This window comes from Herpailurus yagouaroundi, unplaced genomic scaffold, assembly GCF_014898765.1.
Source record: "Herpailurus yagouaroundi ecotype Mexico unplaced genomic scaffold, PumYag 161, whole genome shotgun sequence".
Lineage (NCBI taxonomy): Eukaryota > Metazoa > Chordata > Mammalia > Carnivora > Felidae > Herpailurus > Herpailurus yagouaroundi.
This window is the reverse complement of record NW_024412402.1, coordinates 21,958,002-22,030,090: the sequence shown is the minus strand read 5'-3', so window position 1 is coordinate 22,030,090 and position 72,089 is coordinate 21,958,002. Positions and strand designations below refer to the sequence as shown.

The window sequence follows — 72,089 nt, the reverse complement described above, 5'->3', positions numbered from 1 at the left end:
TATTGTATACATTTTTTAAAATTTTTAAACCTTTTCTTTCTTTTTTTCTTTTTTTCTTTTTTTCTTTTCTTTCCTTTTTCTCTATTCTATCAAGCTTCTCTCAGCTACCAGACCAAAACACACCTAGGATCTAGCTTCCTATGATATTGTGTGTTATTTTTTAATTTTTTAATTTTTTAATTTTTATTTTTACTTTAATTTTATTAATTATTTTCCTTCCTTCAAAAGGACAAAATGAATGAATTCACCCCAAAAGAAAGAATAGGAAGAGACGACAACAAGGGGCTTAACTGACACAGATATAAGCAAGATTTCTGAATTAGAATTTAGAATCATGATAATAAGAATACTAGCTGGGCTGAAAAAAACATAGAATCCCTTTTTTGCGGAGATAAAAGGAAGTAAAATCTAGTCAGGACAATATTAAAAATGCTATAAACAAGATGTAATATCTAATAGATGCCTTGTTGGCAAGGATGGATGAAGCAGAACAGCAAAGAAGTGATACAGGAGATAAAATTATGGAGACCAATGAAGGAGAAAAAAAAGAGGGAAACTAAGGCAAAAGAGAATGATACAAGAATTAGAGAACTCAATGACTTATTAAAAAGGAATAAGACCCAAGTGATAGGAGTCCTAGAAGATGAAGAAAGAGAAAAAGTAGAAGGTTTATGTGAGCAATATCATGGAAAACTTTCCTAACCTGGGGAAATACACAGACATCAAAATCCAAGAAGCACAGAGAATTCCCATTAGGTTGAACAAAAAACAACCATCAGCAAAGCATATAATACTCAAATTCACAAAATACACAAACAAGAAAAGAATTATGAAAGAAGCAAGGGAAAAAAATCCTTAATCTATATGTGAATACAGATCAGGTTCACAGCAGAACTATCCACAGAAACTTCTCAGGCAAGAAAGGAGTGGCAGGATATATTCAATGTGCTGAATCAGAAAAATATGCAGCCAAGAATTCTTTATCCAGAAACACTGTCATTCAAAGTAGAAGGAGAGATGTTTCCCAGACAAACAAAACTAAAGGAGTTCATGACCACTAAAACAGCCCTACAAAAAAATGTAAGGGGTACTCTCTGAGGGGAGAAAAGATGAAACAAAATAAAAAAGACCAAAAGCCACAAATACTAGAAAGGACCAAAGATCACTACCAGAAACTCCAACTCTACAGGCAACACAATGTCAATAAATTCATATCCTTCAGTACTCACTCTAAATGTTAATGGGTTAAACGCTCCAATCAAGACAGAGGGCATCATAATAGATAAGAAAACAAGATCCAATCATAATGGATAAGAAAACAAGACCCATTTTATAACTAAAGATGGATTCAGATTGAAAGTAAGGGGATGGAGAACCATCTATCATGCTAATGGTCACCAAAAGTAAGCTGGAGTAGCCATATTTATAACAGAAAAACTAAATTTTAAAAAAAGACTGTAACAAGAGATGAATAAGGGCATTATTTCATAATTAAGAGGTTTATCCACCAAGAAGACCTAACAATTATAAACATTTATGCCCCCAATATGAAGTACCCAAATATATAAATCAATCATAAACATAAAGAAATTCATTGATAATAATACCATAATAGTAAGGGACTTTAACACCCCACCTACAGCAATCGACAGATCATCTAAAGAGAAAATGAACAAGGAAACAATGGCTTTGAATGACACAGTGGACTGGAAGGACTTAATAGATGTATTCAGAACATTTCATCCTAAAGCAGCAGAATACATATTCTTCTCGAGTGCACATGAAACATTGTCCAGAATAGATCACACACTGGGACACAAATCAGCCCTCAACAAGTACAAAAAGATCAAGTTCATACCAACAAGTACAAAAAGATCAAGATCAGACCACAACACTGTTGAAACTCAAAGTCAACCACAAGAAAAAATTTGGAAAGACCATGAATACTTAGAGATTAAGAATATCCTACTAAAGAATGAATGGGTTAACCAAGAAATTAAAGGATAAATTAAAAAGTATATGGAAGCCAATGAAAATAACACAATAGCCCAAAGCCTTTGGGATATAGCAAAGGTGGTCATAAGAGGGACATATATAACAATCTGGGCCTTCCTAAAGAAAGAGGAAAGGTCTCAGATACACAACCTAAGCTTACACCTTACAAAGCTAGAAAAGGGACAGTAGATAAAGCCCCAAACCAGCAGAAGACAGGAAATGATAAATATTAGAGCAGAAATCAATGCTATTGAAATAAAAAACAAACAAACAAACAAACAAACAAAACCAGTAGAACAGATGAATGAAACCAGGAGCTGGTTCTTTGAAAGAATTAACAAAATTGATAAACTCCTAGCCAGATTTATCAAAAAGAAAAAGGAAAGGAACCAAATAAATAAAATCAAGAATGAAAGAGGAGAGATCACAACCAACACTGCAGAAATACAAATAATAAGAGAATATTACGAACAATTATATGTCAATAAATTGGGCAATCTGGAAGAAATGGACAAATTCCTAGAAACATATAAACTACCAAAACTGTAACAGGAAGAAATAGAGAATTTGAACAGACCCATAACTAGTAAAGAAATTAAATTAGTAACCAAAGATCTCCCCCAAAACAAGAAGTCTATGGAGGGATGGCTTTCCAGGAGAATTCTATCAAACATTTATAGAAGAGTTAACACTTTTGAAGCTGTTCCAAAAAATAGAAATGGAAGGAAAATTTCCAATCTCATTCTACAAGGCCAACATTACCTTAATTTCAAAACCAGAAAAAGATCCCCCTAAAAAGAACTACAGACCAATTTCCTTGATGAATATGAATGCAAAACTTCTCAACGAGATACTAGCCAACCACATCTAACATACATTAAAAGAATTATTCACCACTATCAAGTGAGATATATACCTGGGTGCAAAGCTGTTTCAATATCTGCAAATAAATCAATGTGATACATCACACTAATAAAAGAAAGAATAAGAAACACATGATCCTCTCAATAGATGAGGAGAAAGCACTTGAGAACATACAACATCCTTTCTTGATAAAAAAAAAAAACCTCAAGAAAGTAGGGATATATGGATCATACCATAAGATCATAAAAGCCATACATGAAAGACCCACTGCTAATATCATCCTCAATGGGAAAAAGCTGGAAGCTTTCCCCTTAAGATCAGGAAATCGACAAGGATGTCCACTCTCACCACTGTTATTTAACATAGCGTTGGAAGTCCTAGCCTCAGCAATCAAACAACACAAAGAAATAAAAGGCATCCAGATCAGCAAGGAAAAATCAAACTTTCCCTCTTCACAGACAATGTGATCCTCTATGTGGACAACTCAAATATTCCACCAAAAAACTGCTAGAACTGGTCCATGAATTCAGCAAAATTGCAGGATATAAAATCAAAGCACAGAATTTGGTTGCATTTCTATAGACAAATAATGCAGAGAAAGAGAAATCAAGGAACTGATCCCATTTACAATTGCACCAAAGCCCATAAAATATCTAGTAATAAACCTAATCAAAGATCAAAATCTATACACTGAAAACTATGGAAAGCTTATGAAAGAAATTGAAGAAGACACAAAAAAATGGGAAAATATTCCATGTTCATGAATTGGAAGAACAAATAGTGTTAAAAATGTCAATACTACCCAAATCAATCTACATATTCAATGCAATCCCTATCAAAATAACACCAGAATTCTTCACAGAGCTGAAACAAACAATCCTAAAATTGTATGGAACCAGAAAAGACCCTGAATAGCCAAAGCAATCCTGGAAAAAAAAAAAACAAAAAACCAACAACTGGAGGCATCACAATTCCAGACTTCACGATGTATTACAAAGCTGTAATCATCAAGACAGTATGGTACTGGCACAAACACAGACACATAGATCAATGGAACAAAATAGAGAACCCAGAAATGAACCCACAAACATATGGCTGCCTAATCTTTGACAAAGCAGGAAAGAATACCCAATGGGGAAAAAAAAGCAGTCAAATGGTGACTTCAGCAAATCATGTTGGGAAAACTGGACAGTGGCATACAGAATTAACCTGGACCACCCTTATACCATACACAAAAATAAACTCAAAGTGGATGAAAGACCTAAACGTAAGACAGGAAGCCATCAAAATCCTAGAGGAGAAAGCAAGCAAAAACCTCTTTGACCTTGGCTGCAGCAAGTTCTTACACAACAAGGAAAACAACAGCAAAAATGAACTATTGAGACCTCATCAAGATAAAAATCTTCTGTACAGCAAAGGAAACAATCAGCAAAACTAAAAGGCAACCAATGGAATAGGAGAAGATATTTGCAAATGACTTAATGGATCAAGGGTTAGTATCCAAAATCTGTAAAGAACTTATCAAACTCAACATCCAGAAAACAAATAATCCAGTGAAAAAATGGGCAAAAGACATGAATAGACACTTTTCTGAAGAAGATATCCAGACAGCTAACAGACACATGGAAAATATGTTCCACATCACACATCATCCGAGAAATACAAATCAAAACCACAATGAAACACCACCTTACACTTGTGAGAATGGCTAAAATTAACAACTCAGGCAATAACAGTTGTTGGTGAGGATGCAGAGAAAGAGGAACCCTTTTGCACTGTTGGTGGGAATGCAAAATGGCGCAGGCACTCTGGAAAACAATATGGAGGTTTCTCAAAAAATTAAAAATAGAAGTACCCTACAACCCAGAAATTGTACTACTAGGTATTTATCCAAATGATACAGGTGTGCTGTTTTGCAGGAGCACTTGCACCACAATGTTTATAGCTGCACTATCAACAATAGCCAAAGTATGGAAAGGGCCCAAATGTCCACCAACTGATGAATAGATAAAGAAGATGCGGTATATATACATATACATATATATGTGCATATATATGTGTGTATATATATATATATATATATACACACACACACACACATACATATATGGAATATTACTAGGCAATCAAAAAGAATGAAATGTTGCCATTTGCAACTAGAGTGTACTATGTTAAGTGAAATTAGCCAGAGAAAGACAAATATATGACTTCACTCATATGTGGAATTTAAGATACAAAACAGATGAACATAAAATAATATAAAAACAGGGAGTAGGACAAAACATAAGAGACTCCTTTTTTTAATGTTTATTTTTGAGGGAATGAGAGACAGAGCAAGAGCAGGGGAGAGGCAGAGTGAGACAGACACACAGAATCTGAAGCAGGCTCTAGGCTGTGAGCTGTCTGCACAGAGCCCGACATGAGGCTCAAACTCACGGACCATGAGATAACGTCCTGAGCCAAAATCAGATGCTTAACTGACTGAGCCACCCAGGCACCCCAAAATATAAGAGACTCTTAAATACAGAGAACAAACTGAGGGTTGTTGGAGAGGTTGTGAGTGGGGAGATGGGCTAAATGGTGAGGAGCATTAAGGAGGACACTTGTTGGGATGAGCACTGGGTGTTATATATAGGAGATGAATCACTGGATTCTACTCCTGAAATCATTATTGCACTATATGCTAACTAACTTGGATGTAAATTTTTAAAAATTAAAAAGTAAAATAAGAGGATAAAAAGTACAGCATAGGGCATATAGTCAATAATATTATAATAATTGTGTATGATGACAGGTGGTAACTGCACTTACTATGGTGAACATTTCATGTTGTACACATACCTGAAGCTAATGTAACATTGTATTGTGTCAGCTATAGTTTAATAAAAAATTTTTTAAATTGAAATTACCAGGCATGCAAAGAAGTAGGAAAATATACTAAATATAATGAAGAAAAATGAATCTCAATAAAAACCAACCCATAAATTATATAGACAATAAGATTAGTAGATGAGGACATTATCATAACTATATTCTATATGTTCCAGAAACTAGAAAAATATTTAACATGTCAGAGATGGTGAAAAGTTTTTTTTTTAATTCCCAAATGGAACTTCAAGAGATGATAACTACAATGTCTGAAGTAGAAAATACAGTGGGTGGGATTAACAATACAGTATAATATAATATATATTATATATATATAATATAATATAACAATATAATTTGCAAAAGAAAATATTAGTGAATTTGAAGAAACTATATAACAAAAAAACATGGAAAGGAAAAAGATTTTCAAAATAAGCAAAGCATCAACGAACTGTCTGGTGATTTCAAGATGCCTAAAATGTATTTTTTAGCCTGAAGAAAGGAAAAAGGGAAGAAATATTGAAAATTTGAAAAAAATAGCCAAAATTTTTCCAAAACTGATAAAAATTTAGTAAATACACGTCTAGGCACCTCAATCAACCCAAGCACAAGAAACATCAAAGAAACTCCAAGAAGACACATCATAATTAAATTACTTAAAACCAGAACTTAAGAAAAAATTTCAAAGCAGCAAGAGATAAAAGGCATATTTCATACGGAGCAACAAGATGAGGATGAGAGCAATTTCTCATCAGAAACAATGAAAGCCAAAAGAAAGTGAAGCAATATTTTTAAAGTATTGAAAAGGAAAAAAACTGTCAAACAACCTTGAATTCAATACCCAGAAAATATATCCTGCAAAGGTGAAATAAAGACTTTTTCAAGCATAAAAAACTTTTAAAACTTTTATTACCTGCAGAATGTTGCCACACACACAGACACACAGACACACACACAGACACACACAGACACACACACAGACACACACATACACACGTCAAGGAACTCCTTTGGGCAGAATGAAAATGATACCAGAAAGAAATATGAATGCACACAAAGAAAGAAGAGCATCAGGTCTGGTAACTACATGCGTAAATACAAAATACATTTTTATTACTTACATCTTTAAAAGACAGTTTACTCTTTGGCTAAAATGAACAAATCAGACTATAGATGCTGGAGAGGATGTGGAGAAACAGGAACCCTCTTGCACTGTTGGTGGGAATGCAAACTGGTGCAGCCGCTCTGGAAAACAGTGTGGAGGTTCCTCAAAAAATTAAAAATAGACCTACCCTAGGACCCAGCAATAGCACTGCTAGGAATTTACCCAAGGGATACAGAAGTGCTGATGCATAGGGCACTTGTACCCCAATGTTTACAGCAGCACTTTCAACAATGGCCAAATTATGGAAAGAGCCTAAATGTCCATCAACTGACAAATGGATAAAGAAGTTGTGGTTTGTATATACAATGGAATACTATTTGGCAATGAGAAAGAGTGAAATCTGGCCTTTTGTAGCAACGTGGATGGAACTGGAGAGTGTTATACTAAGTGAAATAAGTCATACAAAGAAAGACAGATATCATATGTTTTCACTCATATGTGGATCCTGAGAAACTCAACAGAAGACCGGGGGGAGGGGAAGGGGAAAAAAGAAAAAGTTACGGAGAGGGAAGGAGGCAAACCATGAGACTCTTAAATACTGAGAACAAACTGAGCGTTGATGGGTGATGAGGAGAGGGGAAAGTGGGTGATGGGCATTGAGGAGGGCACCTGTTGGGATGAGCACTGGGTGTTGTTTGGAAACCAAATCGACAATAAATTATATATATAGATAAAAAGACAGTTCACTCTTTAAAGCAAAAGCAAAAATACTGAAATGTATGTCAGGGTTTACAAAATATGCTGAAATTAAATGTATGACAATATCACAATGATCAGAAATAGAAAAAGAAAAGTATGTTTTTGTAATATTCTTAAACTATATGTAAAGTGGTATAATTTTAAATATTTTTTATTTTATTTTATTTTTTTAAACATATTTATTTATTATTGAGAGACAGAGAGAGACAGAGCATGAGCAGGGGAGGGGCAGAGAGAGAGGGAGACACAGGATCCAAAGCAGGCTCCAGGCTCTGAGCTGTCAGCGCAGAGCCCAATGTGGGGCTTGAACCCACAAACCGCGAGATCATGACCTGAGCCAGTCAGACACTTAACCAACTGAGCCACCCAGGTGCCCCAAATATTTTTTATTTTAATTTCAGTATAATTAATATACAATGTTATATTAGTTTTGGGTGTACAATATAGTTATTCAACAATTCTATACATTATAAAGTGGTATAATATTACCTGAAGCTAGACTGTACATTACAGATGTGTACCATAAACCTTAAATGAAACACAAAAAGATCATTGCAGATGAGGCAACAAAGAAGAAAATATGTTACCATTAAAATGTTCAATTAATCCAAAAGAAAGGAAAAAAACAGCTAAAAGAAAACAAAGAATAGGATGGCCCAAATGAAAAACAAACAGCAAGATGATAGATTAAAATTCAACCATATAAATAGTCATATTAAATAGAGGTGGTCTAAACATCCACATGGATAAAAAAAAGCAATAACTAACTAAAAGCTACCTACAAGAAACCCACTTTAAACACAACACATTGTTAGAAGTAAATGCATAAAAACTACATATTATTCTAACACTGATCAGAAGAAACCTGGAACACAGCTTGAAAGGGATCTTGTTAGCCAAATTTGTGGCAGGGCATTAAAAAGAATAATGGCAGAACGTGGAAAATGAGGGACTTATTTCCAATTCATTCTGTAAGGTCACCATTTCTCTGATACCCAAACCTAAGACATTATAGGGAAAAAAAAAAAAAGAACATCTTTCTTTCCTTCTCTTTCTCTCTAAATACATATACACACATATATGTGTGTGTGTATATATCTCTCATAAATATTGATGCAAAAACTCTCAACAAAATTTTATTCAATCAAATCTAATAATAGTTTTTTAAAATGTTTTTTAATATTTTATTTATTTTGAGAGACAGAGAGAGACAGAGAGTATGGGCCGGGAGGTGCAGAGAGACAGGGAGACACAGAATCCAAAGCAGGCTCCAGGCTCCAAGCTGTCAGCATAGAGCCCAACATGGTGCTCAAACCCACAAAATGTGAGATCATGAACGGAGCTGAAGTCCAACGCTTAACCGGCTGAGCCATCCAGGTGCCCCTCTAATCATATGTTTTTTAAAAATAATACATAATGACCAAATGGGGTATGTTCCAAAAATTCATGTTTGGATTAGCATGAGAACATTAGTTAATGAAACTAATATTAACAGACTATATGATTCTCTTAGTAAATATAGAAAATGTATTTGATGATGTCAATGTTAGTTTTATGCATCAACTTGGCTAGGCTGCAGTACCCAGTTATTTAATCAAACACTAATCTAGGTGTTACTGTGAAGGTATTTTGTAAGTGTGGTGAACATCTACAATCAATTGACTTTAAGTAAAGGAGATTGCCCTTGATAAGGCAGTGGGGGCAGGGGCCTCATCCACTCAGTTGAAAGGCCTTCAGAGTAAAAACAGATTTTCCAGATAACAAATTCTGCCTCAAGACTGCAGTATTAATTCCTGCCTGAGCCTACCCTACAGATTTTAGACAGGCCAGCCCCTATGATTGCATGAGGCAATTCCTTAAAACAAATCTCCTGATATTTATATAGATAATTTATGAATATAAATATATATTTATTATTTACTTAATACATTCAAAAATATACATTATTTATAAAAATGTATATTATTACTCAAATTCCATCTATATATAAGATATAGATAGATAAACAGAATATTAAGGATAAGTTTCTGAATTGGTTTGTGGGTTTCTGGAGTTGGTTCTCTAATCTTACTATATTTAAAGGTAATAATGACTTTATTGCCAGTGGTAAAGACAGTGATAGTCTATGGCATGATGCGACAATAAAGATATATAAAATATCATTCCTGGATACTCCTCATCAAATACTTACAAAAGACAAGGCTCTGGGTGACCATCTGTTTGATACCTAGTTTATTTAGACTAATAAGTATAATGAGATAGACTGGTTGCTCCTAAGTACACTGGAGAAAGTAGGGAAATAAGCAGTTGAGCTCAAGGCTTCAAGTTCCTAGCTCAAGCTCAGCATAAATCAACAGAAAGTGTCTATGCCATGCTACAAAGAAAGTCTTATGTCCTATAGCAGCAGAACTGAGACTTCTGAAAAACAAACTCGGAGTCTCATCCCCCAAGTAGCTGAATTACAAAGCAAATTGAATTCTCAATTTCATAAGGTATGTTTTGCTAAACTAAGGACATTGTCTAGGAAGGAATAGGATCCTGAAAACTAGAATGAGAAGATGTGGGCAGATCCTGATGAAGCTGGAGTTACTGAACCCCGAATCTTCTTTGCCAGCAGACTGCTTTGCTATCCCTGTCCGAAGAGATGACCCCACTTTGCCTGAGAGAACTGTAATAGCCTTTCCTGAGGTAGTTGACTTGCAAGACACTACTTATTCTTCTCAGGATCTACCCCCACATGACCTCTAATTGCTTCTAGACTCATAGCAAGATTCAAGTCCCAGCAGATCCTCAAGGATGAGATACAAAATGTGACCCATTAGGAAATGCATACACTCTAAAACACTGTGTGATTTTTCCAATTCATACAGGGATAAATCTGGGGAATATGTGTGGTAATAGATATTAGTGGTGTGAGAAAATGGTAGAAGGAACATAAAATTGGATCAGATCAAATTCATTGACATGGTCCACTAAGCAGAGATTCTCATTTCAATGTTATAGCTCCAGGGGTTAGAAAGAGATCTAATAGTTTGTCTGGTTTGTTAGCTGAAACATGGACCAAAAATTGGCCAACACTAACTGAAATTGACATGCCAGAACTGCCTTGGTATACCATAGGGTAACATATCCCAAAGCTTAGGAAGATGTGAATGTTACAGGGATTTTATCAGGTAAGGACTGCTTTACTTCTGTGTCCAAGTGACTTGCCTTTCACCACAACTCTGTGAAATAAACTGTGAGGTGAGCCCTAACATTCTTAACTGTGGTCGCTTTTCTCCTTAGGCCAGAAATTCCAATGGGATCTGCTGCTCCAAACTAGGATACTTAAAAGAATGGATATAATTGGATCCAAAGGTAGCTGGGGGTCCAGTGGAGGCACTTAATCATCAAATACAAGGTGGGTGTGGTTACAAATGGACAGCATGATCAAGACAGTAATCAGAATAATCCGACACAGACACCTATGCTATTGGTTATTTGATCATTGTCCCTGGAAGAGGAATAGATGGGCAATCTACTAAATCAAGCAAAAGTGTTTTAGGTCAAGAGAACAGAAGTCTAATTTGAATCACGAAAACAAAAAGTATTGCCCCTTCAATCAATGTTAAGACTTGATCAAGTTTTACCAGGGAGATTGTACATTACAGAAAAGGAAAATAATTGTACTTTTGGGGGGTTATTGAAACACTGGCTCTGAACCGTCACTAACTTTAGAAGACCCAAAATGCCACTGTGGCCCACTAGTAAGAGCAGGGGCTTAAGGGACTTATTCAGGTCAGATTATCAATATGGTTTTAATTCAAGTCCATTCCGCAGGGGGTACAATGGGTCACCAAACAAATCCTGTGGTTATTTTCACAGTTCAGAATGCATAATTGGAATAGACTTACTGAGCAACTGGCAGAATCCCCACAATATCTTCCCTAACCTGTAGAGGAAGGGCTACTGTCATAGACTCTAAGTCTAAAGTTCTCTTTTTGCCAGGAAAAGAGTGGATGCAGGATTAAAACGAGAGATGGCTTATGTCCAGGGAAAAGACAAGAGCCTCGAATAAGGATCCTTGCCCCGTATTTATTCAGATCAGAAGGCTTACAAACGTGATGGGCGTGCACAAAGAGGCAAAGAAACTGTAAACATTAACTTGGGGATGTGAGGGGAAAAGGGGGGTTTTGGAGATATACAGTGTTTGGGGTTTGGGTCAGTGTAAAACAAAATCCTGGTGCTGGGCAGATGGGTAGATGGTTGTTAACAGCAGACAGGAGGCACCATGCCTGTTTATCTTTGCTAACCTAAGGGATGAGACAGATAGGGGAAATAACCTCAGGGTTAACAAGACACCTTTTCTTTTGTTAACCATCTCCGCTCCAGGCTGCTTTGCCTGCAGCACAGAGGTCCATAGCCCAATTCACCAATTTACCTAACCTGGCCCTCTTCTCCTATGAAAGCAGCCTTCTGCTATAGTACTAAATTTGGGGTGCTTTCACCCTGAATATCTAATCTTGTTATTCCTATGTATTGGCCACCTTTGTGCTGTTTCAGTTCCAGGCCTTTGCCTCTCCATTTTGGGGACTCTGCACCCCCTCTATATTTTGAGGGTGCCTTTGCACCTCCATATTCCTGGCACCTTTATGCCTCCCTATTCTCAGGGTGTCTTTGCACCCCCCTATTCTTGGAGTGCCAATCTGGTTTACCCAAACTCAGGTGTGAACATTTTATGACTTTGTATTTCTTTATGCCTTGTTAACCCATTGGTGTAAGCCCAAGAGATTCTTAAACTTATCCCCCACGGGCTACTATGGTGGGAAAGGCCAAGTGAAAGCCACTAAAACTGCTTCTACCTGGGAAAAGAGTAACCCAAAAGCAATAGCATACTCCCGGATGGATTTCAGAAATTGGTGCCAGCATCAAGGACTTGAAGGACACAGGGGCAGTAATTCTATCATACTCCGATTCAACTCCCTAGTTTGCCTGTGTGGAAAACAGATGGATCCTGGAGACTGACAGTGGATTATCATAAACTTAATCAGGTAATGATTCCAATTACACCTGCTGTTCCAGATGTGATTTCAGTGCTTGAACAAATTAACACATCCCTGATACCTAGTATGTAGCTATTGATCTGGAAAATCCGTTCTTTTCTTGATACCTATTAATAAAGACCACCAGAAGCAATTTGCCTTGAGCTAGAATATACTTTCACTGTCTTAATTTAGGAGTATGTCAGTGCTCCAGCCTTATGTCATAATTCAATCCACAGAAACTTGATTGCCTTTCCCTTCCACAAGATCTCACGCTGTACCATTACATTGATGACATTGACATGCTAGTAAGCTCAAATTGACAACTATTCTAGACTTATTGGTAAGAAATTTGCATGTCATAGGGTGGGAAATAAATACAACAAAAATTCAGATGTTTTCCAGTTCAGTGAAATTTCTAGAAGTCCAGCATTGTCATATATATTGAGGTGCTCCTGTATCTCCTACACACAATGCCTAATGACCCTCTGGATTTTAGAGGAAACATATTCCTCATTTGGGCATGTTATTCTGGCTCATATACTAAGTGACCCAAAAAGCTGTTTTGAGTGGGGTCCAGAACAAGAAAATACTCTGTAACACCGTCCAGGCTGACATGAAGGTGCCCTGGCAGTTGGGCCATATGATCCATCAGGTCAGTGGTGTTTGAAGGATCAGTGGCAGAAAGGGATGCTGTTTAGAGCCTTTGGCAGGCCCTTATAGGTATTTCCCCAAGACAGGAAAAAAAGGAATATCTCCATATAAAGAATTGCACACAAAGGTTCACAAGAGTTTTATTTCATATAGTCGTAAACATTAAAAAATCCAATGTACATCAACAAATGAATGAATAAGCACATTATGACATATCCATACAATGGAATACTACTCACCTATAAAAAGAATGGATCAATTGTTAATTGATCCATGCAACAATATGAATGAGCCTCAAAACAATTATGCCGGGTTGCCTGGGTGGTTCAGTCAGTTAAGCATCGGACTCTTGATTTCGGGTGAGGTCACAATCTTACTGTTCATGAGTTTGAGCCCCTCATCGGCCTCTGTGCTGACAGCCTGGAAGCTGCTTGGGATTCTGTCTCCCTCTCTCTCTCTCTGCCCCACCCCTGCTCTCTCTCTCTCTCTCTCTCTCTCTCTCAAAATAAATAAATAAATAAAAACTTTTTAAAATTAAAAAATAAATTTGAAAAAAAAGACAATTATGTTGAGTAAGAGAAGCCAGACACAAAAAAGTCTATGGTGTATGATTTCATTTATACACAATTCTGGAAAATACAAACTAATCTAAAGTGAAAGAAAACAAATCAGTGTTTGCCTGGGGAAAGGGGCAGGACAATGTTGAGTGAACAGAGGGAAAGTTTTGAATATGACAGATATGTTAGTTATTACTGTGGTAGTGGTTCCATATGTCAAAACTTAATCAACTTGCACACTTTCAGTATGTGCAATTCATTTAATGTGAACTAAACCTCAATCAAGTTGTTAAAAATATTTAAATATAAAAAATTAGTGACATGGGAAAAATGCTTCTCTGTTTCCCATTCAAAATGATACCGTTGCCCTCTTACCATAGTTTGTTTTGAGGGATGTTTGTTTTTATTTTATTTTATTTTATTTTATTTTTAGCCTCTTAAGACGTTTATATATTATATATATTTGGAATGACTATATTACATTTGGAATTGGTTTGGTAGAATTGGCTGGTAAAACTCTCCAGTGTTTTCTTTGTGGTAAACTTTAAAAATAGTATTAAGTTTCTTGATAGAGTAGATTTATCCAGACATTTTATTTCCTCCTGAAATTATTTTGTAATTTACATTTTTCTAAAAATTTTTCCATTTTATCTTAGAGTTTAAGTTGGCTGTCATAAAAATTGTCTAGCCTTGTTCTCCCCTATATCTGTAATTATGTCTCCTTTTTCTGACTCAATATTGTTATTGTGTTTCTCTCTTTTTTGTTCTTAATTTATTTCACTTGATTTTTTCTTCTTTCTTATTACAATCAACTTTTGACTTTCTTACAATCAACTTTTGACCTTGTTGATCTACTTTATATTATTGATGCTTCCTGAATCTATGTGTGGATTTATGTTTTCATTCCAGTTTTAGAAAATTCTCTGCCAATATCTCTTTGATTCATCTTCTCCATTCTATTTTCTATACATTATCATATCTCCTTGCTCTCTGTGATATAGTCTAAGTAATATATTTAAACATATATTCCAGGTCATTAATTTTCTCTTTGGTTATGTATAATCAACAATTAAAGACATATATTAAGATGTTTATTTCAGTAGTGTGATGGAGGAAAAACTTTTCCTCTACCCTCCTGGGTTCTGTGACTAATTTAAGAATTACATTGACATAAAACAGATTAACAGGGAAAAAAACATTTTAATTATTCTTATGTGCATCAGAATTTCAAAAAAACATGAGACTCAAGGAGGCAGCCAGATGATTGAGACTTTATATACCATCCTGAGCTAAGGAAAATGGAGAGGGGTTTCAGGCTTCTGCAGGTGGGGGGGGGGTGCAAAATAGGGGAAGGAGAGAAGAGGAAATACATGGTAAATTAAAGTTGCCTTCTTATGCAGTTAAGAGTCTCTCAGATGGGAAAAAAGTTAACTCTGGAAGTAGCTCTCTTCCTGGTACATACACATTTATTAATGGAAATTTCATTCATAAGTGTAAGTTTCCTTTATACAGGGGAAAAATTAAACTTTATTTGAAGCTTTTTTTTTCCTTTAGCTCAAAATAATCCATATGCCAAAGTGACATATTTTGGGAACTTCTGAACTTCTGCAATTGATTTTTCACTTATAAAAATTCCATTTGGCTATTTTTTAAAAATCTGTATGGTCATATTGTATTATCTGTAATTGCTAGGTCATATTTATGTTTCATTCCTTTGGAGTTCATACACAGATAAGTATCAGTTAATTTCCATTTCTACAGCCCTGTTCGTCTAAATTTGATCTGTTTATTATTTTTTCTGATTGTCACTCAAGGTGGCTTGCCTTCTCATATACCTGATGACTTTGGATTTAGAATTCATATTCAGTCTATATTAAATGTGATTAATTTGGGGGGTTTAAAATGAGTATATTTTCTTCCAGAAAGGATTTTCATCTTTGTCCTCCAGAAGCTAGGGAGCACCACTGGCCTGGAATCTCTTCAAGTTCCCCTCAAGGATTGTGGGTAAGGCAGGAGTCAGGGGCTGAGTTTTACCTCCTTCTGCTGATACAAGGCTCAGAACCTGGATTACAGTCCTGCTGAGGACATCTGTCCTTACGGCCACCCCGCCCACTACTCCCAGTCCTGCCTTCATTTCAGAGTTCATTTTCTGTTCTTTTGTTTTGGGAGAGGGCCAGGATAGTGCAGCTTGAACTTATTACCTATTTGTTTCCTCTTATAGATCCATCAATTCACCAAAAAGTATTTGCATTCAGGATCTAGTTGTTCTGCAGTGGAAAAGCACTTAATATTATGTGCAGTCAGATGACATATTTAGGTCTGGGTCTCTTTGAATTGTAGTTCAATGTTATTTTCATTTTTGTATGCCATGAAAGCAAATCCTGACAACTATTAAAACTATCATCCTCCTTTTCAGTATCCTGATCATCAAATTGTGACCATCCAGATAAGCCACAGACAGAAAGGAGCTCTTATGGGCTGAATTGTGTGTCCCCAGAATTCATATGTTGAAGTCTTAGCCCCCAGTACACCTCATAATGTGACTGTATTTAGAAATAAAGCCTTGTGGTAGTTAGTTTTACATGTCACTTCGACTGACCATGGGATGCCACATTAAACATTATTTCTGCATGTGTCTGTGAGGGTGTTTCTGGAAAAGATTAACATATCAATCAGTGGACATAGTAGATTGCCTTTTCAAATAAGAGTGGTCATCAACCAATCCATTGAGGGTCTGAATAGTACCAGAGGTGGAGGAAGAAGACATTCACCATTTTTACTGCCTCACAGATAGAGCTAGGACATATCATCTCATCTTCCTCAGCCTTTAGACTGGGATTTACATCATCAACTCCCCTGGTTCTCAAGCCTTTAGACTTGTACTGAATAATACCTGGATAACCAGGTTGCCAATGGCAGATCATGGGACTTCTCAGCCTCATTGGCAGGAGCCAGTTCCTCATAACGAATCTACGTGTGTGTGTGTGTACGTGTGTGTGTGTGTGTGTGTGTGTGTGTGTGTGTGTATGTACACATATATACTTGTTCTGTTTCTCTGGAGATCCAGACTTAGACTAAGAACTTAGTCTAACTAAGACTAACTAACTTAGACTAACAGACTTAGACTAGCTAAGAACGGACTAAGTTCTCCTGACAAAAAGAACTTTAAAACAGTGAGTAAAATAAAATGAAACTATATAGGTGAGCCCTAATTCAAATGAGTGGTGTATTTATTTTTATTTATTTTTGAGAGACAGAGACAGAGCATGAGTAAGGGAGGGGCAGAGAGAGAGGGAGACATGAATCTGAAGCAGGCTCCAGACTTCAAGCTGTCAGCACAGAGCCAGACATGGGGCTCAAACCCATGAACAGTGAGATCATGACCTGGTCTGAAGTCGGACACTTAACCAACTGAGGCACCCAGGCGCCCCTGAGTGGTGTCTTTAAAAAGGAGAGAGAGAGGTACCAGGGAGGCGCACACACACAAAGGAAAGACCATGTGTAGACACAGTAAGAAGGCAGACATCTGCAAGCCAATGAGAGAGGCTTCAGGAGAAACCAACCCCACCAACATCTTAATCTTGGACTTTCAGCCTCCAGAACTGTGAGAAAATGAATTTCTGTTATTTAACCCATCCAGTTTGTGATATTTTATTATAACAGTTCTAGCAAATACAGGAGCTTACTCGGTGTTCCTCATGTTTTCCTTACTCCTGGAATGACTTGTTCTTCTTGTCTTCATGAGAAATTTAACCCATCTTTCAAGGCTAACACAAATGTCACTTCTTCTATGAAACTTTCCCTAATTGTCTGTGTTCCGGTATTTTGACATATTTCTTTGATAGCACTCTTAACATTGTGTCAATGCCTGTATCTGTAAAAGATTGTGAATTATTTAAGAACAGCAGCCACACAAAGTCCATCTTTGAATTCCCAATACCTAGCTTAATGCTAATGAATGGATACATGAAAGGAAGAATGAAAGAGTAAAGGAGATAGAATTTCCCCTTAAGATGCCATTCTCCCTTCTGCCCTCTGGTGGCTATTTATTCTCCAATGCTACATCTGAGACAGCTCTTTGTAACTTCTTCCAGATAACTTGTTTTCCACTTTATGAAAAACTCCCTCCTCCTATTTTGATATTACCATACACCACTCTTCTCATTACATCACCCATAAACCTCTGGTCATCCTCCTCATTTTTGTACAAAACCCCCAGTCCTCGCTACCCTAACATCAGTACCTTCCAATGCCATGTAGATCATCCTTCTCAAAAACAGTTTCAAGATTTTTTCCTCAGAAGAAAATTTCTTCTTTATCCTACTTCAGAATCTCATTAATTGGATACACCCAGACTTTATCATCACAAATATTTTCACCTCTGGATATTTTGGCTCTGTAAATTAAATAATGACCCCCCAAAGATGTCCACATCTTAATCCCTAGAATCTGTGACCGTGTTACCTTTTATAGCAAAAGAGATTTGCAGATGTGATTAAGTTAAGAATCTTGAGATCAGAAGATAACGTTAGATTATCTGGGAGGGCTCAATACAATCACAAAGATCCTTATAAGAAACACTCAGAAGGGTTAGAGTGAGGGGAGAAGTGACAACAGAGGCAGAAGTCAATGTAATGTGAGGTCATGAGCAACAGAAGGCAGGCAACCTCTAGAATCTGGAAAGGGCAAGAAAATTGATTCTCCCCTAGAGCCTCCATAAGGAACACAGCCCTGCCAGCTGAGTTTAGATTTTTGACTTTCAGAACTTTCAGAGAAAAAAACTTACATTGCTGTAACCACTAAGTTTATGGAAACTTGATAGAGTAGCAATGGAAACTAACACAGGCTCCAACAAACCAATCTCTAACCACAGCTTTGGTTCTTCTGGCCCACTCAGTCTCTTCCAATACAACTAACCCTATCTCATAATTGATGATCTCTATCCTGGCTTCATTTCCTTCCTTAGACACATAGACATGATGATTTTAAGTTTTAACAACTCTCTCTTCAAGACTTCAAGGTCCTAACCCGAGTTAGGTCCTCAGTCCCTCTTTATTCTTTACATGAACTTCAATACCTCCTTCTGTTTCTCACAGCAATAATTCCAAACCAAATCACTTGCCCCATCACTACTCCTCTCTTTAGTAAGTTACCTTGACTTCCATTTTTCAGAGAAAATTGAGGTGTGGCATGAGCTGCTTTCAGCATGGCCCCTTGGTGCAGCCCCCCTTGTTCTCATTGTCAATGCCTATTTCTCTCTGCTGTCTCTGCCTAACAGACTTTCCCTCTCTCTTCTGCTTGCTCTCTCTATCCTACACTCACCTAAAATAATTTATTTACTTCTTTTTCTTTTTCCAACATTTTTCCAACTTTCTATGAAGACTTTATTGGCACCACCCAATTCCCCAGTTGACCACCCTTTCTTCGTGTTCCCATTTTATTGTACATACCTCTACTGCAACGATCATACCACACACGATAATATTTTGTTGCATTTATTTATTTATGTGTCTTTCTTCTATAATTAGACTAAGAATCCCTTGAGGTGAATCACTATGTCTTATTTGTCTTGTTATCTCCAACAATCTAGCACTTTGCCTACAATGTTTTAAGAAATAGTAAGAAGGAAAGGAAGAACCTACTGAGATGGTGAGTGATGTGGCCAAACAGCCAGCCTCCTCCCACCACATATACACAGCATCACTACCACCAAACATCAGTTCTGCCTCTCACCTCCTCCCTGTGATTAATCTGTTTGGAGACTAAGGCTGGCCCCAGATCTCTAGGCAGAAACTCATTCCAGTCAAAATGACAAGTGCACTGGCACGTTCATCTGAGAGTCCTGTTTCATCAAATCCATTTCAGAATCAGGAAGGCACTCTTGGATACCTCCATGCTCCAGACCATCTGGTCAGGTGGCACAGCGCCCACTTACAAGGTCAGTTTCTTACTACCCTGAACACTCCAGATTATGCTGCAGAGTAAACTTTCTCTCTGAACTGTCATTTAAAACTCTTCAAGATCACATTAGTTTCTTCCTCATCCACTTCTTTTAGTTCTTGGCTAAGTGGCAAGGATATTTCTCCAGAGCATCATTGTGATCTTCTAACTAAGGACAATGAAGTGGTCTGGGTGGATAAAGGCGGCAGCACCCGCTTCTTATCTTCCTTTTCTGTGGGAAGAAGGGCAGCAGAGAAGTAGTCTGTGCCATGGAAATACTGAACCACATTCTAGGATCTCAGGGATGTGCTCAGTCTGCTTTGTGGACATTCTGATATTAAATCAAATATTTGCATTAGAATTGATAGGCATTAACTACGATGGTTCCTTTTATTTTCAAAAGAAATCTTTGCCCCAACAATAGAAATGAGAGAAGCTACAATATGTTTTCTTCTTGTTGGCACAAATTTTGGTTGGAGTTTGCCTGATGATTCCTCTAAGCATCTGGGAACTAATGCTATAATGATGAAGGCTGCTAACACCATTGAGAAAGCTGAAGATGAACAATCATAAATAGCACTATACAAATGATATACATCCTGTGTAAAAATAAAAAGGATAGCCACATTGCAGGCAGAGCTCCTAGGGACCAAGACGGTGAAGAAAGCTAGCTTCTAATGACACTGGCACAAACATTCTTACACATGGTCAGTACTACTGTTAGGTAGTCAATCTTGTAGGTAATTTTGTCTGTGTAGATAACTGAAGGCAAATTTACTAAAACAAAACAACCAAGCATAGAGCACATTTCAAAACAAATATATTTGAGGATTGTCTCTAGCTTCATCTCTACTTCTGCCTTCTTTTCTCATATATTTGGGGAAGAAAGTGGAAGAAGACATGGAATGGGTAGAAACAAACTCACCCGCTTGAAGATTCAACATAAAGGCTACTTTCTCTGTGAGGTTTCCCTTACACCACTGCAACCCACAGTGATCTGTCCTTCCCCTGAACACCTATAAGATTTTGCATTTTACTATACACCATACTGACTTGCGTTGTTATCCATCATGATCCAAGAACTTGTCGTCTCCCCCATTAGCCACAAGGTTCTTGAGGACAAGGACTGCTTCTATTCCTCCACAGTACCCATTCACAGTGATTAACTATAGCAGATGCTCAAAGTATCTAATAGCTTGGGTAATGCCACCAGCAAATAACTCCCAAATCACAAATAGGATTTTGTAACACAGTATATGAAATTTAAGGAATAAATCCATCCCTTAATAATGTTTTATGCCTTGTGTTCTGCAATTGCTCAGAACAAGGTAGGTGAGCTGTGTATTGGGGATTCGGGGGGGGGGGGGGCCCCGGGGGGGAAGCAGGGTAAATGTTGAAATGTATCATGACAACGAAAACATTTCCATATGGGATTGAAACAAACTGGGTTAGTGAGACTTTGCCTAAGCAGGAAGAGATGTCGGCGAACTTATTTAATAATTAAACCTAGAAGTCTCAGTCCTTCGGGGGCGGGGGGGGTTCTGCCTGCAAGGCCGCTCTGCATTCCACGCGGCTTTGGTCACACCCTTGAGCACTGGCTCTGCAAGCACACAGTTTGGGAAACCAGTGTCCGCAGGTGCTGTCACGGCCGTTCCTCACCACCAGGGGGAGCTGCGCAGCGCCGCGCCTAGGGGTGCGCTAACGCTCTCCCAGCATGCCCTGCTCCGCCGACGTCGACCCGGAAGCTGTCGCCGGCGGCCGCCGGCCGGCAGCCGTGACAGAAGTCGGGCTGCGGAGCGCAGTCGTCCGGGACCCCAACCCGGCGGAGGGTCTCTCCGAGGGCGGCGGCGAAGACACCGTTGAGTCCCTCGAACATCGGGGCTCCGTCTGGGCGCGCCCCCCAGCGGTATGTGACCCGGTGCACGGCGTCTGTGTCAGGTGAGGACGCTGAGAGCAGCTTCTCCGCTGGAAGGGGCTGGAGCGAGGGGGAGAAGCAGAGCCGCCTCTGTCGCTTTGCATTGCCTCTAGGACGTGGAGGGCCCAGAGCCCGCCGGGTACTGAATAGCACTCCACATAACCTCGTCTCCGTACACAGTTAGTGCCCCATTCCCTAACTCGGGTGAGATCAGAGAGCGGTTGTCTGGGTAGCCACCTGACCCTTTCAGCATGAAGGCAGAGACAGTGTCCTCGTTGCAAGAGACTCCAGCTGAGTCCAGCTGGAGCCTCAGTAACCTGCTGAGTAGCCGGAAGCTGATGACTGTGGGGATCGTGCTCGGCTGGCTCATGGTCATCCACTTTCTGGTCAATGTGTGGCTTCTCTGCCTTCTGTCTGCATTGCTAGCGGTGCTGGGAGGATGGCTGGGCTCAAACGCCATTGTGGGGGCTTCAGGTCGACTGCATCTGGAACGCTTCATCCCAGTGGCCACCTGTCCTCCAAACCCTGAGGCAGAGAGGCAATTGGAACAGGAGATCAACCGCACCATCCAGATGATTATTCGGGACTTTGTGTCTTCCTGGTATCGCTCAGTGAGCCAGGAGCCAGCCTTTGAGGAAGAAATGGAGGCCGCCATGAGAGGCTTGGTCCAGGAGCTCCGGAGGAGGATGGGCATGGTGGACAGTCATGCTCTTGTTCAGAGGGTTCTGACTCTGTGCGGTTGTCACCTGCAGAGCTATATTCAGGCAAAGGAGGCCACAGCTGAGAAGCAGAGTGGTACAGTTGAGCCCTCCCAGCTCTGGGAGGCTTACTGCCGAGCTACTGCCCCACATCCTGCTGTACAGAGCCCCAGCACTGAGGTCACCTATACACGTGGCATTGTAAATTTGTTACTGCAAGGACTCGTGCCAAAGCCCCACTTGGAGACCCGGACCGGGCGCCATGTTGTGGTGGAACTCATTACTTGCAATGTAATCTTACCACTAATCAGCAAGCTTTCAGATCCCGACTGGATCCACCTTGTACTTGTGGGCATCTTTTCCAAGGCCAGAAATAATCCTACAGGAGTGGTTAAACCAACCTCCCCAGCCAGTGCTCTGGAAAAGCCCTCAGTGCCCACATCTCTGCCTCTGATTGTTGAGGTACAGAGTCTGCCAGAAGTGAGAGCCCCGTCTCCAGCAGCAGCACCAGTGCTACTAAACTGTAGTGAGCCAGAGGGGCCTTCCCACCACTCGCCAGAAGTTGAAGAAGGCCATGAAGCAATAGAGGGAGAATTGGGTGGAGTGCCAGAAGAAAGAAAAGTAGGAAACAACGCATCTCATTTCCTACAGCCAGATATTCGAGGCCCTTTGTTCTTATGTGAAGAGCTGGAGTCTCCATTGTCTGAACTGAGTAAAGAAACCATCATGCTCATGACCCCAGGCAACTTCCTCTCTGACAGGATCCAGGATGCCCTATGTGCCCTAGAGGGTCCCCAGTCTCTGGAATCTAAGAATGTTGAGGCATCTGAAGGAATCGAAGGAGCAGAGGCCGAGGAGGGTCCAGGAACAGAAACAGAGGCAGGCCTGCTGGTCTCCATGCTGACTTCCTGCCCAGAGATCCACATTGACACAGCAGACAAGGAAGTAGAGCAAGGAGATGTCACCTCTCTTACAGCTTTGCTGACAGATCCGGAGAGGACCTGCCCCCCACGACCCTCATGCTTAGAGAAGGATCTCACCAATGGCGTGAGCTCCTTAGATCCTAGTCTCCCACAGGTTCTGCTTTCCTCCTCTCCAACCGGTCCTGTCAGCTCAGCCACCTTCAGCTTTGAGCCCCTGAGCAGTCCAGACGGCCCAGTTGTTATCCAGAACCTTCGTATCACTGGTACAATTACTGCTCGAGAGCACAGTGGCACTGGATTCCACCCATACACGCTCTACACGGTGAAGGTAACAGGATTAGAATTTGGTCACCCCCACTGGGCTGGGAATGGGTTTGGAAAGCAGAGACAGTGAAGCTAGGAATCTAAGGGAGAGAGGGTACTCTTCACTTGTTATGTTTAATTGAACAAGAATCTATATGTGAATGGTCTGAAGATCATTTGTAAAGCAGAGTTGGCCTCTGTTTTGTACCCATGCAGACAATCCTAGAATCTCAGGATTCTTAGGATACTGAGGGTCATATTTTTCAGTGGTTCCCAATGTATAGAGTTTTGTCCAGAAATTCTCTTTCTACTGTTCATTTCTTTCTTTCCTTTTTTAATTACTAGTATCTTTTGTACTTTGTTTAGGAAGGAAGTTTATTTACCTATATACATCTCAGAAGGTGGCAAGTTCCTCATTCCTAGAGATGTTTAAGCACAGAAGTAGGAACTACTTGGCAAAGATGATATGAAGGGGTTCATGTATCAGATGGGTTCAGTTATAGCAGAGTCTCCCTTTAACTGGCTGTAGGATAGGCTGCTTCCAGATTACCTGAAGAGGGTATTTTTGGAAATTCTCATTCCAAATCTATCAGAATCTGAATATTTAAAAGGCAGCCCAAGTGATTTTTGTCATGCAGCCAGGTTTGGGAATGTATGAGTATTGACTAGTGTCCCTCAAGGAGAAAAATCCACAAAAAGCATCCTAATTCACAGGTGCTCCAAGTTTGAGAGCCCCACCCTGAATTCCATCTGTCTCATAGCTAGGCCTTCTCAGTGCTAGTGTGAGGGACTACTACTTTGCTCATGTCAGTTCATAATGAATAGTTCTCTCTGGCTCTAGAGAATTTTAAAATAGCTTTAAGTCCCACCAACAAAGAGATCGTTTCTTCCATCACTTGCCTCACACTATAATACCTCCTCCAAATAATAATGGTAACCTCCTAATGACAAGTGCATACATAGTTCTTCCACATAATTTCATTATATCTTAACTACTCTGTCAAAAAGTCTACCCTGTACTAAGTCACAGCTTCAGGGTGTTCACTCTGGGGGAACATCCAGTACAAGTTGTCTTTTCCCACATACTGGCCCTCCACGCATATTAAGACAGCAAACTTTGACCCCTTACGACATCTCCAGTCTTCATGTGACTTCCAATCATACAGATGATATGTACTTAGGAAAACAAATTTCACTTGAGCTCCAAGAATAATAATTAATCTGCCCAAAGCAAAATAAAAACACATGGTTCTTTAATGCATTCCAGGCAAACAAATGCTTTTATTCATCAGCTGTTCTGGATTATTTGTTCTTCTCCCAACTAACATAAATAATCACTGGTTGAGTATAATAGCAAATGGTTATCCTCTTATAACATCCAAACCCATTATTTAGGAGTGAAAGAGGCAGTGTCACTTTTATTGCTGTTTTATCTTCTGTTTTTTACTCTGAGATTTGAAAATTAATTAGCCAATTTTATAAGTCAAAGTGTTTGCAGGAGGGAGTTTTGAGATGGAAGAAGAGAATGGAGAACAGCAAAACTCTTCTTTTTCTGGGGCACATGTGTTAGGAAATGCATCTCATTCCTTAATTCAGCTGCCCTGGGAATTTGAGTTACTCATTACAACTCAGGGCAGCAATCAGCTCTAATAGGTTCAGAAACAATAGGAACATCTTTCTCCCTCTACCCCTACTCTGCTCGTACTCTGTGGCCAATGAGCTGCTGCACTAAACAAATTTGTTCATTCAACAGTATGAGACAGCTCTGGACGGTGAGAACAGCAGTGGCCTGCAGCAGCTGGCCTACCACACTGTGAATCGCCGCTACCGCGAGTTCCTCAATCTGCAGACACGTCTGGAGGAGAAATCAGATCTACGGAAGTTCATCAAAAGTCAGAGTTTCCCCAGGCTGGACTGCCTGCTTGCTTTACATATCTAGCCACCTGATCTGAGAGGCTAGAGGCCTACTAGTTTGTGAGGAGGGATGGTGGAGGAGAACACAGCATCAAGGAGCCTGTGCTTCCCCCGTTTGTTTTCAGATGCTTTTTAGTGCAGGATGGCACTGATCACATTGTTTCTGAGGAATTTCTTTGCCACTGAATGCTCTGTTCTGGGGCCTATCTAGTTTAAGCTTAAGAAGCTTTCACATTTGCACCTGTGTCTGTGAGGTAGCATGAGGCATTAAATTAACTTTTCCAGAGGCATCGATGGATTGCTCTTAAATATTAAAATAGTATCCAGAAATGTTTGCCATTCTTCAAAAATCAGGCTTTTGTGTCTGTGTTGTTTGACACCCATAAGGCGTAGGAACAATACAAAAAGGTAATAAAATTTAAATCTAAATAAAAGCTGGTAAGCAGCTACTTTAAAAAAAAAAAAAAAATTACTGATGATTACCCAAATAAAGTTTAGGCATAAGTTATGGATTTCAGTTATGTATTTTCTTTCTTAATAACAATAGCTACTACTGAGTTAAACTTGAAAATATATGCCAGTTTCTCTTCTGGGTACTTTACATATATTAGCTCATTTAATTCTAACAGCTTATGAAACAGATATCATTATACAGAAAAAAAAAAGTCAAAGGAAGATTAAACAACTTGCCTTAGGTCATTCTCACAGTAGGGACTGGAGCAAAACTTTAAACTTGCAGAAGAAAGGGACGTCTGGGTGGCTCAGTTGGTTAAGCATCCGACTTCAGCTCAGGTCATGATCTCACAGTTTGAGTTCAAGACCTGCGTTGGGCTCTGTGCTGACAGCTCAGAGCCTGGAGCCTGCTTCAGATTCTGTGTCTCCTCTCTCTGCCCCTCCCCTGCTTGCACTCTGTCTCTCTCTCCTCTCTAAATAAACATTTAAAAAACTAAAATAAATAAACTTGAAAAAAAATTTAACTTGGGCAACGAGTTCAGAGCCTTCATCTATAACCATTGTAGTGTATGGCCTCATATACCTTAATACGAGAGTAGATTGTAAGTATTATTTCCTTAAGATATATTTGGAACTCCTGAAATTAAAAAAATCCTAGGAATGTATTCAGTAGTTCTGTTTTCCTTACATATATGATATGTTTTATATGGAATACCTCAGTAAATGTTAAGTGAATGAGTTTTTGTTTCTGTTTTTTGTTTTCTTTAAGATGTAAAGGGTCCTAAAAAGCTCTTTCCAGATCTTCCATTTGGAAACATGGATAGTGACAGAGTAGAAGCCCGTAAGAGCCTCCTGGAATCCTTTCTAAAGGTCAGTATGCTTCTGTTTTGGTTGTGCTCTCATTCTGATTACCAGATACCCAAGCCAAGCTGGAGAGACCTGGGGACATGAATTTCTCTTTGAAGTTTTTCTTGTGTCTTTTGCAGCAACTCTGTGCCATTCCAGAGATCGCTAACAGTGAAGAGATGCAGGAGTTCCTTGCTCTGAACACAGATGCTCGTATTGCCTTTGTCAAGAAACCATTCATGGTGTCCAGAATAGACAAGGTACCTGCAGGGCCACTGTGCTCAGCTTTAGTGTCCCATCAGAGCATAGGCAGGGACTAAAAAATAAATGAGATTGGGGATGGGGAGAGACAGCAGAAAGGAGTCAGTAGAACGTGGACTAGAATTTTCAAGACCTCTTGTAAATATTGCTTGGATCATCACCTTCCTGAATTACAGTAAGCAACTATGAGGATACACTCACCCTGACACTATACATGTATACATATCTCCTGGGGATATTATGACATTGTTATTCTAGTGGAAGGAGGTAAGGATAGATCTGTACCTCCATAAATAGGTGAGGTCAGAAAAGTCTTTCCTGGAGGAGATCATTCTTGGTATTGGTCACTCAAGTAAAAGAGCCCCAAGACCACACACTCAGCTGGACTTAGACTGGTGTGGTGATTCTCTGCTAGAGAACAGAGAGTGGAGAGAATTGTACTTTCAAGAGGGGATCTCAGAACCTTTGGAGATGGTAGGAGAAGGATATTTGTGTAGTACATTATATCCTATAAATAGTGATTACCAGCTGATTTTAGAGTCCCCAGGGCACAAGTCTGAGACTTATGTTTATCAAAAGATGGCATATGTTTTAAAAGGTTAGAAAACACTGACTCATTAGCAGAAGGTGGGGCATCACTCTAGACTTAAGAGGATAAAATGTTAAAGTGGAATTTCATGTGGTAGGAATTAGGAGAAATTCACTGCTGTGAGGAAAAACCTGCAAACTGGAAAGGGATGAATGAGGTAGAATCCCCAAAGTTCCGTGCAGATGTGTCCATCCACACAGATGTGTTCACTCACTGACTCACCATCCAGTTACTGCTTGCCTCCTCAAAGCCATGAATAGTACTAGCTGCTGGTGACACAATAGTGACAAAGCAGATAAAGACCCTCCCCAGAGATCTACAATTTTGTGAGCCTTGAGAGCAAGGTGCCATTATCTATTCATACTATCCTCTGTGTTCTTTCCTTGGTTTGTCATGCCCTATGCTTTACTGTAGTCTTACTCAGCCACTCCAGCCTTGTCTCAGCTGTGCTAGCTGTGCTTCTTATAGAGGATGAACACAGGCATGAATTCAGGAAGGCATGACACTACTCTTAGCCAGCAGTGTTAATTAGCAAGGAGCACCAAAGGAAAAGTAAAGATTTCTTTTCATTTCTTGAGTATTGTAGGGTTTCATTTGTTTGTGCATTTTCCTTTTTAGCAAATATCTATATGCCATTTTCCCATTCTGAGAAATACAGACAACTCTTACTCTTCAGTGAGGATTGCTTTATTTGGTCTTTATGACCAAATATTTGGTGTTTATGAGTAGAAAAGTTGATATCAACTCAAGATTCCTTAATTTTGACATGAGTGATTTTTGTTATTCTTTCTGTAAAGAAGAGAAATTGTTTGAATTAACTGGAAAAACCAGTTCTTTACTCTGTGAATTACTCTGAGCATGTTAATATGTATGCTACCAGACTGCATTTCTTATTTGATAATCTTTTCTCTTTCTTTTTTCTGTATATCCCTGCCTATGTTACTTCCATTTATTCACATCTTGGTGAAAGTATTATTGATTTACAAACTAAAAATTACTCCTTTATATACAAGGAAAGAAATTGAGAAATGAAAAGTATTTCACCAGCCTGTAGAACTCTCAAGGTTTTTATTTATCTCATTGTTTGTTTTGACTTATTTTCCCATGGTATTGTTTGTCTTAACTCTGTGAGGAAGAAGATTTTTATGGCCATAGAGAAAAGGGAGAATAGTTGACAGTAAATCTGCCTGATACCTGACTGTGCTGATGAGTAAGATTCCACTAGCTAGCCTAGCTATCTGCGCATCCTAATTGCATAAAGCAGCATGAGACAACTGCTCATTTGGTGGTTCCTGTCTGACCCTGCACCTCTGACCCCTGCAGATGGTGGTGAGTGCTATCGTGGACACCTTGAAGACAGCATTTCCTCGCTCTGAACCCCAGAGTCCCACAGAAGAGCTGAGTGAGGCCGAGACAGAAAGCAAGCCCCAGACAGAAGGCAAGAAGACTAGCAAGTGAGAAACCCTTCAGTTATCCAGGGACCCTTTCCAGTTCTCAAGTTGATTGCCAGTCTTTAGCCAAATCCCATCTCCACTTTCAATCCCTAGGAGAGAGGAGATGGGTAACACATACCAGTTATTATACAAAACCAGGCTCCACCAACCTAAAGGAGCCTAAGATCCAGCATAGGCATCCCTGATGAATGTTTGCTCGCCATAGGATCCCAGGACTTAAACTGATCAGGAATTTTTAATTAGAAGGAAAACTCTAGAATAGAGATAGTGTCCTTTTCTATTTTCCTGTAAAATTGAGATGTTTCTTTTCTATGAAGAATTAAGGCTGATAACTGATCTCTGTTTGCCATCGTTTCTGCAACTCTTAGCTCCAAAGATGCATATACTAGCAATAAACAGGAAGGGGCCAGCTATTGTTTCCTGCACTAGGGTCCCAAATATACCCTTTCAAAGCCAACATGTGGAAGGGAATGGCACCACTCTTAACCTTTAGTGCAAACTTCATATCTGTATCTGGGCCATTATGAAGAGACAGAGAGAAAGACTGAGAGAGAGAAAGAGATAATGTGTGTTTATGTGTGTGTTGGAATGGGGAGAGGGAAGGATAGAGTTTGTATTTTTATGTCTGTATGTCTGAGTGTCTTTGTGTACATGTGTCATGTACCAGCAATAACACTCATAATTTTTAGCCTTTTTTTTCTTTTTTTTTTTTTACTGAGCCCATATTTTGAAAGGTGACCATGATATCTGTGCTTATAAGATCCTTGAAACATTGAGGTTAGCACTTGTGGTCCTTCCCCTGGTTTTATTTGGAATACAAGGAGAATAAATGGATGTGCAAATAGGGTACCAACAGTAACAACTAAAGCCTTGGTTTATTCCACACGTCTCTTTAATCTTTGACAAATTTTTAATGAGAATATAGTATATGCTAGCCATTCTTCTAGCTTATGGGAATACAGCCATGATAGACTGGTCCCTGTTTTACATTAGCAGAAACCCTTTCACAAATGGGTTGTGCACATAGCTTAGTGCAGTGGTTGCACTATGTATTGAGAATTGCCTGACTGTCACTTGAGGAATTTCAGGGCCAGGTCTCTCCTGGCAACTCTGACCACAGTAAGATCCCTAGAATAAGTATGAGTGTTCTTGTTTTAAGGTATTAATACTTGTCAGTCCTTCATATAGGAATCAAAATCATGCATTACATTCTGTTTCTGCTCGTTGTGTCAATACCAGGTCCAGGCTGAGGTTCTCATCCAGTAAGATTGCTCCAGCACTGAATATAACTGAAGCACCTGAGAAGATTCTCTATTGTTTTCAGGAAGGCAGTGTGGTAAGATAACCAGATGACTCCTGGAATTAATCACTGGGAGGTTGACCCTGCAGTTATAGACAATTGAGACATTCTCTAAAGTTAGGAGGGATGTAGGTGCCTTGCTGAAGGACCTAACCAGCATCTGTGTCTCTAACTTTTATTCTTTTTTTTTTTTTTAATTTTTTTTAATGTTTATTTCTTTTTGAGACACAGAGAGACAGAGTGTGAGCTGGGGAAGGGGCAAAGAGAGAGGGAGACACAGAATCTGAAGCAGGCTCCAGGCTCTGAGCACAGAGCCTGACGCAGGGCTTGAACTTACAAACCGCGAGATCATGACCTGAGCTGAAGTTGGACTCTTAACCGACTGAGCCACCCGGGTACCCCTCTAACTTTTATTCTAAAAGTATTTTCTCTGGGTAGTTTGTAATTCCTACTGGCTCTGGGTCAGCAGTTTGACTTCTCAAGCACCATGGGTTTGGAATAAAAGGTGGCAGAATGAGAAGGAAAGCCAGTTCCTGGAAAAGAATAGATGACCCAAATGTGTTTGCAGCAAGTGCAAATACAAAGGCATTGTTTTACTTGCAGTTTTGGTAGAAGCTAAAGACTTTCCTGAGGTAGTCACAGAGTCATTTGGGTTCTGTACTCATGATACTTTTGCAGAGAAGGAACCGGGAAACTCAAGTGCCACAGTTGCTCTCATATATTCCTCATACTTTATGTGATGTGCCACTGGCTCTTTCCTCAGGAGTCAGAGATCCTATCCATGTCTGGGATGGAGTCCTTTATTGAAAAACAGACAAAGTTACTGGAAATGCAGCCAGCAGAAGTCCCAGAAAAAGACCGTGAACAAATCCCCAAAGGTTGTGTGGATGGTTACTTGTCAGATCCAGCCGTGCCAGCCCAAGACCTCAGCACCAGTGATCTGGGTAAGCGACAGGGTCCCTGCTCCTACAGAGAAGGGAGCCATGGTATAGTATACTTGGGACTTGTGACAGTTGGGATTTGTCCATTTAATTTTTCTTCTGTTTAGCTAAGCAAACCATGTGTTAAAAACCAGTGCTTGAGGTGCTCTGCCAAGCCTGGCATACAAAGAAGAATCCGACACAGTCCCCAGAGCTGATTCAAACAGGGGAACAGGGCACAAAAACAGGGAGCTCTGATCCAGCAAGATGAGATCCATGCTTATCATATCATTATCTTACATATGTTATTTATGGCATGCTTTGGCATCTTTGGACTACTCCCTTTATCTGCAAAACTTCCTTCCTTCATGTCCATGGTCCCTCTCTCCTGGTTTTCTTTCTGCCTCTCATGTAGTTAGTCTCTTAGTCTCATTTGTTGGTTCTCTTACTAGCCTTCCAGAGCTTTATTTTTGGCTCTTTATTCTTACTCTGCATGGTCCCCCTGAGTGATCTCATTTGTACTATTGATTTCAAATCTAACACATGTGCTGATGATGCCTAAATGTTGGATATTGTCTTTCCACTTGCCTACTAGAAATCTTCACTTAGATATAGCACAGGACAGCTGAAGTGCAACCTGTGTGAAATGGAATTCTTCCTCTCCCTGGAGCTTTTCCTTCTGTTTTATTTACTGCCATGGCAAGTGATACCACCCAGTTCCCCACCATAGAACAGGAAAGGAGAAGAGGTGAGGATAGGGCAGGTTTGCTTCCTAGAAAAAGTGCAGATGTTTTCTACATGGGCAAAAATGGGAGCCCAGGATATTAGTATGTTTGCTGAGCTACAATTTATAAAAAAGGTTTTCAGTTCCACCAAGACAAAGTTTCCCACAAAGTCTCTTCAAGAAGAGATCACAAAATCTTTAGTTCAGAAGGAAAAAAAAAAACAAAAAAGCAGATTTCAACATTGTTTCTTGGATGCCCATGAATAGTCACTTGACCTCACTCTATGGGACCTCTGCTTAACTGTGAGGAAGAAAAAATGAAATTTACAACCCCACCTCTTCACACATGTCTCACTGGGTAAGTAAATAAAGTGTTATAATGGCAAAAGCATCAGAACTGTAAGAAAGATGAAATGGGTAAAACAGTATAAACAGCCAAAATCAAGGCTGTAAATTTTCAACATCATAACTCTAAAGATATAGTTTATGCCTGAGCTTTTCTTTTAGCCTTAAGAAACTCTAAATTCTCACATGACAGGAAATTCACCATTTTGTTCCAGAGGACTTGGTGCCTTGTTTTGCTTTTTCTTATATTTTCTGCTATGACTAACTGTCACCACATGGTGGCAGCTCTAGGTAAACACTAAACCTGAGAAAATAGAATTGAGAAGAGTGACAGATGCTCAGAATGATGCTGTTTCCCAAGGACCTAAATATCCTGTCTTTGAGCAAATGACTGGAAAGTAAACATACCAGTTCTGAACAAATTCCCCTTGAAATGCAGTGCAGAAAAAATATATATATTGGATGGGATTAAGAAAAAAGTAGGATTCAGTTCTAACAGATTCATCTAAATCTGAAGTCATTAATGTTCTAAAGAACCCTTTAGGGAGAAGAGCTTGGGCAAACTGGCCCAGACAATACCTATTTGTCCTAGACCAACAAAATTATTGTTGATGATTAATTGTAATATTAATCACAGCAATAGCATCAGATTGCTGAGATTCATTCATTCATTCATTCATTCATTCATATATTCCTAGGGATGTCTTTTGGGAGGCAAATCACAGATGACATGGGACCCCTGAACAGGGTTAGAGAACAGATGCTTCCATCCATGAAATACATCTGTTCAGGAGACTTCAGCTTAGCACAGATGTGAACTCATTTGTGGTCCTCTTTCCAGTCTTTGAAATAGGAAGGAAATCAATAATTGTCATGGCCTATTTTACCAAAGGTATAGTGCTCTTTCTAGAACTGCATGTTATCTCAGAACCAAACTGAAGCCTCCTGGATCCCAACCCAACAGCTCTGTGTAATGGAGACGCTTTCAAAGCAACTTGTTTATAGGAGAATGAATCCTAAATCTTTCCCCAGATCTGCTGCCCACAACATTTCCATGATGCTTTGTGGAGGCCAGTGGAATATAAGGATGGAAGAGACTGGGCCTTGCCAATTCCAGTTAGTCACTAGTTGGGAGCAATTACTTGGAACAGAATGTATTCAGCTCCCTGGAGAGAATACAGAAGAAACAGAAGCTAGGTGGGAAAAATATTTATATGCAAAATCTTTTAGAAAGGCAAACAATATTTACTGAGTGAGGAACATAAACAAAAGAATTATAAAGAAATACAGAGCCTATCACTGAACTTCTTAGATATAAAGTAAACATCTCTTGATTTGAGTAAAGAAGAATTACAGAAATACAAGATGATTGATATAAAGGTGAAGATCCAGTTCATTGAAATATGTTCCACCTGAATGGGTCTCTTCTCAGTTACTTTTGATGCCTTTCATTCCCCAGGAACAGAGACAGAGCTAGCTGACACAGCCCTGGATCTGCTCCTCTTGCTGCTAATGGAACAGTGGAGATGGCTGTGTACAGAAAACATGCAAAAAGTTCTTCGTCTTGTCTTTGGGACCCTAATTCAGAGGTAAGACTGCAGAGTTCTCTATCGTATTAGAGTCTCAAGTTGGACAGGGCTTGGGTGTGAATTCTGAATTCTGCACTGGAGAGGGAAAATGTCGAGTCCAGGAAACCTGTGGCCATAACGGAAGACAGAGACTCTGTTGTAGGGGTTCAGGGATGAAGACTGCCTGAAGTGTACCAAAAGGCTTGTATTAATCACCTCATTGTCTAAAGAGTGAATGGGTCTGCTTCTATAGGACTTCTGGCATAATCCACCGAGTTACAGACATTGCCTGTGATCTTAAAATACTTCAACTCTTACTACTGGGGGATCCATTCTCCACCCAGTTAAACCCCAAGCCCTACACTGTTCACCTTGTTACAGTGAACATTTCACTGACAGTATGTATTCACTGTGATGATAAATAATGAGAAAGACAAGGCGAAAACAGATCAGTGCTCTGAAAATAAAGATTGTTTTCTCCAAAAGGTGTGTAAATAGTCAACAACTGAGCAAGTACTTCCACAGGATGGTAAGGAATAGTAGTATACTTGGATTTAAAATGTGGATTGTGATCCCAACACCACTTATATCTCTTAAAAGATCTGTGAAAAGATTTATTCTGTGGAACTTTGTGTGGTATCCTCTCCCACCTTCCCCCAGAACTGAGGAGCCCTCTTGTCTACCCTTAGAGTTGTGATCATAATACTGATAACACAGCGTATTAGAGAAATAATGTTCTTTCCCTAAACTAGTGGTCCTCAAGTGAGGGCCAGTTTTCTCCCAGGGGTAGTTGGCAATATCAGGAGACATTTTGAGTTGTCACAACTGGGAAGGGAGATAGGAGACTATTTAATCTAGTGGGTAGAGGCCAGGGATGCTATTACACTACACAGGACAGCACTCTCCCCACTCCCAATGCCCCAAACAACACTGAATCATCCTACCCAAAATAACAGTAGTACAGAGGTTGAGAAACCATGTTCTAGACTACCAGTTCTTTAGGGAGTACACCTGACTTTATATCCCCAGCAACTTACACAGGACCCAGGACATAGAAGATGCTCACTAAATGCCAAATCAAAGATAAACATTTCCTTTCTCATTACCTTCATACTTGAAAGCAGAGTCTGTCTGTGTTGTTTTCAGTCACTTGTGGATGTTGTTAATTGAGCCTTTGTTTCTCTTCTTCCTCTGTTAAGCTTCCCCTTGCTGATCTTCTAAAATCTTCCAAAATGCTGATCTTTCAAAAAATTGGAAGATCCTAAAACTAGCTAGTATGTGATAATTGATTACTCTTGTCCTTGAAGGCATTTACATGACAAATTGGTTTCAAAACACAAGAAAGTATTCAAAGATAAGGATTTATATATGAAAAAGGTAGGAAGAAGTTTACCTGAAGTGTAAATAACTAAGAATATTAAAGGGCTTGAGCCAGTACCAGATAAAGAGAGAGAAATATATTTGGCGATTACAAGCTGATCTCTGAAGAAGTAGTATTTTACATAGTCAGGGTTCTTAGAGATCTAAACCAGGGAGATTAAATACAAGGGAATTTCAAACTTGAGAATTCTAAGCCAGATTGCATTTACCTCAGTGGGCAACGATTATAAATTCTCTCGGGATAGGGAAGAGATAAGAGTAAAGTGGAGTGGATGGGATGTGCAGAAGTAAATATATTGTGCCCTCTGATCTGAGCAGTTTCTGGGTTTGACTGGTAGACAGTTGTCCAAGCTGTTTGTAGCATTCATCCACTTCACCTTGAAATACTCTTACCTGTCTATCTAGCTGGGAAATTGTTTTGGTCTTACTCCTTAATTCACCAGGCTGGTCAGTAGTGAAGAAAACAGATAGTCTCTACTTTTCACATTTTGTACAGTTTAATGGGGGTTAGAACAGAGGGCCTTATCCACAATCACAAAGCTAATGCATGGTGGAGCCAGAAATCAAATCCAGAAATTCCAAAGCCCAAGTTCTTATCCACACAATATACTACTACTCTGCTATGATTAATTTCTCTGAGCTTTGGTTTCCTCATCTGGAAAATAGGAATAATAATAGTGTCAATCTCAGGTGCGTAGAAGGTATCCAGTAGATGTTCGGTCTTAATTATTTGCACTTCAGAAAAAGGAAAGGATAAAAAAAAAATTCTTTCTCTTTCTAATTCCTCCAGCTGGTGACCCCAGATTTGTTCTACTTTTACGTCTTCAGGTTGCTCTACCCTATACCCATCTCCTGTAGCAACTGCTATCCCCACTGTGCCTGTGTCTCTTTGCAGAATAGAGCTCCTAAACAATAAAGGCTTTGTAAGGGGTTTCTAGGTGACTTTGTGCCAATGGGTTCCTTTGTTAAAGTAACAACTAGAGTATTCCCATGTCTGACATCATGAAGCAGACCACCCAGGTATCTTTCCAGCACAGACAAGTGTAGGTTAAGTATAGAATTCAGTAGTATTTTCCAGGTGCTCCTGGTTACATGGGTGGGGAGAGCTGCTAGACTCAAGTAATGCCTTCATGAGAAGAACTTTGAATCAGGCTTGCTCACCTTTTCGTCCCCAGCCCTTGACACTTCTACTAGAACTACACCTCTAGTTAGCTGGATAGATAGCTGTCTGGTGAATGAATATGAGCAAAACCCACATGGAGCTCACACCATAAACAAAATCAGGGAGAGGGCTTACAACTAAATTTCCCTTGACATTCCTTTAACTTTTTTTTTAATGTAGTGGCATCCCTGTTTGTTAAAGGAGGGAAATTCTGGATGTCTTTAGTGAATTTGAATGAAGCCAAGATGAATCTTGTGCAAGAATAGAATTTTGTGGCTAGTTACTTCTGGAAAACTCTTTGTAACTGTGGTCTGTTATCTTTGTTCATCATAGATTTTTCCAGGCGATGATATTTTGTCCTTATTCACTTGTCTCATCCCTTCCTATCAAAAAGTTCCCACTTCTATCAAATGTTATTGTTAGGTCCATTTTGTTTTGTGTTAGCTACAGTGGAAATGGGAACATAGCCAGTTGACACCCTTCACACCCTAAGTCTCCACAGACTAGAATTAAGAGTTTCATCCTTCCCTATTCAAGGCCTTTCATCCTTCCCTAGAAATCATTCCCATCTTTTAAATGATGCACATGGCCCCCTTCTCAAATAGCTGGTGCTGGGTTCACAGTGTTCTTGAAGCGTTTTAAAGGGAGTCAAGGGGTCCCTGAGGGGCTGTCAGTTAAGCGTCCGACTTCGGCTCAGGTCATGATCTCATGGTCATGGGTTCGAACCCTGCATCAGGCTCTGTGCTGACAGCTCAGAGCCTGGAGCCTGCTTTGGATTCTGTGTCTCCCCACTCTCTCTCACTCTCTGCCCCTCCCCCACTCATGCTCTATCTCTCAAGAATGAATAAATGTATAAATAAATAAATAAATAAATAAATAAATAAATAAATAAATAAAAGATGGGAGTTAAGAGGCAACCATGGATATCTGCGGAAAGAATTACAATTCCCCTTCCAGAAGTTCGAAGTATCTGTGGTCTGTGGTCTTACACCAGCAAGTTCCCCTGTGCATGGTAGACAGGGAATAGACAGGGCTTACTTCAGGACTCAAAGTGTAGATACTTTGTAGATAACAATGTAGATAACACAATGTAGATAACATTGTCACCTTCAGCGTTTTTTAGTGCCCGGCAAACCTTTGTTGAGAGTTTACTTTGTGCAGACACTATACTGAACACACAAGCGCATTATATCATTTAATCCCCTCAAAGCCCTGTAGAACAGCTATGATCCCCGTTTCAAAGATGAGGAAGCTAAGGCTTACAAAGAAGTGTGGTTATTAAATCCAGATCACAGAGCTAATAAGTATACCACAGACAGAATCTGAACCCATGTTTGTCTAATTTTCAGCTTAATGACTTTATCTTTTCTTATCAGTTTTGCTCTGGGATTTGAAGGGATTAAAAACCAACAAAATTATTTTGCCTCAGAGTAGTCTACGTTCCCCAAGAGGAAATTTTCAGTCATTTTGTAAAATCCAAACCACATTTCCCTATATGCACATTCTCATGTAACACAAAGGGCCCTGCAGCATCCTAATCCTAAGGTCATCCCATGTTACATGTTCCCTGAACGGCTTACGCTTCTTTTTATTTTTAAGATGCGGTTTATACAGTGCTACATTCTTGGGCTTTATTTGCTTTGGTAAGCAAATAAATTGGGATTTGATATCCCCCCAAAGCTACAGCACCTCCCCCACCTCCCCACCACTCCACATACCTTTGTTACTATTACAAGAGGTACAGTGTGGTCCCTGCCTGCTTCAGTGTTGGCCTCTCTGGGACTGTCCCCAGGAAGCACCATGGCTGTTCAGTCTCTGAAACCATAAGTATCTGAGCTGTATCCTTTTGCAGCATACTGAGCTGTCTTTAGTTCTGCACTTTAAAGGTAGTTGGTATTGATGGATGGCACTGATAGCTATTGCCACTTCTCTGGTCATCGTGAACACACTGCAGTTCGGGCATCAGGGACAGAACTGCCATCTAGATTTACATTCATTACCTTAAAATGTCATAATTTTCCAGCCTCCAGCATTATCATCTCTAAGAAAATAAGTTAGCTTCTGCTTTCAACTTTGTTTACTCCCCTTGCTCCCTTAAAAGATCTATATACGTAACTGCCTTGGATGCCAAGGACTCCTGCCAAATCATGAACAGTCACTCCCTCAGTCTCTCTCTAGCCTGCAAAAAAAAAAAAAAAAAAAAAAAAAGGAGAGTAAATTCAACCTCATGACCCCTCCTTCTAAGCCAAGGTTGGAAGAGTTCTGGTCTGAGCCAGGCTTCATAAATCTCCCTTGATTGTTGATGTTGTTGATGGTGTGGAGAGAGTGGGGGAAGGGAGCTAAAGAGAAGTTAGATGCCCAAAAAAGGCATTGTTAAGTCAAAGGGAAGTCTTGCACGCATGCGCGCCTGACCTCGTATGTAAGCTTCCGTGCTGGGAACATCCAATTATGTAAGAAGGAGCACTCCTTGTTTGGAATTAGAGACAAAGGGAGGGGAAGAGGAGTGGGGGTAGCAGTCTAAGCCAAGAAGTGAATCCAGCTTGTGCAGACTGCTCATGTCCGAAAACAGAAGAAACTTAACAGTATCCCTGCATGCATCAGAATCAGGGTTAAGAAATTGGACAAGTACTCAGATATGACTAGGCTGGAGGGAAAGAGGAGAGATGTACTGTGCTCCATTGATGGTAGAAGGTTTGGGGCAGGAAGACCCAGCCAAGGTAAGGGGTGAGATTATTATGGAGTCCTGATGTAGAGCAAAGGAATGAGAAGAAGCTGGACTGGTTCCCTGCTTGGATGCCCAGAGCAGTGATCTGATAAAAATATGAGGCAGGCTAGCAGTAGAGTACACGAATGCCACGTCTCGTGGCTCTGCCCTCCCCATGGCCCCAGAAGATGGCATCAGACTCTGTGTCAAAAGGGCAGCAGACACATTCTTGGCATCTACATCAGGATTTCTTAAAGAGTGAGTGAGTGAATGTGTTTGTGTGTGTATGTTGAGGGGCACGTGGGAATGGAATAGTGTGGTAAAAAGAGTAGGGAAAAGGGAAGAAGGTTCTGTGATCTGTGGGCAAAGAGACTAGTTATGTTAAGTCAGGAATTATATGGAGATGAAGAAGAAAAGAAAGAATGTGTCAGGTTTAAGGAGTCCAACAAGCAGTGCACTTGAAAATTAAATGGATGAAAAAATTAAATGGCAGGCACTGGACTTTATGCCAGGCCATGGACTCATTTTCTTAGAAAAGCAATCTCTGTAGATTATCTCCAGGGAAAATCAGAAGGTGTATGGGGAGAGAGTAGAGGAGCATTGGAGAGGCTGTGCTGCCAGGCAAGAATGTGCATTTTCCAGAAAGACAATTATGAATGGCTGACCGTGTACTCTTTTGCCTCCACTAATTCTCTTAGGTCACTCCAGAGTCTTAGGTGCTCTCTAAGAGGAATCTATTCAAGGGCCTCTTTCTCAGTGGGCATGTCTAGGTAGCAGATGGATAAAGGGTCTTTCTGACATTGGTTATATCTTAAGAGGGGAACATCAGGCCTGCCACCAAAGGGTACAAGTAAGTGCAACAGGAAAGGAGCTAACATTTGTTAAATACTAACTATACCAGGTAAGCAGCCATGTACTTCAGGTACTAATGTGCAGTGCAGTTCTGTGAGATAGACATATATTTACACATTTTACAAGTGAGGAAAATGATATTTGGGTTAAATAACCTTCCCAGAATTATAGAGCTAGTAAGTATCACACCCAGGATTCCACTTCAGTCATCCTGGCCTCAAAGCCTATGAAATTGCTGCTGCTCCATACTGCCTCCCTACTCTGCAAGCTTCCTCACCAAGGTGTGACCACTAGAATTGACCTTGCAAGTTCCTGTGCCTTATTTCCATCTAATCTCTCTTGCTTTCCATCTGACTAGACTGAGGGACACATGCACATGATGGTAGTATATAAATTCATTTCCATCTGAATATTTCTGATTTTATTCTTAAAACACTCCTGGATCAGAGATTGCATAGTTTCCCTTAGGGTCCCTGTTCTACATCCTATTCCCAGTCAGAAAAAGATTTTCAGAGTTAAGACTCAGTTTCTCAAGAAACGCAAATTACAGCTTTCTCCTTTGCCCCATAAACTTCTCTTTTGATTCAGCTTTGGTGCCTTGTGGTTTCTTACACTTGATCTCTTTCTACACCCAATTTCTGTAGAAAATAGCATACTTTTGTAAGAGCCCCAGATATAAAATTATCTCAGACTAAGTCTTCAAATTTTCCTGTCAGATTATTTTCTGGCCCTCTCATTATTGACTCAGGCAGTTTTTAGAGTTGCTGAAAGTAATTTTTTGCACTGATGGCTTTGGATTAGGTTGTATTGTGCTTCCTTGGGGAAAAGGAACACCGTTTGTCTTACGCTTCTTCCACTAGACCTTGACAAAGGTCTCAACTTCTATAGATTGTGCCAGGATGGGCCACAGCAGTCTCTCCTATTATGAGTGGCCTCCCTGTCAGATTTCTTAGGTGCCACTTACCCTACACCCATCTTAGGATAAAGACTTCATGCCTTTTCTATTATATACTGACAGTTTCTACTTGAATACCTCTTTAAAGTTTTAACAGATAGGTGGTACCTGACTGGCTATGTGCCTATGCCTGTGGGTTTTTGCACTTCTGTATATAAATTCTCATACACTGAAACACAGAGGCTGAATTGATCATTGCATCAGTTATGAATAAAACAGTATCATGAGGTATTTCAACCTCAAAACCTTCTTTCAAGGCACATTACTTGTATCTCTTGTCCATCTATAACTACAAATTGAAACCCAGGGCACCTGGGTGGCTCAGTTGGTTAAGCGTCCAACTTCAGCTCAGGTCACGATCTCACAGTTTGTGAGTTCAAGCCCCACATCAGGCTCTGTGCTGATAGCTCAGAGCCTGGAGCCTGCTCCAGATTCTGTGTCTCCCTCTCTCTCTGCCCCTCCCCCACTCCTGTTCATTGTCTCTCTCTCGTCTCTCTCTCCCTCTCTCTCTCTTTCTCTCAAAAATAAATCAACATTTAAAAAAAATTAAAAAAACAAATAGGAACCCAAGACAGTTTTGAAGGACAGTTTCAGACTGTCCGTATCCTGAGAGTGGGGACTCTGTCTTACTCATCATTCTGTCATAAGTACCTAGCTATATATGTGGAAAGCACTTAACAAGTTTATGTCAAATGAACATCTTCTTACCACTAGTGAGAATTGCAGGGATTCCTCAGTAGTGCTAGGGGACAAGAAACAAACGTGAACTGAGCCTCTGTTATATTCCTCCCCCGCAGCTCTAAGTGAGCAACTTGAATTCCCATAGCCGTGGTTGAGCCTGAGAAGAGGGTTTTCCTTTGGGCCTTTCAGGCCTTCTCCTATCCTGGTGGCACTCTCCTTTCCGAAAGAACATAGTGCCCTCTCCGCCCTGGGCCTCCCACTGTAAGACCCATACAGGCTTGACCTCTCTGGAAGTGTCTCCTGCTGTTGTACCTTCTCAGCCCCTTTCCTTCCACACAGGGAAGTAAGAATATGTGCTTTGAAGTCAGACAGATCTGAATTCAAATCCTACTACTTTGTGTCTTACTGTCTGTGTGACTTAGACAAGTCACGTAACCTCCCTCTGCCTCAGTTACTCTACAAATGGAAATAAGAGTTCCTAACTCATGAAGTTAGTTGGAGAATAAGAGATGATAATGAAAGCCTCTTGATGTGAGCCTGGCACAGGGCAGCATCACCCATGACTTCTCACCCATCTTTATAAGGTCCATGTTCCATTTCCTTGGGGATTTTGACTTGCTGGGGCAGTAACATATCTGAGGTAGAGAATATGTTTACATTTCAACATCTTTCTGGAGAGGTCTTTCTACTGTGCTTGCTTTGTGATCTGCAGGGCCTCTTTCTTCATATGATCTATCTATGCGCTCCATGCTACCTTACATACTTAAAGTCTCCCCCAGTCATATCCAGAGCAGAACCTCAGAGTTTCTTCAGAACCCGGGGACTGCCCTGTAATGTAGATGCTCCTAACCCTCTTCACTTGCTTTCTAGAAAACTAACTTTATGTTCTTGTTATGGTGACCTCTTTACAAATAATTTTTGAAAAGTCTAAGATTTGATACCTCTGTGCTAGCCCTTCAGATCTAATGTGTGTAACTGTTTCTACTTTAAGGTCCTTTCAGCCTAAGAGAAGAAATAACCCATATGAAACAATTAGAAATATTGAATAATGTGAGGCCAAATGACACTGGATATAGACTGTAAACATAGTACAAAACAAATTAGGATTCTTGGGGCTAAAGGCTTTATAAAGGAAAGTAAGTGTTTAAAGCTGTATGTGAGATGGGTGTCAGTTAGGCTTAGCATAAGAATAGTACAGACACTGAACATTTTAAGGAGAGGAGGGGCATTATTTCTACTTTAAATAAAAAGTAAACTTTAAACGTATTTTGAATATCTTCATCCAGTCCCTCTCTGAGAGAGTCAGAGACAGATACAGAGGAAGTGTTTGGGTGAGAGAAACTTCATACGCACAGAAGACAGAAAGATCATTTTGACAAATACATCTTGGAAAGCCCAGCAAGAAGCTGAGGGAATTAGAGCAGGAATTCTCCCTCTAGGCACCAGGTGGCACTGCAAGTTAAATTGTGCCCATTTGCCTTCTTTGAGGGAGGGTTTATTTTGCAACTACAGGTCCTTGTCTTGGTGGTGATAGGAACAGAAACCATTCCCTGCCTTGCTCCATGATTCAGAAGCTACTTATCTGCCCTCTACTCTGGGCCACTGACTTTTAGATGAGCCCGTTTCTTTTATCTTTCACCCTCTCCCCTCTCTCTGATCGGTCTTCAGTGTACACTTGCTTCTCTGAGCAGTATGTAAGGCCAGAAGTTGCCCGTTTGAGTGCATTCCACCCCTCAAGGGTTCAGTGCTGGAGCTGATTCGTCAAGAACAGTTTTAACTCAGAAACCCAGAGTAAACCAGAGAGCCTACAGTGATTAAACCAGCTGGACATCTGAAGTTGAAAAAATCTGTTGCTACTCTCTATAAGCTAGTTGGTCTTCTACTCAAGGCCTTTTTAGATACCAGAATCCTAGATATATATGTCACTAAGGTAGACATTGTCAATGCTAGATTGCACTGATATTGGGAATCTTATAAACCTCTTAAATGATCAAGGGTATTTCGTTTTGCTTTCAGCCATGGATGGAGATCATTTGTCTCTTTCCTGTTGACTTGGTATTGGAACACAGCCATATGTTAACGCTTCAGGTTTGATCTTTACCTCTGTCTTTAGACAGAGACTTCACCAAGTGCCCTGTGGAGGAATAGACCTGTATGGTACTAGAGTAGGGAGGTAGTAGGGGTGACCCGGTGGGAAATACACCTTAGTCTAGTGCTGTAATTATGGCACTGGAGATTTTCTTTGGGGGAATTTAGCCCTTCCTCAGTAAATATATAATCTCTATAACATGGTATGCTTGGTATGGAAATGCAGCTTCAAGGTAAGCCCCTTGACCACCTCCTCCTCTCTCCCCCTTGTTTTCTAACCACAAGTGGTGCCCCCAAAATCCCTACTATGTGGACATCTGGAGTCACCACAGCTCTATTCCATATCCTTAGGATCAGAATGGATAACCTTCTATTTGGAAAGGTTTTAAAATTCAGCCTATAGACAAGAAACTGAAAACAACTACCTTTGGGTTACTCTTCTACCCCTTGTTCTTTTTAGCCTTTTCCAGCTTCCTCCACCCATTTTCACAGTATAATTTGGAACCCTACTATGTCTACTTATTTAAACCCAATCCCTAATTCTCTTCCAGATCATGGCTAAGCATACTTTAACCTGAGATCTAGTAGAAGTTGGGAGAGCCAGTCGCATCATGTAGAGCACACACTTACCACTTTTCCATCCTTCAGTTCCCCTCCTTCTTCCTCTCCGATAGTGGTGGGGTTTGCTCAGAGCAGAACCTGGGCATCCTTCTGTGAGGTAAACTCAACCAGGAACAACAGGGGTTTAGTTGTCAAGACAGCAGTGAAATTCCTGCCTTCTGCCCTCCTTTGTGCCCTTGCCTTTCTTTCCAGGGCTCCAGTTCTAAGCATTCCTCTCCGTCTCCCTGTCCTTTCCCCTCCATAGAATCAGTATTCTTCTGAATGGGTGCCCATTTTAATCAGCCTTCCCTTTCCCTGCCTTCCTGCCTTACGTGTTGAGAAAGAAAGGCTCAGCTGCCTGGTGACTGAGAATGACCCAAGCTTGCTGTTCACATGGGAGTGAGGAAAGAAGGAAAGAGAGATTTTGGATCCTGCAGTCCAGTCCTTGCAGTGAAAGTTGCATTGTTTAGTATTATTGAGGTCTTGCTTTAGGAAGGATTCCAAAATATAATCTTCAAATTACCCATAAGCCCCTGTGGTTTCTCTCCAATCTTCTTAAACACACAGGACAAAAATGGTTCACTGTTCTAATATTTATACCCCTACGCCTGCCAGGAGGAGAGTCAGTTTGCAAAAGGGAAAACTAAGGCATGAAATGCAAAGCTCACTCAGGACTTTACCATCATTAACTTTGTGAAGAAGGTAAGGCAAGAATTAGCCCATTTTATTAAGAACGAAGCCAGAACTCTGGTCATTCAAGTGGTCAAGCCAGGTTCAAAACTGTGGCTTTCCAGTGTTATTTCCAGTCATTATAGCACACTGCTTGTGTGAAGCCTTTGTAGCTGTGGCCACTGAATGTGTCTTTTCCATAGAAGCGTATGAGCTAGTTTATACTCAGTATTGCCTTGAAAACTGTGGTGACAGAGGAATCTCTTGGGCTTGGAGAAAAGACATGGACTGTTCTAGAGACTCTAAGGAGGCTGCTGGTTGTGAGGCAGATGTTCTGCTGCTTCTTTTACATGGATCAAACAAAGAGCACAGGCAATTGTCCAAGAAGCATGACTTTGATTTTGCCTAGCCTTAGAATCTATCAGCTGTGACTTTTCAGGGCTGGATTATGGTGCATTAGCAACATTATATGTGGCTGAGAAAAGTTGATGGGAAGGTCTTCAGAGGTATACTAGATTTGTGTAACCAACTTTCAAACTGGAATCCTAAGGGTGTCACAATCCTCAAATCTAGAACAAATTTCTCTCTCTTTGCAATTAGTCTCATTTATCCCATGAACACAGAACCCCTCAAGTGTCTTCCTCTCATTCTGTATTTGTTAGAAAGGTAACCTGACCCTTGCTTTTGGTCACTTTTTACCCAGACGTTCTGCTATTTTCTTCTTCTTACTAGTTTCAAGTAATGGGCTGGAATCCGTTTGATGCTGCTCCATCCATCAGGGGCAGTTCCCAAAATACAAGTGACTCACAGTCCTCTTAACCCCTTTGCTTTTGTTTGACTTTCAGTTTCTTCCATCCTCTGGGCCTATTTGCCAGGAAAAGTGACAAAAACATAGACTGCTGTCAGGTGTCTCTCTTCTCTAGGCTTTATAGAGTGTGCCACATACGAAGCATGGCTGACCCAGTCCCTTCCTTCTACCTCTCTTGCCTTCCAGGGGAATACATAACCAGAGGTGAATTGCATGGATTATTCATGTTTTTTTTTGTTTGTTTTTGTTTTTGAGAGAGAGTGCACAAGCAGGGGAAGCACAGGGGGAGAGAGAGAAAGAAAGAGAAGGAGGGAGAGAATCTTAAGCAGGCTCCATGCCCAGCACAGATCTTGACATGGGGCTTATCTTGCAACCATGAAATCACGACCTGAGCCAAAATCAAGAATCAGACACTTAATCGACTAAGCCACCCAGGCACCCGTCATGATGAACTCTTAATTCTAGCTCAGCTAACTTACTACCTGGGATACTTAACAACATTTACCCTATACCTGGTGTGTTGGAACACAGTTTAATTTTAATGTTAACCTAAATAAAAGATTATTAGGAAAGTAAATCTGCCTAATATTTATGTAAATACATATAAAATGCCCAATACAAAGGATTTCTAGATTGTCCACAATTTTTTAATCTCTTACTGTCTTCTTCCATAAGCATGAATAATGAGGAGCTTAGTATTCTTTTCTATTCTTACTGTTCTTTTCCTGCTTTAAGTTTTGGGATATTTGCCTTTTCCAAAGCTTATTTTGAGCAGTGTGCCATGCTTTTAGACTATTGTCCCATAGAGAGCATTAATTCCCTTAGTAACTAACATTTATTGATTACCCTCTGTGCTAGACACTTCATTAAGTGATCAAAATACAAAAAAGACCCCAAATTCCTACCCTACAAAGTTTAATATCCAGTTGGAGGTGCGATATTATAAATTAGGAATTAAAGTACAAAGTTAGGACTTTAACAAGGACCCTGTAGGTGATTAAGAGAAGTGATAAAGTAATGAACAATGAGAGGCCCAGAGCAGGCTCACAGGAAGATGACTTCTGAGGCAGGATTGACAGGAGTAGGGAAATGGAGAGCAGACACTGGAGAACAAAGTATTGATGGCAGAGCAGTAAACAGCCTGATGTATTTATGGTACTCGAAGAAGTCAGGTATGATTAGGAATATATGACGTGCAACGAGAGTGGCCAGATTACATTGAAGAGTCTGATGGGTGCCAACTCATACAGAGCCTTGTGAGCCATTCAGAGAACGTCAAGTTTGTCCCCCATTTGTGGGGAAGCTTCTTACAAAATGTAAACAGGTGATGACATAATTGACTTTGTAACTTAGAAAAATCACCTAAATAGCGCTGCAGAGGATCAGTTGAAGGAGGCAAAGTTAGCACCAGGGAGACAAATTAGGAAAGGGTTGTACTGACAGCAATGAAAGGTGATGAGGAATTGTGATAGAGATGGGAAACGTTGAAGAATTCATGAGATGGAGGAGGTAGGATCACCTAGATTTACTAATTGTTTAAATCCTTGGTGTTGCAGGGGTGTATGTGGATTCAGAACAGGGAAAAGGAGAAAGAATAACTCTGTTTTCCAGTGTGTAGATTGAGAAGCATGACTGATAGAACAGTATGACATCTTTCCATACAGCACATCTGACTTGTGCTTAAAAAAGTCTGCGGCTGCTCATTAAATCAATAGATTTTTATCTCCTTTTGTGTAAAAATAAGTGATGATATATGAGGAAACATGGACTATATCCCTAGTCATTTTGAGATTTTTAATAGAATACTTAGAGACCCAAGAGCCCAGATTATATTTTCGTCTTTTCTTCTGTCTATAAGTTCTTTTGTCTTTGGAAGAAAAAGGGAAATGTGGAATGTATAGCTGGTACAAAGGGAAGATTTTCAAATTTTCTGTTCTTTGGCACATGATACTCACATGGTGGACTCTTGACTATCAAATAGAGCATAACTCAAGGATAATAGAATGTACATGGCAGGAGACCTGTCAATTCAGTGAAGAGCAAGAAGGTAAAAAAAAATTTTTTTTAGATAAAGCTAACACTGGATATGAGAACAGACAGAGAATGAGATAAGGAATATTACTGTTTTATATGCCATAATAATGAGTTAACTCAAAATTTTAACACTCAAAGTTACCATGAGAATCGTGGAATAAAATTGATTCAGTATTTGATGGCTTGTTGTATGACTGGCACTATTATAGTAAATGCTGAGGAAGATATCAAAATGAATTCAGTAAGATCCCTTTCCACAGAACCTTACAGTCAATTCTTTTGGCACCTACAAGAAGCTCAACCAATTTGTGTGGAATAAATGGAATAAACAAACTAAACACAGAATTCCAGTGAGGAAAGGAAAGAATCAAAATCAGGTGAAACCAGCTTCGTTAACTGAGATCAGATTCTAGAAGTATGCATATATTTAAAAAGGGGGCAGAAGGGAGGACACACACTGAGTAATGCAAGATAGTAGCAATAGAACTAATAAGAATGGTGTCCAGTAAGCTTAAACTCAGAGTTGAATTTGTAGATAAATGTTAGGGGTAAAGGCTTTAAAAAACAACAACATGAAAAACAAGAAAAGCAAAGAAAGTAAGTTAAATTGTTTCAAACAGATGCTGTAGTATTCACTGGCTACCTTGAGAAAGCATTTATTCATCTGTTCAACAGTAAATTGACCTGCTGTATGCTAAGCTGTTTAATTTCTGTTTGTTTGTTTGTTATTTTTTTCTTGTCAAGGAAAATGGTTTGATAAGAATTGGACAGACATGATTAAACTAGAAGACTAAAATAGAAATGCAGATAAAAGAGCACTTAACCTATTTTGAAGCGCCCATACCTGACCCAGATGAATTATATTCTGTGGAACTGAACATTTGTATTTATCATTGAAGACCTAAGTTCATTAAGAAAATTGGCATATAGGATGTGGTGGGTTGGAGGTGGACAAATATGTTGCCTTTTAAAAAATGGATACAGGTCATTAACCCTGATATTTATCTCTAGAAATTTCTGAAGCAGATTATTAAATAGATGTTTTGTGAACATGCTTGGAGGGAGAAATGGCGAGCCCCAGAAACCAGTATGTGTTCAGTGGGAACATGCCCTGCCTTATTAACATAGTTTCTGTCTTTCTTTGGCAGGATTATTAAACCATTACATTGCATTGGTTAGTAAATTGTAGGTGGATTTCCACAAGCTTTGGCCATATTCTTATAATATCCATGTGGAAAAAAATGGGCATATGTGGCCTGAACTATAGTACTTTTAAGTGATTCACAGCTAGTTGAGTTTCTCTAGCCCAAGATATCTATCTAACAAACTGACAGCCTCCTGGAGGGAAATTTTTAGTGATAGAGCATTTTTCTTGTTCTTATCCTGGTCAATTTTTCATCAGTAAATTTGCAAGTAATTGTAATCTTAGAGGTATAATTAATACTCTGGATGACAAAAATCAAGTTTCAAAAGGTTAGAATAATGGGTCAAAACCAACAAGGTGTATTTAATAGAAATAAATGTTATAAATTAGAATTTAGATTTTAGATTCAAAAATTGCACAAGTACAGAAGGGCAAGACTAGGCTTAACAGAGAAGCATGTGATTTTTTGTTAAAGTACATATGTGGAACTAGGGTCCTAGTTGACTGCAAAACTCAGTATGAGTCAGTGCTTTGATGTGTGTGCCCAAAAAGCCAACACAGTCTTTGTATTAATAGAAGTATAGTATATGGATCAAGGAAGGCACTAATCCTCTGCATTCTTTCATTCTTTGCTGGTCAGGGCACATCTGGAGGTTGTGTTTTGTTCTGGGTACTCCATTTTAAGAGAGAATAGAAAGCAGCACACACCCAGAGGTTGGAACCAGGATGAGGAATCGTTCATTTCTCTCCTCCATTCTTTAGACCTTTGTTGAGTGTATTCTGTGTGCTCAACTTTGAGGTTATCAGAATCGTGGATATATAACTTGTAACAGAGACTTAGGGGAGAAATAGCAGTTGAGTTTAAAAATGCAAAGTGTTTGTTCAGGAACTCTGCCCATTTTTAATTGGATTACTTAGGTTTTTTTGGTGTTGAGCTGTGTAAGTTCTTTATGTACTTTGTATATTAACCCCTTATTGGATATATCACTTGCAAATATCTTCTCTTATTCAGTGTTGTTTGTCATTTTGTTGATGGTTTCCTTCACTGTGTGCAAAGGCCTTTTTATTTTGGTGTATTACTGATAGTTTAATTTTGCTTTTATTTCCCTTGCCTGAGGAGACATATCTAGAAAAATGTTTCCATGACCAATGTCAGAGAAGTGACTGCCTGTGTTTTTTTCTAGGGTTTTATGGTTTCAAGTCTCACATGTAAGTCTTTGAAACATTTTGAAAGAGATATGACCTGGTAACTTTAAAATTCCTGTTTTTAACTCCAGAGGGTAGAAGCAAGACAATGACCAGAAGTTACAACGAGGCAGTTTTTGGTTGCCAATATTTAAGAAGCATCTCTAATAAATTGCAGTTATCCTTTTCAGGAATTAAGCAACTTCCCCAAAGTCACATTCCTAATTGGTGGCAGAGCTAAGATGAAAGCCCAGCTTTCTGGATTCACGGACCAGAACCCTTGGGCTCTGCCATGATGTTACACAGGAGATTTCTACTCTGGGAGGAGGTGAGGTAGGGATTGCCTGTTTCCTTCCAGCTATGAAGTTGTATGTTCTTATTATAAACCTTTTGCTATGCAGTAGTCCTTTTTGGTTCTCTGTTTTCATGTGTGAATTGGTTAGATTATTGGAATAGATCACCTCCAAGGTTAAACAGATGATTTCTTTAATTTCCTTCCTTGATTCAAAATGCTTCAGTTTGTAATGCATAATAGTCTTACAACTGTAACTTGTTCATTTCTAATCAAAAACAAAAACTGTGGCTAGATACAGAAGTGTGGAACTCAGGATTCTTAAATCGTGGTGTTTAGGCCATATGTAGTCTTCCCTTGAAGCACGTGTTTTAAAGATGTGGATCCATTATTTAAAACATGAAAGCAAAAATCAAAGAAGAAATTGTGTAGACTCCATGGCCATTTTAGATTTCATAATAGTCACTGGAAAAAAGAAACAGGAGTTTCTGGCCCTCAAAGTTCATTTCCTCCCCATTCTTCTTCCAACACAGAGCAGGAAAGGATGGTGACCTAGATACACAGTCAGAGAGCAACAATGCTGAACTTTCTCAGACACAACTGAGTAACCTGGGTCTGGCCAGTTCTAGGACCAAGAAGGCTAGTGAGAGCTGACACGGAGGAACTGTCTGTAAACAAAAGAAGGGGCAATGGCAGGAAGGCAGAGGCCTGGGAAAGGAATCAGAGGGAAGAGAAGTGTTACTTTTATCAGGTGTGATACTGGCAAAAATAACTTGTTTAATGGGAAATGCCCTGGATCCAAACCATCACCCTCAAGATCTCCTTTCTCTCCACTCTGTACGTTGGGGCTACTGAATTAATGAGCAAATACTCATAGGACTGTGGGTACAGAACACAATGTTCATGGTTTATGCCATTGTAAACATTTTACAGGGTACTTGGAAGATGGGTGGAGGGTGGGGAGTGTTTCCAGGAGGCTAAAAATGTAGCTTGGGCTTTTTCCCCCATTTCTTGGAACTCCTCATTCCTTATACTATATCAATGTTTTTCTAACTATTTTTAAACTTCAATCCACAGTAAAAAATGCATTTTACAACAGGACCCACTGTGAACACAACACATGCATGCACACACATCAGTAGGTCCATGTATGAAACAAAAGAGTCCCAAAGCAGGAAATACACTTCTATATGTATTCTAAGCTGTTTCTACTTAGATGTTTTTAAATGTTGTCACAAACCAGAGTTGAGTACATGGCCACCTCTAATGCTGTTCAGAATTTGAGAAATACCGTGCTACAGCCACCAGAGTTGAAATGACTTTGGAAGTAGCCTGACACATGGCAGCCAAGACCCTAGGTCTAAGTCAGTGATTCCCAACTGGGGAAGGTTTTGTCCCTCAGAGGAGATGTGGCAATGTCTGGAAATGTTTGTGATTGTCACACAAGAGGTACCTGGGAGGGCAGAAATGCTTCTAAGTGTTTGATAACGCACAGGACAGCCCTTCACAACAAGGATTTAGCCTAAAATGTCAGTAGTGCCAGAGTTGGAAAACCTGGCTCTGAAGGTAATTGAAATGAGCTGACACTTGTAATCTACTATAGATCTTTTACAACGGCAGAAGCTTTAACCTGATCTTCTTTTACTCTTTTACTTTGAACTGTATTTGGTACATTAAGGAGTTGGAGTATAATCACCCTTGGATTGTCTACAGAGGTAGCCCAGTTGAAAAAAGGATGAGAGGAATGATTCTGCTGTATCTTTCATTTAGACTATACCAAGCATTTTTTGTTAGAATATTGTTACTGCTGTTAAGAATATTTTCTCTTTTTTTAATGTTTGTTTGTTTTTGAGAGGTAGAGAGAGAGAACACAAGCCAGGGAGAGGCAGAGAGAGAGAGGGAGACAGAGAATCCAAAGCAGGCTCTGAGCTGTCAGCGCAGAGCCCAAATCGGGGCTTGCACTCACAAACCATGAGATCGTGATTGGAGCCGAAGTCGGACACTTAACCACCTGAGCCACCAGGCACCCCAAGAATATTTTCTATGTTATGATTTCACTCTCCTTCTCCCCCTGTCCTCCCCATTAGGCTCACTTACCCACGGCCCCTCCTCACTCAGCCATAGAAGCTCTTAGCAGAGAAGAGAAGGGAATTTGGCTAATTAGATTAGACGTGGTCCCTTAAGCTTTCTCCCCTTACTTGTGAGAGTTGATTCTGTTGTTTTGATGGGAAATGACCTTGTGCTAACCTTGAGGTGCTGTCTTAAGCCCTAGTATTAAACTGTCTCCTTTTTAGCCACTGCTCCATTCCTCTATCTGTAGCTATTTCAGACCAGGTTCTTGTGAACACGGATAGACTTGCACTCCCAGTGTAATGAAAAGCCCTAATCTCCACATCCTCCCTCCTTCCATGTCTGGCATCAAAGAAGCTCATGAATATCTCAGTGTCAATCTGTTGTTGCTTCTTTCTCACTTTATTGGCTATTTCTGGGCCCACTAGTAAGGCTGCCATGTGCTCTGAATCATTCAGAGATGGCCTCATAGAACAGACCTGGTTTGGCTTTTTTTCTTCTTTTTACTGGGGAAAAGGTAGGATGGTAGGAGGAGATATCTCTAAATCAAATAACAGAACTGGAATAGTAGTAGAAAATAAAACCAATGCTATTTGTGGATGTTCACTACCATATTTATTTTAGCATATTTACCTCATGCATCTTGAATTACATAAACAATAACATTTGTATTTAGTAAATGAATTCTTATAAATAATTTATAATAAATAGACTGAGAGATATGTGTTTGTGTCCACCTTGAAACTTCAGATTTCTGTTAGCATAATAGTAAGTGGTACCAGCAGATTCCAGAAACTGATACTGGAAAAGCTCCTGTGGTACCTTGGACTTCAGACACATGCATTCCATTCCTTTTGCTTCAAGAGAACTATAGGGATACAGATTTCTTTTTAACTTTCCCACTTGTAAGTTAGGAATATAAAGACACATGTGGAATAGAGAGATGAAGGGAACTAATAAGCTAAGGCATTAGTCTCTCTTTTAATTTTCCAGTGCTTAATCTCTTCACGTTCTCTAGCCCGGTTTCAGAGTGAACAGACCAATATGAATCAGTAAGACTAGATAAAGCACTGTGGTGGTATGTGTGGAGCTCTACTCTGGAGAAGGATGATGGAATAAGAGGAAGGGAAAATGGGGATGGAAAGGGGAGAAGAGATCATTGGATGAAGAAACCCCTGCCTTATTTGTTGTCATCAGTTTTTGGTTCTGTGCTAGGTGTTAGGCAAGGTAAATGATACAGAATCCCTGAATCTGGTCATTTACAACTTAAGAAAGGCATTTTGTGTAATAATAAAGCATGCCTTAGAAATTGTTCTAAAGCTCACAGATTTTTTCTGTTCTGTCTGAGGCGCAGGGCAATTTGGGTGGTGGTAGTAGTCGGCACTGGTCATTTTCTTGGTTTTGGCTTTATGATTTTTTTTCCTTCTACCTTGGGATGCTCATCATTCACAATAAGATACCATATCTCAGGAGTTCTGTGAGCATGAAAGGTTTCGCTGCCCTGCCTCTTTTCCATGGGCTATCTGGGGCTAGGAAATGAAACATGGCTAACCCTAGATGTCCAGGAGAAAGCCTGTTTTCTTAGAGGAAGAGAGGTAGGAGGAACCTGGGCAAGAGGAGAATCTTGAAAAGGGTGAATGTTTAAATCTGCGTGGTACAAGTGTGTGTGGTTGGTGTCTTTTACCTTCAGGGTATGAAGAAGCCTGAGGGTAAGAGAAACCACAGCACCTTGCAGGTAGAAGCCACTTTGTACATTACATTCCTCTTTTTAGACATGCAGTTTGTTTCGTTTCCACCAATTTGTACAAGTCCTATACTTTCTCATATTCCTTACATTCCTGGGAATAACTTGTTGATCACTTCTGTGCCTCAGGGTTTATAGTGCTTGACAGTTTCTTTATCAGCAGTTGACATTTACTTGGAGACCTTAGTTCTCTTTGTCAGTTCCACTTAGCTCCCACAACTTGAGTTGACTCACTGACTCATCCTCATCATCAAGGGCCTTATTTTTACTTTTCCCTACTTTGTTTCTCCTTCCCAACATTCCCATTTAGGGTTTGATAAGTTGTAGTTCTATAGATTTGTATACATTTATACACTCATTTTGCCATGTGCCAAAATTTGTTTTGCACCCAGCGGGTATGCTTGAGTCACGAAGTCACAATGGAAGAGAACAAAAAGGACATCCTTGCCATAATGCAGTGGTGCAAGGGCCTGTTCCTATCAGGTGAATTAAGGTTAATTCAAAACAATCAGACTCCTATATTGTAAGACGTGCCCAGAAGATGACCGAGGTCCCCAGATTTACTGTTCAGTATTCTGCTCTAAGAAGGGTTGAGCAGATGCTGAGATAGATACCTTTGAAGAGTGGAGTCACAGGCATCGCTGGCCCCAGAGAACAAGAATAAGGGTACACTGGCTTATGTGCAAATGGGAATGAGAAGCTGAGCTAGAACTAATTCCAGGCAAAGGTTTCTGGTTTAAGATTCTCCTGGCTTTTTTGGAGGACTTCAAGATTTTGGTTTTCACTCCAATGAAACCAGTTGCTCAGATGAGACCCTAGTGCACATCATTCACCTTAGCAGAAGTCACACAAGTATTTGTGGCCTGAGGTGAAGAACGAGAGTTGGGTCACTTGATTCCCTGCAGATAATCTGATCAGGCCATTGCATACACCTCCCTTTGCTGACCCTTTTCTATAAACAGGAACAGAAATTCTTGCTACTGGATCCCTTTCATCAGGCGTCTTAGGCTCGCTGAATGAAAAGCCCTATAAAAAGGAGATGCAGCCTAATAATATCAAATACGACCGTGATGGCTATTTTGGGCAAGAGCAGCTTTGTGCCGCTCTTGATCTCCATTGGTGTCTGCCATTCCTGCCCTGCCATTACCTTTCAGACTTCCTATTCTTAGAATCATTTGTGAGCCCTCGGCTTGGGGGATTGCAGCCCCCAAGGCTGGAATGCCTAGCTTGAGTGGAATGCAGACTGTCTGGCAGAGTGGAGGTTAAATAAAGTTTGCCTTGGCAGCCCCCTCTGCTCTTGGATGGGCGACAAGTAACTCGGGTATAGGAGAAATGGCATGAGCTGCCATGTGGTGCAGGACCAAATAGAGTAGAAGTGGTTGATGGTCCATCCGTTAGAATCATAGCCTTGTCAGGCTCAGCCCTGCTCCATACTGAGGAGACTTGGCAGGCTTGAACCTCAGCTAGTAACCATATTGCTCTGAAGAAATGCAGGAACAAATAAAGAATAAGGGTGAAATGACTGCAGGAACTGCAGATTTAGTATGTTTGCCCCCTGAGAGTTATTGCCTCATTTTTGAATGTGAGATAAAGGGGGAAATTTTCATTGTAATAAGAACTATCACTAGTCAATCAACAGGCCTTTCTTGAGCACCAGGACACTGTGGGAAACTTTTTAAAAGTATAAGACATATAGAAATCTTGTGGTGCTTATACTTTAGTTGGAAAAGTAAAGCTGTAAGCACATGAGAAAATAATTTATATTCTAGAGTAAATTATTAGTTCCAAATCTGTACTGTAGAACTAAGTGCTGAAGGAAGTCTAAGAGGAAAGAGAATGCTTCTAGCTGGAATGGTCAAGAAAAATTTTGTGGAGGAAGGTGGGGTTAAGCAGGTCTTGCTAGGATGGCAGACTTGTACTGGAAAGAAGAGGGCCTTGTCAGTGAGCAGACTGTTACAAGCAAAAGATGGATGTAGGACACTCTTAGAACAGCTCATGGGTCCATGAAGAGCCTGGATGTGCCACACCCTGGATGTGGACAGGGTGGCAAAGGAGAGGGATTTATCTAAAATCACCAAACCCTTAGCTGGAAAGGCAGCATGTGCACATTGCTGAGAAATGACAGAACTTCCCACTAGAAGACAGTTAGAAAGCTCCAGCCCTGCCAGATACTGGGGCCCTCCTAGTGCTCTGTTCTGTGCAACCTCTAATACAACATGCAGTTCCTATCGGGCACACAGTAAATAACAGTATTATTACTATTACTCATCTTCAAAGTCTGTGGTGCCGAGTTATTAAATTGGCTGGGTTTCATTTGTGAGAGTTGCCACTGCCTTCGCTTTGCTCTGTGCTGATTGCTCACATGATTCACATCTTTCTGCAGTCCTTCCTTCAAATTTATCTGACCATTCACTCTTCCACCACAGGTGGCTGGAGGTGCAAGTGGCTAATCTAACATGTCCACAACGCTGGGTGCAGTACCTCCGACTTCTTCAGGAGTCCATCTGGCCTGGTGGGGTTTTGCCTAAGTATCCACGGCCTGTAAGGACCCAGGAGCAGAAAGTGGCTGCTGAAAAACAGGCTTTGCAGAGCCTGATGGGAATCCTGCCAGGTAATTGGATGATGAAATAAGTTATACTGATGATTAGTCCTTTCTCATCTGGCTTTGCCACCATTACCCCACACCCCTTCCCATTTTTAAAAGGGCTTAAATGTGATTAGACTATTGACCCACCATTTCTCAGGCCAACAGGAAAATGATCGAGGTCGCAATTCTTTTATCCCTCATTCAAGTGATGCTGAGGGAATAGAAGGAATCACTGAGACCACACCGTAAATAGTAGGTGAGAATCCTGCAGATACTTGAGATAATAACAGCTCTGCCTACACCACAGAGTCAGGTCTCAGAACTGTTCCCACCAGATGAAGACCTCAGGTTCTCTGCCAATTCATGGTTTTTGGATTAGGGAAGAAAATGATATGTGCCATAGAAGCTTGGCCTTGATAAGTTGGGGTCATTGAATAAAGTACCTGGTTATTAGCAGTAGATAAAAACAAACTCTGGAGAGGACTTTTTTTCCTTTACTTTCTATGGACTTTTAGAAGGCAGGAAAGGCAGTTTGTTGCCTGTCGCTGTGCTGTGGTAACCAGGGTACAGTAATAAACTCTTAACTCTTAAAACAATTTTATATACTCTATTAACCTCTACTCTCCACCCTAAACTGTTACATCAGAAGTACCTGCACTTTAGGGGTGCCTGGGTGGCTCAGTAGTTTGAGTGTCTGCCTGTTGATTTCGGCACAGGTTATGATCCCAGGGTCGTAGGATCAAGCCCCACATCGGGCTCCATGCTGAGAGTGGAGCCTGCTTAAGATTCTCTCTCTCTCTGTCTGTGTCTCTCTCTCTCTCTCTCTCTCTCTCTCTCTCTCTCTGTCTCTCTCTCTGTCTGCCCCTCCCCTACTCATGCATATGCTCTATCTCTCTCTCTCTCTTACAAGAAAAAAAAAAAAATCCCGCACTTTAATGATTGGTTACAGAATTATTTCTTGAGGCCCATTCTTATTTAAACACTTGAGAAACATTTCTCTTAGCTTTTCCCTGTTCTAGTTTGACTATGTAGTTCAGAAGTTTGCCAGAAATACCTACTTTGAATAAAGATGGCAGATATCATGAGATAATCTACTTAGAATCTAAGGCTTCCACGGTAGCACTGAAACCACATCTGCTTTTTCCTCTTCAGATATTGTAGTAGAAATCCTGGGGGTGAACAAATGCCAGCTGAGCTGGAGTCTAGTCTTGGAGTCACTACAGCAACCCATCATCAACAGGTAGGCTGAAGGCGTATGTATACTCAGCATCACCACAGCTGAAGCCATCTCTGGTCTCAGAGGTGTCCACGATTTCTAAGTGTGCAACCCACATTGAGAAGAATAGAACTGCAGTCTTTGTTTGCCCTGGGCCCTGACTGCAGGGTGTGATGTCCAGATCCACACATATTAAGAAAAACCTACACTGACAGCTTCATATGTCACTGACAGGTCATATAATTTCCAGCTCTACATTCAAGGCTGCACAGCAAAGCTGAATAGTATTACAATCAGGAATTGTCTTTGCTTAATATGAAGTAGACAAGATAATAAGGTTTGGCTCTGATAAAGGGACCAGAAATATTGGGTGAATACTCCTAGAATAATCCAGAAGAGGTAGGTATTTCCCTGGCTGGTGCCTTGGGATATAGTGCTTCTGAAAAGTATTTAGGACTTCCAGTCCTTTCTCAAACCCTGTCCCAAAGCAGACTGCATCAATTAACTGTCACTACTTAAGGGCCCTGGCTTTTGCTTCATTGCCTGTAAGGTCACCCATAGATCTATGATGATTAATTATGAGAAACAGCCATAGTCAGAAGCTCTGAAAATTCCTAGTAAGTTGATATCACAAATATTTTCCCTACTTCACAGTTTTTCAGAGTAGTGCTGATCTGCTAATGCAGCTATATAAATAAATGTGGAGTTTCCTAAAATCTAGTCTCAAGTTCTATTTCTACCTCTCTTGCAGTCATAACCTTTATTCGCAAACTTTTATTTCATGGCGGAGGCTTCATCAAGCTATTGAAATTTAGAGTTCACTAAGAATATCAGTAATGGGCAAGGAGGGGAAGGGAGAATAAATGTCATAAACAGGGATCTGGTGTCTGTTGACCGAGCCAGACCCTCCTCTAAGTTGTTTTGTCCATTTGTTTCAGGCATTTGATTTACTGCCTTTGGGACATCATCCTGGAATTCTTGGATCTCAGTGCCTCTGTTGAGGAGTCTACCGTAACCACCTCTGCCTCAGATACCCCAGGCAACCCCAGGAGAATGGGTGTCTCCCCTTAGCCATAGGTTATTTGCTCATTCTTTGAAGGCTAGGAAAGGAGAGTTGTTCTCCCACCCCATGACCAGTCAGGAAACCTGTGCTCTCTGAAACTGGGCTGTAACTCAGAAGGGGCACAGTTCTTCCCTAGCTCTACTCCATTTGTAGCAGGTGATGGGAGAAATATGTACCAATCACATGCGTATCCATTTCCATACCTTTTTTTGTAATGTTTGGATTGTTACTAGTGGAAAAGGAATCCGTGAGGTAGAAGAATGAGCCCCTTTTGCCTCCTCTTTGCCCTCCTTCCTAAGGTTGTTTGACAGGAGCCTGGCCCTGTATATATATGTTCCTAATCCATTAACACAAGTTGTAGATAGACCAAGAGAAAACTGGTAACCAGATTTCTTGGAGGAGTAGACAATCTTCTAGAGCTCTCTGTTCCCACTAAGAAACTGAAAATTCATTCAGGTCCACCCTTGAAAGCCAGATCCTCTGAGTTCTATCTAGTTTCTCAACAATTCCAGAAGAAGGAGGGAAAACATTTCTCAAGAGACTTTTTGCTGATGGGCTATTTCCCAACACATCAGTCCTAGGGAGGATATCATTGAAGGCTGCTTCCATGGGTGGCTACACTTTTCCTGTTCAGAAGACTTCAAAGTGGACTGCTAAAGCTTCTGGGTAGATCCACCCCACCCTCCACACCCTTTCCTGAAAGGAGTTGCATCAGATTTTATTTATTAGCTTTCCTCCTAACCCCTCTCCGAGAACAGTTGAGTTTTGGCCTTTGTGAACTTCTCTCTGTCTTCCTTCAGCAGAATCATATGGCAAGTTGCTTAGTCAGCCCAGTGCTTCCAAAGGGAAGGGAAAGGTTTGCTCCTGCTCTGTGCCTGGGAATGTGCCCAAAGAGGAGGGAACCCAGGGGAAGTACAGGGCTTCTCTTTTCACAGGTAGGGGACTTTTTCACAGGCAGGGGACTTTTAACTTGAACCGATAATATTAGCAAACCTGCAATGGATTGATTACCACAAAATGCTTTAAACAGGAAGTACTGTTCTTTAAGATTATAATTAGCCTTTAGGAACACTTGAAGATGGAGGCAAAGGTACTATATCAGACACTAGTGTCTTAGAAGAATGGAACAATTAAGAGAAATTGGTAGGAAAGAGGCAGACAGAAAGTCACAAGGGAAGTACTATACATTAAATTCATGTGAGTAGCTGACAGGGTTTAAGGGGGTCACTAGGAGACCTTTGCCCACCCCCCCCATCCCTTTAGCTTTGCACTTGCCTATTAGTGCCCTGCTGTCACTGAATTATGGATCCTCCCATTTAGAAGGGGATCTTGGGGTAAGACAGCAAGGAGATGGATCTAGAACAAGTGTCAGGTTCCCTTAGACTCTGAAGTAGATGATGTACACAAAATTAAAGTGGTTTATGGGAGAAAGTTGTGTAATCTTTTACTTTTTTTTTTTTCAAATACCCCTTGGGAGGCTTTTACCTATAAAATGTGTTCTGCTGTAATCAGAAGGCTTTAGTTAGGCTATTATTGCCTAAGGACAAGGAGATGAATGAGATCATGTCTCATGGCACCTTCTAGCCTTAAAATTTGATTGTTACAGCGACTTTATGGCTCCAAAACTTCTTTCGCCCTGGACATTCACAGGCAGAAAGAACTCCGCATTTCTAGCTTTAGTAATTACGTATTTTCAGGATTACAGGGGTTCCAGTCTCACATATTGAAGTGGATCCTTCACCTTTTTCAACTATAGGGCCAGATGCTCTTTGGGATAGGTACAGGTGGCCAGCTCATTTCTGCTACCCTTCTCTCTTCATACTTTACCCTCACAGGTACTTAGCCACCTATATTGCTTGGAATCTCTGCTACTAGTTCTGGCTCAGATGTCATACAAAGCCAGTCCATAAGCTGACACACCATAAAATCCTTGTGGCTGTAACATCTAAGGAATCTTTTGACACTGCCATTGTATTTCATTTTACGGAAGAGATCCCATCCCTGTTTTCTATGTCCCAAAACATGAATTGTCTTCAGATCGTCCTGCCCAGAAGGGAAATAATGGATATCACCAAGGAAATAATCAAAGCCCATCTGATCTTGAAATAACCTGTCAAGTTTGGGTAGAAGGGACAGACTGCAAGGGAGATCAGCATTTGGGAGAGAGCCACAGGTATCAGGAAAAGTTGCTGTTGGCTGAATGATAAAAGGCAATGAAAAATTGGGTCTGCACTAACCCAGAACATTCCTGAATTTTCTTTTGCCCTACCCAGCACGTTCATTTCCAGTTGCTCCTAATACCCAACAGCAGTTGTTAGGTTCTGGGTGGAGTAAAATATGTATAAACATGGTCCCTGGCTATATGAGTCAGGATGCTTTGGACTGAAAGGAAACTAATAGGAAAATTTATTTTCTTCCATAAGATCAGTACCTGAGTAGGTAAGCCACAGGGATTGATGGATTCAGCAACTCTGACCCCATAAAGGGCCCAGAATATTCCCATCTTTTCTGCCACCATAAACATGTTTTTTCTGTTCTCAGACTGCCTGCCTTCATGGTTGCTGCAGTTTGGGGCATCACATTCATACATAAAATGTGAAAGAACAGGGGCACCTCTTCCATCTGTTTTCTTTTCTTTTCTTTTCTTTTCTTTTTTTTAACATTTATTTATTTTTGAGAGAGCACAAGTCAAGGAGGGGCAGAGAGAGAAGGAGACACAATCCCAAGCAGGCTCCAGTCTCTGAGCTGTCAGCACAGAGCTTGACCAGGGCTCAAACTCACAAACTGTGAGATCATGAGCTGATCCAAGGTTGGATGCTCAACTATCTGAGCCACCCAGGCACCCCCATGTTTTCTTTTAAAGAATGAAGAAACCTTTTCCCAGAAGTCCTTCAAGAATGCTCATGACTCACTGGCCAGAACTGTTCACCCTGAGCCAGTCCACGGTCACTGAAAATGGCATTACCTGGTTGGCTTGCAATAGTATTTACCCCACCAGAGAGGAGATCACCCCCCAGGAAAGTTAATACCTAAAAAAAACCATTAGATGTTAGCAAGGAAGAAACGGAGAATGTGTGTTAATAGTATTCTATCATCTGTTACAACATCAACAAACCCCCATGGCACTAAAAATATATAGTACCAAGTAAGAGAGAATATTTGCTGAAGGCACCACTTGGAGCACTTCATCTACATTAACTTATTTAATCAACCTTGTAAAGTAGGTTCTGTTATATGTCCCCATTTTATAGATGAGGAACACAAGGCACAGAGAGATTGTGAGTTGCCCAGTCACTTGCAAGGAAATGGCAGAGCCTAGATACAGATCTTGCCAGTCTACCCTCAACCCTACACGCATAACCATTACACTAGTCTATGTTTCTTTTTACAAAGCAAAATAAGACCAGGTTCTCACTTTTAAGGAGCTTACAATCTAGTAAAGAAGTGTGCAAACTTTTCGGTAAAGGAGCAGAGAATGAATACAGGCTTTGTGGCCATATGGTGGTCTCTTTTGCAACTACTGAGCTCTTCCATTGTAGCACAAAAGCAGCCATAGACAATACATACAGAAATGACTGTGGCTATGTTCCAACAAAACTTTATTTACAAAAACAGGTAGCTGACCAGATGTGGCCCATGAGTCATTTGCAGACCTCCTGTCTAATGAGTTAGAACAGTGCTTATCAAACTTCAATGTCCGTGTGATTCAGCTGGGATCTTGTCAAAGAATATGCTACATTTTTAACAAGCTCCCCAATATATGCCATTGAGAATGTGGATCTTCTACCACATGCTGAGTATCAAGGGATTAGAACATGGGCAACTCTTCATCGAGTGTGATTAATCCACTACTAAATATTTAGGAAGGGCACTTAATTGAGAGTGGAGGACCAAGGAAAGCCTGAGATAATAATATCTGAATTGACTCCTGAAAGATTCATGAGAATTAGCCAGTGAAAACATGGGGAAGGTGTCCAGATGGAGGGAACAATGTGTGCAAAGACAGTCATCACAGGAAGACAAATAACATGATCCCGTGTATCCAAGGTACCTAGAGTGGTCAGCCTCACAGAAACAGTAGAAATGTGGTTGTCGGGGACTAGAGAGGAGGATGGGGAGTGTGTAATGGGTACGGGGTGTTAGTGTTAGAAAATGAAAAGTCCTGGGGATCTGGTTTACAACAGTATCAGTTGATGTGACACTACTGAGCTGTACACTGAAAGTGGGTAAGATGGCAAATTTTACATTATGTGTGTTTTACTACAATCAAGAAATTTAAAGTTAAAGCCATGGAGAGCTACAAGTGGCACAGCACAGTGGGAGCGCAGGCTGCGGGGAGGGAAATGGAGAGAGGGGGTGCTGGGAGAGGGCCTGTCTAGTGTGACATGCTCAGGAACCTGGTGCTGTTCTCCCTCTACACAGTGGGGAATTGTTGAGGAATCTTCCAGAGGAGTATTTCTCATCAAAATTAACAGTTCCTGCTTACGGGACACATGGTGGTATAAAAGGTAAACAGCCTTTCTTAGTCCTGCCCCTTGGATTTGACCCCTGTCTCCGTCACCTTCTGACCCTCCTTAATTTCTTCGAGTCTGTTCCTACTCTTTCTTACATATAAGGTGGCTTCAGGATCTATAGAGTATAATGAGCTGAAGTGACAACAGCCTGACTGAAACCTAGCTCTGTCACTTAATCAACTGTGAAGATGTGGTCAGGTAACTTAGCTTCACTGAGACTTAAATTTCTCTCTCAGAAAAAGGGACAAATACAACCATTTTGAGAAGTGAATTGTAAGAACAAACTTTATAAAACACAAGAGCTATGCTATAGAAACATCAGTGGTGTTATTATCCTGCTGTCCTGCTGTCTGAGGGACAGTTGGAGATGCCTTGCTTCACATACCATGGAGCCACACTGTCCTCTAGCAAGCCTCAGTTCCCCAGCCCTCTAAGAACCTGGTCTTCTTTGCACTGGGGCAATATGTGTTTTCCCAGGAGGAGGAAAGGAAGGTTAGCCAACCCTGCTGGATGCAAATGGGAATGGGAACCAACCAGGGGCAGGAGTGGTTAATTGGGGAGGAAAGGAAACCATGATGCTTTTGTAGTTAAAGGCCCAACTGGGCAAGCTCTTCCATTACTTGGCATCTCCATTTCCTTTCCACTGAGAGTGCCAGAAATAACAGGGCAGTAGTTGCTTTCACTGCCTTTGTGGACAAGAGAATGAAACCATTGCAGGGGGAATTTCTGCTAACAAACCCCCACCATTCTGTGGTGTAAAGGATGAGAAATGCTACACACAGCAGTGTTTCTCAGAAGACAGCCAATAAGGGGAGACTACCCCAAATACTACTTCCATAGCCTAAGACTTGTCCAGTATTTATTACACAAAGACATCACTGGCCTGTTTAAAAAAGAAAGAAAAAAAAAAAAATGTTGAGCAAGTGAAAATCATCAGAGCTGTTTTCCTGTAGTGACCTAACAGCAACAGGGTTGGAAGCCGGGGCAATGCTGATTTGGCGGAGGAAATGCGGGCACTGACAGCCACCTTGGCAGATACACTGTGCTATTCTCAGACTTGCCGAGCCTTCTTGCCGCCTCCCTACATCTCTCACCTGTCTCTGGTCTGAGAATGCACTTGAACTCTGCTTTCTTGGAAATGAAAAGAAGCATGCAGCTGTATCCAGAGAACTCCTGTCTGATGTCTGTTCCACATGGCAAAATCTGTTTTCTCTCCACATCTTGACTCTTCAAACCTTACCTACAAGTGCTTCTGTAGAAGTCACTAGCACACTGTTTCTGGGATGTGGAAGTTTGGGAAGGAAAAAAATAATATCAGTATCAGGATCCAAACTTAGAACTAACATTTCTTTAAGTGACAATTATCTACTCGTTTTAACTCAAAATAGACCTCCTTGTTACCAGAATTTGTTTAGGAACTGCAAGCTAATTGTAGTATTAGGGTGTTGTAATGATTAAGAAGGTCAGTCTGTGTCAGATATCTAAATTCCTACTTTGGCTTTTTTTTTCCCCCTTCCCCTTATGTTCCGTATGACTGTTGCAGCCTATTATTATGAGCAATGGAGAGCTATAGCTATAATTGTACTTTCAGACACTTGCATTCATCAATGAGGGCAAAGGCCAAACAAGATTAACCCACAAGTCTGTGATTGCAAAGAAAGGCTCTAGTATGTCTGCAGAAGCTGTGACTTCTCTGTTCTGGGTTGCCTTGGATTTGGGCATCTTCAAGCTCAGGTGATTGGCCCTTTTGCCTGTGCACCGTTGTTGGAGAATCATCCTGCCCCAGTAGCATCAGAAAGATTAGCAAAGATTTAGCAAAATGTCTGCATTTCATATCTTGCCTTTAGGGAGGATTGACCTTATTAAGAAAAAAAAAAAAAACTTAAAAAGTCCTTCTGGAATTTACATTCTTTACCAATACTAACATGGAGTCCAAATTCAAACTAATGGCAAGCCAGTTCCTTTCCAGCTTCCTGTACTTGTGGCAAAAGTTTGCCTCCTGTCATCTGTAAACACAAATGATTCAAGAATACTGAGGGTACCTTTCATTAAGGCTTCATATGGCTCTGGGAGAGTCACGTGGGCTTGGTTGGCAATAGGACTTCTGCTGGGAAAGAGAATGTATTATGGAGATGGTTTCGCAGAAGGTTGGATGAGATGGCTTCCCAGAAATCTAGGGGCCTGCATCCTGTTCTCTCCAGCTTCTGTCCTTTGGCCCTGTTCTTTCATCCAGCTGTGCATAGGTGGGCACCCTCTGTCAAGGCCAATTCAAGTTTCACCTTCTCCAAGGAGCTTTATCTGATTGTGCCAATCAAAATTCTTTCTCCTTCTGAGTTACTTACACTTCTCAATGTGATCAAGGTCAATGTGCATTTTATGGGGTCCTCAGTAAGAGATGAATTCTTCAAGGGCAAGAAACATATATCCATTTTATTCCCATTATATCCCTATGCTTCAGCCTCCCCATAGGTAGTGCATAATAGATACAAAATAATAAATACTGAGGCTTATTTAACTAAAGAAGATTATGCTTGTAATACTTTTAGAAGGTAAAATATATTAATAAATTAAAGAGTTTACTGGGCACAGAGATGTGAGAGAGGGACAAAGGGGAAGCACATTTTCATTTTTCTGACCTTATATCTTTATTCAATAGCAAATATAAAATGAAAGAAGTTGGTTTTTATATTTCCCATGCCAAAATCCACACAGTTTTATAACAGTACTGTTTGCAGTCTATGTGGACCATAAGGTGCTAAAACTGTAACCTTTTTAAAGAAAATTAGTCCCGATTTGAAGATATTTTTAAAATCCTCCAGTCACAAAAGTACAAAACATACCCTGTCTACTTTCTAGTCCCCACCTTCACCTACTGGATCAGAAAACAAAACAAACAATCACAGGAAATATTCTCAACTCTTTCCTGCCCCAGACACAAATTTGTAAGAAAACAATTACCATGAAGAGAACGATTGGTTTGCTACCTGACTGCTCTAAAATAATCTTGGAAATCCTTTGGTCCCAGATTTAAAATTCTTTACTTCAGACCTTCTCTAACAGCATATCTAAGCCATGTCTAAGATCCTACAAGGAAAACTCTTCAAAGACAAAGTAATAACCTTGAAGAAAAGAAAGGATAGCATAAATTCCTCGTTCTTACAGGTGTTTGCTATCTTCCCCACCACATTTCCTGCTGCAACTATTTGCCCAAACACAACAGATCAAAACTAGGCAGCTGCCATAGGAATGAAAACCAAGGAATCTAAGACATCTGGATTAACGGCAAGACAACATGTTGGCCCTGAGGGGATAAAATCACCTGCTGTTTTGGGGGCCCCAGAAAGGGCCTCCAGGCCATGATTTGAAAGAGGGCAACAGCAGGTAAAGGAGCACAGGAGGAAGAAGTTCAGTCTGAGAATTAAAACAATGATGTATTTCATGAAAAGAAGGAAACTCTAGACAATATAGTGCTTGGGTCATATATTATCTTAGACTAGGTCTGCATAAAAAGGATCCCATCTGTATGGAATGAAGTTCATTCTGGTGCCAGTTAACATTTGCACAACACATGATGTGGAATAGTCTCTGGAGCCAAGATTGGTTCTGTATCCACCCAGGGGCAGGTTGGTCACTCTCCAGTGTAAACCTCCTTGGGATTAACCACTTATTCCAGTGTTGTGCACTGCATAATTAATACCAGATCAGTTCCAGACAGCTTTGTACATCCTGCATATGGATGAAGACCCAAAAAAATTTTTTGGTGATCTGTTTGGATGAGATAGAGAAAGGTGTTGTTCTAATGTTTGAAGCAGAAGTCATCCCCATGTACAGGGGTTTACCTTGCACAGATGGGGGCTCGTGGGTGGCATGTGACATTTACCAGGAAGGAGCTTGTCTGGACAAGTAAGAGAGGTGATAAGTGTGCATGTGTGGATACAGAAGTAACGTCTGAGGCATTAATGCTTGAAGAGCAGGGCTATACACCTTCTTTTAGCAATCTGGAGAGGATTGAGGCAAGAGCTTGTGTTTCAGCAAGGTTTTGGATATGGAAGAATGCCCACTGTTGGGGTGGAATGACCTGAGTTATAAGATTAGAGTTTCTGTGGATTTTTCCCATGTAATAGAAATTTTTTTTTTCTTCTAGTTTCGTTCATAGCAGGCAGCATTGGACCAATAGTTTGCCTAAGCCTATTTCTTCTCTATATTATTTCTGAAACCCTTTTCTTAAACACTAAAGTAAATAACAAGAAAAAACAAGAAACCTTTTCAAAAAACTTCATATTTCTGTCATTTCTCTTTATTGTGTGTGCAGCTCCAAAGCTGCTTTTCCTCATCTTTAATTTTTTTTCCTATGTCAGCTTACCAATCTTCATGGGTTTGACTTGGCTGCCCCACTAGTCCAGTTGTCTTTTTGATAAATTAATATGGACAGCAACTTAAGGTTCCATGGAAATCTTAAACATGATATTTCTTATACTTGACTCACAGTCGATATTCTAGGAGGAAGATTGCCCTACTGTCCCCTCCTGTGAAATCAGAATAACCACCAATCCTGAAATTAAACATTTTGATAAATTCTTTCCATGTCCCAAGCTGTTCGTACAATGTTATGGACTAAATGTTTGTGTCTTCCCAAAATTCATATGTTGAAGCCCTAGTCCCCAATGTGATGGTATTAGGAGGTGGAGCCTTTGGGAAGTAATTAGATTTAGATCAGGTAATGAGGGTGGTGCCCCATGATGGGATTAGTGCCCTTACATGAAGAAAAGACAACACAGTTTTCTCTTTCCTCATGCACATGAAGAACAGGTCATGTGAGCACATAGTGAGAAGATGGGACACCTGCAAACCAAGAGCAGAGGCTTTAGAAGGAAACCCACCTGTGGGCACCTTGATCTTGGACTTCCAGCCTCCAGAACCGTGAGAAATAAATTGCTATTGTTCAAGTCACCCAGTGTGTGGTATTTTCTTATGGCAGCTCAAGCTAAGATACAAAACTAAACAGTTTAGTCATGTAAATCTCTTACCCTGATTTTAAGTCCAGATTCTGAGACTCAAGAGAATTTAGGGACTTTCTGAACCCTCCATGGAAAATCTGTTGTAAAAACTGTTCAGGCGCTAAAAAATATAAAAACTGCCTCTGAGTATATTGCTAAAGCTCTCCTCTCCCTCAAATTACCTCTATGAGCTTTCCCTCCTGGAGAAACTTTCTGAAAACTAGTGACTAAGTGCTCAGATGGGAAGGAGGATAGGTGAAAGGCAAAACACTATTGCTAATTGCATCTGTTGTTCATAGTACTATATGCCTTTTACCTACCCACACTGATAAGCAATATGTAAGAAAGAAGCTCCTTTTCAAAAAATAAAATGTAATTAAAAGTTTCTCTTAAGTTGGCTGGACTCAGCACAACTTGCTTGAAACATACCCAGCTAGCTTCATTGAGAAGCACCTAAAATGTCCATTCTAACCTGTGCCTTATCAGATGGCTGCCTGTCTTCCTAACTGAGCTGTAAACCCCTTGAAGCTGATTGTCATGTTTATTACAGTCTCTCCAGCATTAAGCATTACACCATGGCACCTCCCTATTTTCTCCTTATGCTGTCATCTCATAGATTCTCAGAAAGCTTGTCAAGTTCCTCTGTCCTCTCCACATAAGCTTGTGACAGACTTTGCCTGTACACAGTTGCTTGATCCATAAATGAACTTGGCAGCCTTCTTGTGTCAATGAGTAACAGTTTTCTTTCCTTCTGGTAGTCTTGGAATCCTTATTGCCATCTGGCAATTTTCTTTCCATCTTCCTACACACAAAATAGAGCAAAACCCACTTGACTAACCCAAGTTCCATGTAAGCAAAGGTGGGGCCCTTGGCCTGTGTCTGGCCCCGACCTCCCCTCTGCCATCAAAGTATACCAACTTCTCAGTTTGATACCAGAGAGGGTATCTTGTGTGAATTTTGTAGTGGCAGCAGGCTTCATCTGAACCTTGGGGACTCCTGTGGGCCTGTTGCCATGGTAACCAGCCACCACCTGACTCTAACACCCTTTAAGACTGTCTGATCTGAGGTGGAAATGTCCCAAGAAGCAGACCCCACACTGACAGCTCTTAAACACATGACCCATCTCATAAGCACATAGCCAGCTGGAACTTCTTGGTTGCTGGGGCGAAGGAGCCTCTTTATCACCACAGGAGGAATCAGATGAATTCTGGGCTCAAAAAAGGGTTTTGCTTTTTCCCCCCTAACAGACATACTCTCCAATCCCCAACCTAGCTTGCGGTGAAAGGGCTTCCCCCCTTTCTTATTACATTATGCGTTGTTCAAAATGCTGAGCAAAAGTGGGAGGGAGCCATAACACTAAAGGATTTGAAGTATCTTCCTGTCTGTGGGGGAAGTCTCTGCCCTCAGTGTGGGAAAAGAGAAGGCAGAGAAGGAGGGGAGCAGAAAGTCAGCCTCCTGGGATGCATTGTTGTAATTGATTGTTTCAGCTCACAGGAACACACAGCACCATAAATGGGAGCAGATTTCAATCTTAAAGGGCAGTACTCCTTCCCACAGGAAAACAGGTGATTAATAGTATCCATGAGGCCCATATAGATGGTGCCTGTTCAACTCTTCAGGCATGTAAAGGCAGAGAAATAAACATTCCAAAGATTAGCTTTAAAAAACGACCACTTCATTCTTTGGAATTGTCACAAGGGCATGATATGGACCTTGAACAAATTCCCAATCACCCCAAACTCAGGCAAAGAGAAGCAACAAAATGGGAAGGAACATATTTGGGCATTGAAAGAGCTGGCTTCTAGTCATGGTCACAGTGATCTTGGACAAATCTCTTTACTTTCCTGGACTGATGTTTCTTTCCTCCATACAGAAAGGTTGGACTGGATAATAGGTGATACCCTGTTCAGCTCTGCAACATCCATTAGACAGCATAGGCTGTCTTCCAGTTTGAGACCAGTTTCTGGAACAGTGATGATGCTTTCTAAATGGTTTTTCATGAAAATGAATGAATGATTATATTTCATCTTGACTTTTATCTCAATAGAGATTTTCTTTCACTTCATTTGGGTCTCAATTTGAGGAAGGAAGGAAGGAAGGAAGGAAGGAAGAAGGAAGGAAGAAAGGAGGGAGGGAGGAAGGAAGGAAAGAAGGAAGGAAGGAAGGAAGGAAGGAGGGAAGGAAAGAAGGAAGGAAGAAAGGGAGGAAGGAGGGAGGGAAGGAAGGAAGGAAGGAAGGAAGGAAGGAAGGAAGGAAGGAAGGAAGGAAGGAGGGAAGGAAGGAAGGAAGCTTTGACATACTCTTTCTGAGAGGAATGTCTTGCCTTTCTCTGGGCCCTAGGATACAAAGTTTGCATCCTACATTTTCCATCTTTAAGCCTGCCAACATTAAATTGTTTAAGAATACCATACAGATTTAAGGAAAAACTACATCCCCAAATTTTCAAGGAATCCAAAGACCTATTCATCTCCAATCAACATTTCTTAGGATCATCAAAGTACACCATTTCGTTTTTCATTTTCCAGATTATTTTCTGTGAACCATCTCATTTTATCTTCTCATTATTCCTTTGAGGGATGTAATACTTGACACATATATAGGACTTTCTAAATCACAAAGTATTTCATATACAATATCTTATTTAGATCTTGAAAATCACTTTTTAAGATACTTTGGGAAGTTATTGGCATCCCCATTTTACTGAAGAGGAAGCTGAAATACACAGAGTTTGTCTCTTGCCCAAGATTCTGCCCATGTTTTCAGGAGGCAAAAGAACCAGGATTAAGAAAATGGCTCTGCTAGTAGACGTCCAGGTGAGAATCCTAGCTCTGCCACTGATTAGCTCTGTGTCTGTAGGTAAATTATTTAAAATCTTCATGCCTCAGTTTCCTCATCTATTAAATTGGAATAATAATGGTACTTTCATCACAAAAACTGGATGGGGGAAGGGACTAAATGAGTTAATGCATTTAGATGCTTAGAAGAACTTCTAGCACACAAAGCATCTTAATTGTTTGTCATCATTGGCAAAACCAAGACTAGAACTTGGGTCTTCCAACTTTTAGCTCAGTGAAGTTTCTGCTGCCCTACACCAATATTATCCTTATTATACAGAAGAAAACCTAAAGCTGACAACGTTTAAGTGCAAATCTCATCCAGAGCCTCTCTTAAACAGAGAGGTCTAGAACTAATGTCTCCTGGACTCTGTTTAGTCCTTCCACCGTTAAACCACGCTGCCCTCCACTGCTCTTAAGTTTTTAAAAGTTATAAACCAACCACTCTCATGCAATACTACTGACAGCCTGAAGGCAGACTCTCCCACTCCTCTGGGGAAAGGATCTTCTACCTTCAGTCTTAAGAGATCAAAG

At 40.4% G+C, this 72,089-nt stretch overlaps 1 protein-coding gene across 10 annotated transcripts; it reads left to right on the top strand.

Moving 5' to 3' along the window:
• The first annotated feature begins 21,503 nt into the window (after positions 1-21,503).
• On the top strand, positions 21,504-68,674 carry SNX19 (sorting nexin 19). Of its 10 annotated transcripts, XR_005793007.1 has the most exons (13): positions 21,713-23,627; positions 25,356-25,494; positions 26,739-26,839; positions 26,956-27,075; positions 28,989-29,119; positions 30,359-30,455; positions 31,183-31,363; positions 33,868-33,997; positions 56,771-56,955; positions 58,084-58,171; positions 59,086-59,224; positions 63,633-63,718; positions 68,529-68,674. XR_005793007.1 is itself a non-coding variant. In XM_040483556.1 (12 exons), exons 1-11 carry the CDS (start codon positions 21,930-21,932, stop codon positions 59,216-59,218), a joined length of 3,003 nt encoding a protein of 1,000 aa, XP_040339490.1. In that variant the 5' UTR covers positions 21,713-21,929; the 3' UTR covers positions 59,219-59,224; positions 68,534-68,674. The 10 variants fall into 10 exon arrangements, 8 of the variants coding, with proteins under 8 accessions (XP_040339493.1, XP_040339490.1, XP_040339489.1 ...); XM_040483556.1 differs by lacking the exon at positions 63,633-63,718 and having other exon boundaries at positions 68,534-68,674; XM_040483555.1 differs by lacking the exon at positions 63,633-63,718.
• The last annotated feature ends 3,415 nt before the right edge of the window (positions 68,675-72,089 follow it).

What these genes read in the sequence shown, in the direction of transcription:
- SNX19 (XM_040483556.1), top strand. Translation starts at nt 21,930, where the DNA reads ATGAAGGCAGAGACAGTGTCCTCGTTGCAAGAGACTCCAGCTGAGTCC. An exon ending in GAAGGCAAGAAGACTAGCAA is followed by an intron (nt 29,120 to 30,358) that starts GTGAGAAACCCT and finishes TGTCAATACCAG; the next exon opens with GTCCAGGCTGAGGTTCTCAT. An exon ending in TTTGGGACCCTAATTCAGAG is followed by an intron (nt 33,998 to 56,770) that starts GTAAGACTGCAG and finishes CTTCCACCACAG; the next exon opens with GTGGCTGGAGGTGCAAGTGG.